Source organism: Cupressus sempervirens, chromosome 7 (assembly GCF_028749045.1).
Source record: "Cupressus sempervirens isolate cs-2001-9-10 chromosome 7, ASM2874904v1, whole genome shotgun sequence".
Classification (NCBI taxonomy): domain Eukaryota; kingdom Viridiplantae; phylum Streptophyta; class Pinopsida; order Cupressales; family Cupressaceae; genus Cupressus; species Cupressus sempervirens.
The window spans coordinates 516,724,008-516,796,096 of NC_143124.1; the positions used below are offsets into that span (position 1 = coordinate 516,724,008).

The 72,089-nt window shown below is 35.6% G+C and overlaps 1 long non-coding RNA gene across 1 annotated transcript; it reads right to left on the bottom strand.

Annotated features, from left to right (window-relative positions):
- Nucleotides 1–4,987: 4,987 nt before the first annotated feature.
- LOC149547797 (uncharacterized) lies at nucleotides 4,988–56,478 on the bottom strand. The gene is made up of 3 exons (XR_016354420.1): nucleotides 56,382–56,478; nucleotides 53,844–53,975; nucleotides 4,988–5,347 (listed from the first exon to the last, which is right to left on the bottom strand). It is a non-coding gene; the product is annotated as an uncharacterized LOC149547797 (long non-coding RNA).
- Nucleotides 56,479–72,089: the final 15,611 nt, after the last annotated feature.

Here is a 72,089-nt window from a genome sequence, read left to right on the forward strand (position 1 = left end):
TAGTTCAAATGAATTCTTAAAAACTTCCTTAACGTCTCACAACAACTCAAATTTCCTTACAGTAACTTCTGCAAATACAAGTGACATCATTTATAAGTCATCGCTTCCTCATGATGTACTCAGGGGGTGGGCCCATTAAAATCACATGGTCACGATGTATGAATTACGATCCTCTTGACAGTGGCAATTTATTGATTGCTAAAGAAATTCATCTCAACATTGTTTACTCCCTCTTAATTAGTAAGACCAAGATCACTAAAGATTAACTAAATAACATCTGCAGCCTTCTCCCTATCTTTCAAGATTGCTTGAAATATCAACCTCCCTTTGATTCTCAATCTCCCTCTTTTCCTGTAATAGCATTCTCAAAGAAAAAAAAGATCAAGGCAAATGCTCGTATAGAAATACAAGGGAGATATTACAACAATTAGATAAATAAAATACTCAAGGATAGTAAATTCTCATTTGTACATCAATAATCCTTTTATTCAATCTTTCATTCCATTAGACATTAATCTAAGAATGATCCCCATTATTTCAATATAATAGATATCTAATTTAAGTATATACATTAGACATATATACATATATTCCATTTTCTATAGATATACTTTAATTGATACTTTCAACATATTATTATTTTCCTATAAGATCAATATAATAGTTTTATGTGTTGTCTATATACTCTTATTACTTTCCCGATTGATTTCATTATTCATAATGACTAGCTTTATTGGCATACATTTTTCATAATACTATAATAAAATAACAAATCAAATGTTAAATAAGGAGTCATTCACTCTAAACATGAAAAAAAAATCAAAAAAATCCATATCTTATATAATCTACAAACCTTATTTGTATGTCTTAGGAATATGCTGATCAAGAATAGGAGTAGTGATCGATTTCCAAAACTTGAGTTCCTTTTACTTAGGCTTTGACTTCATTGACGAGGCAATTATATTGCCATGATGTACAACATGGAATAACGATACTTGGTGCCCGATATAGTTTTGGACAAATATTTCATTGGACAACACTTGAACTCTCTGCGTAAGCTACAACCGTGGGTGTATTTGGGGTTTCCACATTAAACAACATAGATTTTCGGTCTCCATTAATCTCCTATATTACTTCCGGTTTCTATGTCCTTATTATTTCTCAACATTTGTGATACTCTTGCTTTCATATCTCCCTTGTTCGACAGCCTTCTGTTTAATCCTCTCTTTCCTTCCATGATGCTAGGCTGGACTATGTTTAATCACCATATAGTTATTTCTGTGAGAACTTATGCTGGGACTGCGCACACACACACACACACATGGATGAGTAGTCGCCTTGGTATGAGCTTTGCATCCTTTTCAATTTCGATCAATGTAGACCCTCTTATATTATTTTCTTGTTCGGTGATAATCATGGCCCATGAATATTAGTGATGGATTATACATACGATCTGACTTTAGGAATGCTTACTTGATGAGATGTTCTGATATAAGTATTCAGAGCTTCCTAATCTTAGTGTCGATGATGCCTAGCGAAAAAGTTTGCACTGGTTATATGTCTATAGTAGATGTCTTGGTCTGCAAATCTTTTGTAACTCCCTTCACCATCAACTCTAAATGCTCACAAGTGAATTTATTTTCCCATAATCTTGTATAAAGAAGTTTCGAATGTGGTACTACAATGGTCATTAATGGCCTTCTTTTCAGATATTGTGTTGACGTGACTTTTGTCGATATTTTGTGTTCCACGGCAACTATGTTTCTCTTCCTGATTTTGATGAAGATCTTACTTGCTTCTTTGATATCCTTCGATCAAACCATCAATGATTTCCTCAAAAATCTTTATTTCGATATAACCTCCATCTTTGTGTTATCCTTTTGTTGTTTCATTGATCTACATATTTCATTGCTAAGAAGCATTAATGGAGCAGATGTGTCTTTCTTTAATACCTTCTTTTGATAGAGTTCATTTTCTCATTGGACCCATGGATATCTTATCGATGCCTTTGTTTACTCAACATGTTTGTATTTGATGGAACAAGTAATCACTTCCTCTAAATGGCCCGTGTTCAGTACTTTGGTGGTGTTGATTGTTATTACCATTGTTGTTTATAGGCTGCAATCTGGCTGAGCAGAATAAGTAACAAACATTCTGGCATCATAGCCATGTAAACTTAAACCACCCGTATCTGCAAAAGTTGAGCCGTACAAGCTAGCAAAGGAGATTGTACCATCTACTACCACCTAGTCTGATTTTCATCTTGTATGCTCCACAAACTACCACTTCACTAGTGGCTGAAATATATAACAATACACCCTACTGCTAAGAAACCTAACAGTGATAGCATACAGTCTAAAAAAATAAGGTTGACTGACAAGACTTGTCATTGTACAGTCAATTTACACCCTAAACTCAATATCATTGTTCAAACTGTTTTAATAGCAGCTGAAAATTGGATTGTGGATAAAAGGACTGTAATAAATTGTGAGAATCACAATGTAAATAATATGAATAAAACCTGCAACTAATGTCAGCAGTGGTGCTAATTTCCAGTCCATAGAAATTTTAAAATTTGTTACAGGGTTTTGTTTCCATGAGAGGCTTCCCTTGATTGCCCGCACTAATGGTTCCTCAATTTATTCAATTTCCCCAGTGACACCAATTGATTTGTTTTATGTGTGAATACTGAATTTGACATTGCTTCTGAAGTCCTTGATAGTTGATATGGCAAGTCATATTTGAAGATATGAGTTTATATATGTTTTCAAATTTCTGCATATAAATATTACTCATCCAAATACCATTCATCAACTCTCTTTTTCAAATCTATTGTTCATTTGCAGTTGGCTTTGATACCATGTTAATTTCTAGGATCCTTTTTGCAAATGTAGAATTATAGCGATTGTTATTGATGATGTCCCAAATGCAAATGAAGGCTTTATAAATATGAGAGGAGGAGACATGTCTTATGAAGAGACATGTCTCTATGGTTAAACATCACTTGTTAACATATTAATATAATAGCAATATAAATAACCATATATGGAACTCATCTTAAGCATATATGTAATTTTAATATGTTAACCATATATGTAATATATTATTAAATTATTATTATATAATAATATACATAATGTATAATATATATAATATATATTATATTACATATATAATATATATAAGATATTTATCTTAAAGATGATTTACCATCAACAATGTATCTCATGATAAAATCAATCTGACAGAAGCTACAACTTTAATAGATGGAACCCTTGATAAGTACAAGGCCGAGTTAGTTGCTAGAGGTTTTTCATGAAAATACAACATTGACTACGAGGATACTTTGGCTCCTACAACCAAAATGAGTACAATTCGGCTCCTCCTTGCCATGTTAGCCTAGTTTGGTTGTAAACTCCATCAAATAGACACCAAGAGTACATTCCTAAATGGTGAATTATATGAAGAAGTCTATATGACACAACCTCCCAGATTCCAGGTTGTTGGTAAAGAGTACCAGGTATGCAGATTGATTAAAGCACTCTAGGGTCTCAAATAGGCTCCTTGGGCTTGGTACATAAAGATTGATAATAACCTTAGATCAGAGTTTTCAAAGGAGTCCTTCCAATTCCAATTTTTATGTAAATTGTACTGGTGGTAATATTCTTGTACTTGTCATCTATGTTCATATTTGATAATTACTGGAAGTTCAATATTATTGATCAAGCAAATCAAAACAAAGTTTGTGCCCATCCTTTGATGTGACAGATTTGGGACTTATGCATTCCTGCTTTGGTGTTTGGGTTTGGAAAAGAGATAATGACATCTTTATCTCTTAGTCAAAGTATGCAAGGAGTCTGCAAGACAAATTTTGAATGCAAGATTGAAAACCTGCATCCGCACCTATGGAGAAAAGGTTGAATTTGTCAGCCAATTCAGATTCACCTCTAGTGGATGAATCTGGATTACTGCTTGGATGTTTAGGTATGGAAAACAGATGATAGTATCTTTAACTCTCAGTCAAAGTATGCTCAGAGTCTGCTCGACACATTTTGAATGCAAGATTGCAAATGTGCACACCTATGGGGAAAGTGCTTGAAGTTGTTAGCCAAACTAGATTCACTTCTAGTGGATGAACCTGTGTTCAGGCAAATTCTAGGCAGTCTTAACAATCTCACTGCTACCAGACCTGACCTCAGTTTTGTTGTGAGCTACATCTCTTACTTTATGACAGCTCCTAGAGTTGAACACAGGGTTGTAACAAAGCTTGCACTAAGATATGTGAAGGGCAACTTTGACTTTCACATTCTGTATGAGGATAGCAAAGATTGAGACTCATTGGTTTCACAAACTTAGATTGGGCAGCTTCTGTTGATGAAAGGGAGGCCTACATCTGGGTATGTCTTCAGTATGGGAACATTGTGCAGTCACATGGACTAGGAAGGAACAACAAGCCATAGCTTTTTCCTTGAGTGAAATAGAATATCGGGGAACTGTTAAAGCAACTCTTAAGGCATTTTGGTTTCGAAGGATGCTTTCTAGCATGCACATGCTTCAAGCAGGTCCTTCACTTCTATTTTGTGACAATCAGGGGTACTCAAACTTGCCAAAATTCCAGTCTTCTATGAGTGCACCAAACATCTTAAGCTTCATTGCCATTATATGTTCGAACAGAGAATTAGACTGCAGACATTCTCACCAATTCTTTGAGCCCGAACAAGTTTATAAAATGTTAGGGGCAACTAGGTGTAATTGACAAATTGACCATTAAGGGAGGGTTTTAGAATAATGGTTGCATACATAATTTAATCGTCAATAAGTATTTTTAGGTAGATTAGATTTATTTCTAATTTAGTCTTCAGTGTTCATTTGTTTCTATAGGAAACATCAGCAATGTGATTGCCCATTTACGTACATTTCATTCTTTCAATAAAATTAAGCAACTAACATTATAACAATCTGGAGCAACAAGCTTTTAATGCCAACATTCTTTTTTGGTCTAACATGGAGCGTTGGATGTGGTCATGTCATTATTCATATTAACTTCAATCTGAAGTTAGCATGAGGCCCATTGAAACTGATAGAAGACATGCCGTTTTTAACGTTTTGAACACTGTTTGATCTATGCCACAGGGAAATGCTAATGACGGATTAGAGGTATATGGGGAGTGGTGCTGGGGATGCAGACAAATAGGGGGAGGGGTTCCAGGTGTGAATATGTTCAATAAATGCTTTGAAAAGTGTCCATGACATTTCATTGTTTTTCAGTGCCATCAAAATGTTCCAGGATGTTTTGAGGTCTTAAACAAATGTTTTAGGCTAATTTTGGCCATCTCAGTCTCCAGACCTGCAACAAAACAAAAGCAAAAAGAGTTAATATGACCAACGTAATTGAGAATCCAAAACTCCTATGACTTCTGTAGAACAAGGTGATGTTGATATGAGGGCTATGAATGGTAGGAGGAAGTTGGACCCTGTTCAACAGTATGCATGATTATAGTAGAAACTAAAGAACTACAATCATTTGCAACTCATTATTTTACAAGCTAAATGTCATTTGTCCTAAGAGAGGAACTAAAATGTCCCTCAGTTTTGAATGTAGTATATGTTTTAGGGAGGGGATGGAAGAATGTCAGGAGATGAGTTGGGGGGATGGCAGTATATGAAATTTTTGGGGACAGTGGGTTCTGCAAGTTTAACTAGCTAATTTGATTAACATGAAACCAAAATTAAGAGATTGACAGCAGTATAGCATAAGTAAATATCACGGTTGCAGTATAACAGAAAAAAATTAATCATGAGAGCAGTAGCACTAGTGAGAGCAGTTTAACATCAATAAATATATCATGATTCAGATTCAAAGCATGTGGCAATAATTTCTGATTTCATTGTTCAAACTTCAAACTTTTCACAGCCAGCAGTGAAAAAAATAGTATTAGAAAGTATTGCTGCTAACTTAGATACCGGATTCCTCATCTGTTCCTGTTACAGTTCTCTCTGGATTCCTGCTGGGTTCCCCTCTGACGAAACCTGGGGAACCCATGAGCACCCATTTAAATTTTTTAATTAAAAAACCAAACTAAAAACCTTCTACAGTCCTACTTTTGACCATAAAGCATGCATTTGGTCATTTGATGATATTTCATTCATTTCTCAAGCATTTTTCACCATTTTTGTTTTGTTCTACAACTGTAGCATTTTCCTTTTAAGGTGAATGCCATGGAGGACTAAGATGCACATCAAAGGCTTATGAATCATTGGAGAAGACTAATTTAGTGGTCAAAGGCGAGTGAATCTTCATTTTATTCAAGTTTTCAATGATCTTTTCACGATTTTCACAATAAAAAATTCAAGTTCCTTAAAAATGTTTTAAATTTTTTTTTTGAATACTTCTTTATAGTTTGTATGCATATTAAGGGGTTATAATGCCTATTTATTTTTATTTTCATTTTTATTTTCAGTAATGTCTCTCTAGTTTTCTTTTCCATTTTAGATTCACTATTCAAAGTTAGACACCATGGTTGGAAGCGGAAGTGGAAGCTCTAGTTTAGTTTCTAGGTGAACCCTTTTAAAATTGATGTAGATTCACCACTTTGGCATTGCACAGCAATGATTAAGGCATTGCCATGTGGTGGGAGTTTTCTTTGGCGGTATAACCATTGTAATGTAGAGTATTCAAGCTCGTACTTTCAAGTGAAAGCTCACATCATTCCTAGCACTAGAAAATGAATGAAATCTTATAAGGGGAAAGAAAGGGATGAGCTTCAAATTCATTTGATCCTACCATATGCTAGAGAACAAGAGAAAGCTGCTAGGAGAAGCGACAAAGGAAAGACTACTCCATCCCTTGCCTAGATAGGCTCAAGGAGACCTCCTAGTGGCTTATTAAAATCCATTGGTCCACATCTTTTATTTCCAAGGCTCCTACCTTTTGAACCACAAATTGTTGCATGGAAAAGAGGCTCATTGGATGTGACCTACAAAAATGAAACTAGACAGCTTGTTGATCAAAATGTTGTTTGTTGCATTTATGCCAATGTGCTTCCATTAAACCTTGTTTGATCACCCTATTGGAGGGAGATGGTGACTAGCCTTTTCAATAGAACTCATGATTATATTCTAGGTATGAAAAGGTGTGAACCACCTTATTGGCAAAGGAGAGAACCTCGGTAAATACACAAACGAGTGATCAAGGATGCATGGACAAAAACAAGCGTGTCCATTTTTGATGGATCAAAAGATTGGAAGAATAGGCCCTTGACCAATGTTATATTAGTGTCACCTAAAGGGACGATGTTCTTGAAGGTCAGTGGATTGTGAGGGGCCAGTGAAAGATGCAAGTTTCATTGCCAATATTGTCATGGAATCAATTGAGTGTAATATCCCCGTTTTTGGCGAGTTTGCGCAGTTGATGGAGTTAGCTCATCATAGCGACCCTCGTGAGTTGATAGGGTGTTTTGGGGGTCCTAGTTGTGGACTTACTATTTTTAGTAAGTCTATTTTTGGCAGTTGCTATTTTTGGCAGTGCAGTGGGTGGCTTTGGCAGTTGGTCATCACCTGTAGTAATTGAGGTTAATAATTGGATGAGCTTTTATTTATTCATTAATTATTAAGTTCCATTGTTATAGTAATATTTATATTATTATAATAATGACGGAGATATTTCTAAAAGGTGCATTGGAAAGTTTCAAGTGTTGAGTTCTTTTGGGAATCTTCCACAATTTTTATAGTGGAGTTTTTTATGAAACTTTGGCCAACAAAGGATTATAAATAGGAGCTCATTTCATTGGGAAAAGCATACTTGAATATATACTTTCTTTTTGTGCCTTTTGTGGCTTTTTCTTGAGTTTTGAATTGGCCCTTGTTGAAGTATAAGGGTTTTTGAGTTTTTGAAGATTGTCTGGAGTCACTACTGATGTATAGTGATTTCATTAGTTAAATCTCCTATCTGTGATTATCTGTGTCTAGGAGATTGGTATTATCATCCTGAATTATTTTATTCTTCCCATCTTATGATCTAGCTGAGGGTTTCGAAGTCTGGGAAATTGTTTTGGCAATTTCATTGCAAGTTGTGTCGTGGTATACAATTTGGTTGGTCTCTTACTATATTTCTATGACTAAGGAGAGTCTAGTTTTGAGCATCTAAAATTGTGGTGATTTGAATTTCTTGGTAACTTGTGAACTTTTGAAAGAGGGACGTTATTAATTTTTGAGGTTTGTGTTTTTCACTGGCAGCATTTTGAGCTTGGGCATTGTGTATTGAAGGCAACGTTACATTTAGGAATGATAGATGTCTTCTCCTAAGACTTGCGTTTATCATTCTTGACTCACGCATTGGAGAATTGGCACCCACGGCTGCAATTTTGGGTCTATACATTTGCCGTTCAAAGTCCACGCATCGGAATTGTTCCATTGAACTTGTGGCTGGCTAGCATCTACAGCTACCGAATTGGAATTTGGAAGTGTGGTGTGATCTTTGGTTTGAAGATAATTGTTGTCTGCGGCTGGGAATTGGCACTAAGGAGCCAAGGTTGACAAGAAGAAGGCCAACTCAGTGGGACGGCTTGCCAATTGCAATCCAGGTGCTAATTAATAATATGTAAATCTGATTAATGTTTAAGCAAATAAAGTGCAATGTGGTTTTAATTTCCAGTTATAGTTTGATTTCTCATATTGTCATTATAAATTTCTTGAAGTTAATACATTTTTACAAAGGGAAAATACAAAAAATTATAAAATTTCATAAAATCTCAAAAAACATAAGTTGTGCATCAACGTTTAAACTAGAAGCCAGTTAGGGTCTTTACATTGAGATGGTGGGGGCTAAAATGTCGTCCAAGTCATAATGGACAATGCTAAATAAGTGTAGGGCAGTTGAGGTTGTAGTGGCAGTCACATATAATTACATTTTTTGAATACTATGCACAGTTTACTCACTCAATTCAATCATGCAAAAGATTGGCAATCAAATTGAATGGATCAAAATAACTTACAAAGAGGCCTAGAGGATGCAAATGTTTGGGACTATCATCACATGGTACAAGCCATATTCATTAAACTATTTAAAGTCTACTCAATTTTATCATGCAAAAGATTGGCAGTCAAATTGAATGGGTCAAAATAACTTATACAGAGGCCTAGAAGATACAAATGTTTGTGACTAATTATCACATGATACATGCCATATTTAGGACCACCTCTTCATTGGAGTTGTTGTTCGGGTAATTTAAGTTTGTTTTTATATTTTATTTTAAAATTAATTTTTTTTGTTTTTCTATAGTTGAATTTGATATATGACATGTTAAGTTGTTGAAACATCTCACACAATTGTTTGAAGATGACTTGTGAAGGTGTGAGAGGTCTTTGTTGTCTAGTGTGGAGTTTGATCAGTCTCCAAGTGGGAGATAGTTTGTGGTGACTGATCAGGGAAGTACTGTAAATTTTTTTTGGTACTATTCGCCGATTCGCCACTAAAGTTTGGGCTAATATTCACCACTTTATGGCCGACATGTTGTAAACCTAAAGCGGCAAAAATACTTGTATAAAAGGGCTTAGGGTTAGGGATTGTTATATAGGAGTGATGCGAGAATTGGTTCTTGCGGCGGTATTGAGCTATAAGGGATTACGGATTGTAATAAGGTTGTAATCATTGAATTGTAATAATATCGGACTTGCTGTTTGGTGGACGTAACCCAGAGATTGGGTGAACCACGTTAAATCTTGGTGTCTTGTGTTCTTTCCTGTGTGATCTATTATTTTCTGATATTGTTTATATTTGCATGTAATTGTTATTTCTATCCGTGGTTTAATCCTAACAGTCTCGAGTGCTATGATCATGACCACTTTGTAAAGTGTATGGAGGCAATCAAACATAGAAAGAGTCCAAAAGTAAAAGCATTGGTCCTTGATGATGAATGGTGGGATCATGTGGAATATGTTTTAGAATTCACCGAGTCCATCATGAGCATGGTTAGGTATGCTGATGCTGATCACCCATGTTTGGGTGAAATGTATGATGACATTGACACCATGGTGGAGAACATGAAAACAATAATACTGGCCAAGGAACATATAGATACATTTTCCAAGTTGTGGAAAATTATTGTTGACCATTGGAACAAGATGATAACACCTTTACATCTCTTGGCATATGCTTCATCACCAAGGTTTTATAGATAAGAGATGGTTAAACAACCAAGGAGAGTGTGGCCATATAGAGATGCAGAGGTTTCTTTTGGTTACGAGGTTGCGTTTACAAAGATATATGATGATGGTGAAACTCAAAATATTATCTTGATAAAGTTTTCTCATTTTGCATCCACCAAATATCATGATGCTACCACCCTTAATGCTCAATATAGGATGGATGTTGATGAATGGTGGTATGTACATGGTCAAGGCTTTCCATTTTCTTGCGGCCTTTTGCAATATAAAATCTCTCCCAATTATGTATCTTTTCTATTTTTTGTGTCGTTAGTTCTTCATCTAAGAGGAAATGGAACACATGCTCCTCCATCCACTCGGTCGAGCACAATCATTTGGGTGCAAAAAAAGTAGAGCATTTGGTTTTCGTACTCTCTAACCTCCACCTATTGTGACATAAGAGACTGGACTACTTGTGGGTGTGACAAGGAATTGGGATCTAGTTCCTAGGTGTACAACTTTCCCAATCTCTGTAGATAAACAAGACACACCTCTTCCACTTGACACAAACATAGCAAGTGCAATGGTTCAAATGAAGTTGATGTGGAACCAAATGTTGACCTTAATTCCTATGATGGCGATGAAGATAAATTTGAATATTAAACATGAAAAATGGATTGTAATTGTAATTTGTATTGTGTAATGACATTTTGAGACTTTTGCAAACTATGAAAATGATATATGAGGTGTTTTATTTGTAGTTTTGTTGACAATTATGGATTTATGAGAATCATGCTTCTAAATTCTTATTATTATATGTTTGAACTTTTGAACTGATGATGAATGATAATAATCAATACACACACATATATTTAAAAATATCTATTACTATATCCGTGGAATTGGATCCTGCCCAAATGTTTTTTGCCAAACTTGCAAATCCGAACTCAAATTCGTACTAGAATGAGGATTGGTAACTTAGCTACTAAGTACAACTATACCTCAAATGAGCTATCAATAACAGAAGCATTGTTTGTGTCACTTTATGGTTGAAGCTGTAGATCATCCAATAGAACCGCATTCATGGTTGCAGCTCCTCATTGTCAATCTGCCTAATGTCTTGAGGATCGGTATCTCATTGTGTTGTTTGAGTATATTGACAGTTGGTAGCATGCCCATCTTTAAGTTTTCGAGGTGCTATGAATTGCGACTAGTTTTTTTTCTCATCTACAAGTGAACTTTGTTTTCTTAATCAAGTGGACCAACTCCTCTTTTCCACAATGGAACTAGGAATTTGTAATGTCCACACTGAGATAGCAAACTAAATTGGCACACAATCAATTGAAACTGTAGAGACAACTCCTTGGATGTAATAACCCCCACCCAGCTATAACTATGTTAAATCGCAACTTTTATCGATAATCAAAGAATTGCCATTTTGTCAAACACTTCATAGGCCAGCTCTAATATCAATACTAACTCCACAGCGGATTAAGGAATAATTAACTCGGTTTCACCATTTCCTTTAACACAAAGTGATTGAACTTGCAAGGCAAACATAAGAGTGAATACAATTGAATAGCACTGCATTCAATTCATAAATCTTATATATAAACTTTTCCAGAAATTACTATTAAATTGATCACAAACTATAGTAAACCTATAAGTCTTCAGATTGAACAGTTTGCAGCAGATGTCCACCATACAATTCTCATATAACTCGGATTTTGTGCAAATTAAATTGATATATGTAAAACAGTATTTGGAAAAATACAAACAAATCCTATGGCATATAAGGAACCAGTTTTTCCTTGAACGACAAGTGTTTCCAAATCCCAGCCACAGTGGACAGCTCCAAATTTAGTAACGCTGGCTGATGGTTTCTCCAATCTCACTTGCAGCGCTCCTAAATTGCTTGCAGCCCCCACACAAACCTTTGGAACTAGTCGTAGGCTATCCAGACCAAACCACTGGCCAATTCCAACAATTACAGGGCTCCTATGTAGCTTGTAGAGCCTGGACGATAATTTGCAAGGCCTGAATATTGAGATGCAGGGCCAGAATGTGAAACGCATGGCCTGGTAATTAAATTGCAGGCCTAGAGAAAAGTGCACAGGTTCTAGAAGGAAGATCGCAGGCATGACAGCAGTAAACGCAGGTCCTTGTTGCTATGCCACAACACCTTATTACTGATTGCAGATCCTTTACAACCAGCTGCAAGCCCCAAAGGGGTGAATGCAGAACACTTACTAGGATCACAATCACCAAAAAAAAATATTTGTAAGCTCCTTGTAGTTGCTGCTATGAAGAATAGATTAAAGCGCTGCTACAGTTGTTGACGATAGCCTCACAAGTGCACTACAAACTCTCTAATACAGAATGCCGGATGATATATTGTAATTTGGAATCACCATACTCACAGAATCAGATAAGATCCTTTGCATAACTACTCAGTCATAGTTAATACAACAGAGAAGTAAAAATAAATCAATCCACCAAAGACTTCTTCCAAGCAACAGGATTCACAGAAATAGAAGAAACAATACTTAGAAATTGATCCGCAATACTTCAGTTATGGAATCAATGCACAACTCAGAACTCTAGAGTCCAAACCCTTATACCTCAGCAAGGGCATTAAAATTCAGAACCTCAAAAATGTCATCAAGGCAACAAAACAAATAAGATAATAAGATTATTAGATGCATTTCTCATCAAATGGGCTCATAATTATAACCTCCATAGACACAAAGTTTCCCAAACACAACTTCACTTAAGAAGCTTCACCAACACAACATCATTTTATAACATTATTATAATAAAGTGCTATTATAATAATGAAACTTTAATAAATAATTAAGAAATATGAATCCTTGCGATGAATAATCTATCCAATGCAGGTGACGATCAATTGCCAATGCCATCTACTGTACTATCAAATATGACAATTACTTGAATTTGACTTACTAAAAATAGTAAGTCCAGAACTGAGACCCCCAAAACACCCTGTTAGCTTACGAGGGTCACTATAATGAATTGAATCAATCATTTGCAAGAGCTTGCCAAAAATGTGAATATTATAGTCCTCCCTCCCTAAGATTGCTTGTCCCCAAGCAAACCCAAAGCAAAATTGAACATCATTCCACCTGGATCCCAAGGGTGAGACTATGTGCAATATCCCTGTCACATACAATTGGCTCCTGTAGCACCAACACCCAAATAATAGACGTCAATGACACAAATCATCTGAAAATTGACTGTAGGCATTGATGGAGGCAACAACCTATCAGAACTCATCCCAACTGTAATACCAAATTTGTTAACACTCGAGTCCCTATCGAATTGACACTAACACCCCATTGCATTGTGGAGATGATAACCATAGATTCATGAAACATTACCACCAACTCCAACCTCTGGTAAATTGTCACGGGTGTGTCAATATTGCAAGTGGCCTAACTTGCAGCCATTGATACCATCTACAAAAGATGATGCTAACCCATCCCATTATGGATTGTATGAAACTGGAGCCAACCTACATCGACATGAAATCAAATCTACTTGTGGGTCAAAAAAGAAGTGATGAGCACTCCTCATAGTGTAATGCCGATAAAAATTCCTAATCTTTGTCAAGGACTCATCAATCTCAAATTGGGAATATCAAGAGACGACTCCAATCTTTGACTCCAAATTACTAGTTGGGCAGGATTCTGGGCAACCCCCTCAGCAAACCTCATCTGAAAACCCTTTTTGGGAAGCATTACAGTCAAGGTCTCTATAGTCTTCCCCACCAATCGATGTATAGCATGAGATCCCCAGATGAGTTTACCCTTAGATATTATGTATGAATCCTTTCGCAAATCCAAACTCTCAAGTAAATGCTCCATGAAAAACTCAATATAGTAGAAATTATATGTGGAAGCATCAACTTGCTACCCTGCAACCCATAATTGATCCCTCTGAAAATGTGCCATTGCCAACTGTACAATGCTACCAGTTGTATGAGATGAAGAAAAAGATTTGCTTCTAGCAGTAGGAAGCAAATCATCATGAGAGATCGTCTCCACTAATGCTCTCACCTCTTCTGTACCTACTGTACCTATATCCTAGACGAATGTGGCTACCACATCATCATGTCCCACATCCCAAACTGTGGAAGCAAACTCACCACCAACCACCACAATATGTAGCTGAATTGGATCTGGGGTTGGTATCGACTATATTTGCTCCCACTCTACAGTAACATCATCCAAACATGATTGTGACTCTTGGAGAGCCAACTGAGTACACCGAAGAGATTCCATAGTCACCTCAAGCTCATGGGTGAGCTCAACCACCTACTCATTTCCTAACAGTGTCTCATAACAAATGCTACTCCACTCAAGAAGGTAATCCCTGTCAGCTACCAATTGAGAATAACTATGCTTTAAGATCCTAACAGCCTCTCCAAGCACATGAACCTCTGCTAGGGAAAGACTACTGTCACCATGCTCATCTGACATAAGAGAACCCCAACTAGATGTGGCCAACATCTAACGAATAATCTTAATGCACAAGAGTTGAAGAGATGTCATTCACTCACTTGTAGTTGATTGGTCACATGATGCCTCTGAAACGCCTACCTCCTATGCAAGCCCTCTATCCCACTAACTGCACTATGATAGGAAATTGAATCAAAACTACTCACCACTAGTGTGCTACCGTCTTCGCACACATTTGCAACCAAGATATAACTATTCGGTACCTCAAAAACACTTTCTTTGAAGAAGCAAGAGCTCTCACAGTGTCATCCTCACACGACTCTGCTTCCCCCTCAACATAAAGTCCATGTAAACCCTGATCTTGGGACCAATCCAAAACTTCCTTGGGGACATCACCCAATAGCTAGTAAGGAAAACGAGACCCAATGCAACTCATAGCATCATCAAACAACTCATCATAGGTGTCCATACTATTTGTAGATAATAGAGCCTCAATTATGGACACTCGACTCTGCACACATAGCTCTATGTCAAGTTGTGAATCAATAACATTGGAGCATAAACTAACATCCACTGACTCTGTTGTAACAATTAGGTCACTGATATCACAACTGCGTAACTTCGTATCTACATCGGTCCCACCTAAGGAAGTCACAACTTCCTGCATGAATAAACGTTGTAACCACTATCACAGATGACAGTGCTCACATTCTCTGCATAGTCTCCAAGAACACTCCCCTCAAGAAAATCTAAACGATTAGTAGTAACAACTACCCTAATAGCCTCTGCACTATCCGTAACAAGAAATCTAGAACCCTTAATCTGTTGAGGTTCAGTGCTACTATCTTCCGCTGCCACTGACACATCCACATGTCCCTGTGAAATACGTCCATCATCAACTCTACGGATAGGACTAGTGGGTGCTGAATTAAACACAGGTACATCTGCATTGTGAACACCTGTTGGGGAGAACTCAAATCTCCTACCTCGTTATGGAGCCCCAAATTATATCTCCGTGTGTGAAATTATGTTGGAAAGTCTCTTGTGAAAAGGAAATGATAATTGGGGACTATAAGATCCAATCATGGAATGAGAAAAGTACTCCGACTCTTTGCAAATAAGTGCTGATAGGAAATTATGTTGGAAAGTCTCTTGTGAAAAGGAAATGATAATTGGGGACTATAAGATCCAATCATGGAATGAGAAAAGTACTCCGACTCTTTGCAAATAAGTGCTGATAGAAGTAACCAATTGTATGATAGGAAATTAAATAAACATCTGGTCACTTCAATGGTTGGCCAGAGATGTCTATTGTCGCACATGTTAAGTTGTGTTTGATGCCATATGGAATGGAGGATACTAGTATCCAAATGTGCAAATACTTTTGAAGAATTCATTGCACATTTGCAGAAGACATTATGCTGGTTGCATAGCGGGTTTGAGTCAGAATTTGGAAGCAATCATAAAAAGCATGCATCTTGTCAATTTGTTTATAGGTTGTGAGAAGACTTACACAATAGATTTAAGCAAAACAATGAGATACTGATGAGCACATTCATCAGAGATTTAAAGGCAGAGCTGTGAAGAGTTTTATGTAGCACGTATAGAAGCAGTGAAGACATAAAAAAAAATAATGATTTCACCAGTGACTCATATGCATAGTCATAAACAGTTCTGAGTTAATATCCTTCCGACATTTTGAACCAATGTGAGATGGTTGCCAGCAATATGTACGTTTCCTTAGAGGTGCATGCCTGTGCTTTGAAGGTGCCGTCAATACACATAATAAGACAACAACAGTCTGGAGGAACTCTTATATAGATTGTCGGTATATAGCTTAATGGTAGGAGGAAAATATTTCCTAGAGGTCTAATGTCAATCAGGAATATGTTGAACATATAAACCTCTTGCATATGTCGAAAGTATTCCTAAGAGTGAGCGATAATATATAGAAGCCATCAAATATTGATGATTAGGTTAGGTACACTGTAAAATAAGTATTGGAACTTCCAAACAAAATGTCTAGGCATCACCATATGGAGTAAAATACTCTTTTATAAAGGACGAACATTCAAATATTTTGTCATGGAGAAAGCATTAAAGGCAATATCACAAAGTATTGAAGCTCGATAAATCAAATAAATCAAGGCGGATGAATATGACAATTGAAGAAAAATATTAAACAATTATTCAGCTCCCGAAGGTCATAGGGCATTTGCCGTTAAAGGTTGAACAATGCAGTATGGAAGACAATCAATTCATATGCAACTCCAGTAAACAGGAGTTTTGTGTCATATATAACTAATCTGTATCTAACGATTCTCATGTCTCTTGCAGGTATGAATAAAAACACAGAGGAGTTCTGGCTCAAATGCAAATTGCAAATAGTATGGAGCGGAAGGCAAAATTATCAATTAAAAGAATTATAAGATGGCACTTCATGGGGAGTGTAGATGCATGAGGGAAATAGGAGAGCATAATTGATGGAATGAATTGTCAGTTATATTATAACAAAGTTAAATTTAATTGTACTAAGGTTATACTACCATTTAACAATGATCGGTTATATGTTATGAAGGGGTGCAATTTTTAGAAAAGAAAACGATACTATTACATCCGAATTTTTGACCTAATTTGAAATATAGCCGTTGAGGTTCACTTGAAGTTAGTTGGCAGTTTAATTTGTTATAATTTGGCAAAATGGTAAGATAGTTAGTTGTTATGATTTCAAGTGAAGATAACATGCTAGTTGATCGTTAATCACGAATTCATGGAATTGAGATGAAGGTTAACCATTATGATTATTTATAATTAAATAATTTATAATTTATTTAGAGAGAATTTCCTTGCAGGAAACACGTCGAAGGGGTGGAAGCATTGTCAGAAAAGAATTAGGCAAGAGTATCACCATCACTAAGCAAATGGGTTGAGGACCTGGCGACTTGGAACATGATAGATCTGCAGGACCCGCATGAGTTATTTAAATAAATAATTTAATTAAAATAATTGGTTTAAAATATAAAATGTATCTCAAAGGATTTTAATTTATCTTTCATCATATTATTTTAATAAATATTTATAAACGTGCATGTAATATAAAAATGATTTGGCACCACTATAACTTAATAATTAATAAAGTGATGTTACATGTACATATAAGATTATAATAATGATTAAATTATAATAACATTTGAATTATTATAATTTTCGAATTATAATCTTCCAACTCTTCTTTCTTTTTAATATTTTTGCTTTTAATCGATTAACACTTGGCATAATAAATTTGATTTTTGGCAATTCAAATTGTTTTATAATCTTTCCAACTTCTCTTCCAACCTTTTTATTTCTCTTATTATTAGGTTTATGATGTATTCAAATGGTCATCTTGGGAATTCAAATGGATTTCTTTTTTTACCGATGGGAGCTGGAAAATCACGATTAGCTCCTTAAGAGAAGCCATGATGGGAGCCAGGTCAAATTAGACCTCAGCTTGCATCTCTTTCTGCAGCGATTTTTCATATGTTTAGTTTGTGTAAGCCAAGTTATATACTGTTCTATCTTATTTCCACCATTTCTTGCAACTTCCATAATCAAGTTGGGTATCACACGACTCCCAGCCTTGCCTTTATCTGTTGTCATTTCCATATGTGTGCTTAAAACAAGCCGAGTTCCAAGATTTCCTATTACCACCATTCTTTGCATTGACCATATTCAGCCTGATTTGAGATTGTGTGTCTCAAACTGAGCCGAGCAAGAGTTCTGACAGGAATATGTGTGGGTATCAAATACAAGCCAAGGCCATCAATAACCAGGTTATGAGATGCTTCCAATGTTTTATTTATTTAATATTCTTGAATGTAAGACACAGAGCAGCTGGCTTGGTAGAATATAAGCTTTAGCATTTCATAATTCCTTCGTTCTCTAAGTTTAAGACTGATTGCAGTCGGCTACACCTGTTAGAGCTGAAAAGAAAATAACATATACTTTCGAATTTCATAGTTGCTTCCTTCTTTGTTTGCTATCGTCTGCATATTGTTAGAGCTGAGAAAAATGTGAAATGTGTTTTTCATAACTTCTTCCTTTCATAGATTTTTTATGACCAACAGTAGCTGGCTATGCATTTTAGATTGAGATTAATTTACATTCATGCTGTTGGCCTCTTACCTTTACTTAGAGTTCTTTTGAAGATCTATATGATTAAACACCATTTATGGATTCTAATGATAATTGTTGATACCTAAATGATTGTGTGAACCGACAATAATAAGCCGTAAGCCATTCTCATATTTGTGTGCTGCGTATATTGACTTGCTTCCTCCCTTAAGCTTCTGCAATGTCACTAATCTTCTGATACTTCGAGTACCAGTTAAGTTTCTTCAGTCTTTGGCATGGTATAACTCCTTGTTCGATGGTTGTCTTTTGATGTCTCTGTTTGTGCGTAGACAGTTTGAAGTTGCTACTCCAGTTCTAATGGCTGCATATACTTTCAATGGATGAAGGCATGGATATAGTTTGCAGTCATATTCCAAACAGTCAATGATGTTGTCTTGATTATCATACATATATTTCTTGTTTTGTTTTATTTCCTTTACATTGTGCCATCAATTCTATATTGTCGTAACTGATGGATTCTAATAAGAATATTGTTTTTCCTATTAGAACTTTGTTTTGAAAGAATTCTCCTCAGTGCAAATTTGTACAGATGCATTTTCCATACGTCTCTGAGCTAAGAGACAACACATTCAACAAGAACTAGTAAATAATTCACAAGTAACAAGAATCCTTTGTGAAGCCATCTGCCCAACTTGAGCAGAACACATTGGCTGAGAATATGAAATGTTTCTGTACTCTTATGAAAGACAAGTATTATGAATCTTTTGTTGAAGCCAAGATAGACATAGTATGGATCCATAATCATTTATCAATGGATATTAAAATTAAATAATAAAAAATTCTAGAATCTTTAAAGAACATGGTCATGTAATCACAGATTGTGAAATGTTGGATGCATGTAACTGGTAGAACCGTTTGTTCTGAGAATTTCGAACACTTGGGACTCACCCGACTGTGTAGCCAAGAAAATGGGTGATGAGGTAAGAGAAAGGAATTTGCAATAACATGAAACTAGTAATCAGTTATGACATATCCATGTTTATTATGAAAAAACCTTAATAGCTCATGCATAATTTTGGTATTGCATTTTCCTGCTGTTGAGTCGAGAGATGTGTCTAGATACCAGGATGCTCAGCTGATGACAAGATAACCCTTGTCTGTTCCAGGTAGGGAGGGTCTTTCTCGTTAGGGATCGTGTGGGGATAAGATGTGGTCCGAGGTTGGGTGGTTAAGCCTTTGACAATGTTTCACCTCCCCATAAGTTATCGGAGGTGCATCGGACAAAGATAAGTCATACATTCAATTGGTTGTCGAAAATAGGTATTGTCACTTTTATGATTAATATGCAAGAAGGTAAGATTGATTGAGTTATTTCATCGTGACATCTAGATGCAAGAGATAGATTTATGGATTGTTTTTCATTTATATGAATATTGAATATAGCATATTTTCTAATCTTGAGTTATTGCCAACTAAGTAATTGTAAGGGAAGGAATCAGAAGCCCTAATTGAATTCAATGGTAACTGGAACCCTAAATGGTACAGCGATATCGGAAGCCCTAATTGAATTCAGTGGTAACTGGAATCCTAAATGATACAGCGGTATCGAAAGCCCTAATTGAATCAGTGGTACCAGAAGCTCGAAGCGATACTAGGGTAACTAAAAGCCCCAAATGAACCAATGGTAATCGATACCCTAATTGATACAAAGGTATATGATGCCCTAATTTTAAATATAGTGGTATTTAATCGTAATCATCATTTGATTTTGAGATAGCGGTTTTTTCTTTTTTTAGATGGTAGTCGTTATGTGATATTGTTATAGTGATATTTGTGACTAACTCGGGTGGTTGCAGAAGTATCCCTAGTTTTGATTTCGATCTCGATTTTCATGGTATGTGGTTTTTAACTTCTACAGTAATTTTCATTGATGGTGTTTTCAGCTCTTGTTAAGAAATTTTGTTTAATTGATTTCAACCGTCAATCCCTTTCATATGAAAAAAATTGATGAAACTGTCTTCCCATGAAAATGAAGTGATAACTGTATTTCTTTGAGTATGCTATTTGTTAATTAAGACTTGGGAAAATAGGATGTTATAGATACCCCTTGTTGCCTTATAAATACAAGATGTAAAAAAAAACAATTGAGACAATTCATATTCATATCAAATCTCTATATACCCAAGTTATATATATGCTCTATGATAGATTTTATTCTTTCATTGGTAAAGAAATGACTTTTTGAACTAAGCTCATGAATTTGGATTATTGAGTAAATATATTTATGCGATTTTGGAGTCAAACTGCATTAGATGGATCATCTATAAGGAGTGTCTCCAATGCAATTTTATTTTTGACATGATCAATAAGAAATATTTATTTTATTTGCTTGAAGCTTTAGAGTTAAAGTATTATATAGTTTCGTCCTTTATAATTATTATTTTTAATTTTATAAATAATTTATATGATAAATAAGTGGACAAGATCAATTATAACATTTTAAAATTGAACATCATAGATACTGAGAAATACTTAATTGTTTCCAAATCTATCTATGGTTTGTCTCCAAACCACAGAAGTTAAAATACATTCAAGACTTTTAAAATTGCGTTCATATATTTGATCTGTCGCATCTTGATTACTAAATTGTTTATAATTGATGTGCGTAGAATTTTATAAAGTTGTACATTTTAAACTTATAATACTGACTCTATTGCCCTTTGGCACTGGTCTTTATATTTTTCATAATTCGCAATCCATATGCTGGCAATTATTTTATATCTCTCCTTTGAAGAATTAATATTTACATTTGTTGCAATCATCTACAATAATTACTTTTATTTAAAACACTCATATTCGTTATTCTTAATTCATAATTTTGCAAGTTAAAAGCTTTCTATAATTCTTGCCATTTGGAAAACTTTCATTGCGTTTGTATTCTAACCAATCTGCTATGAACGTCTTGGATCTAAGTTGTTGTCCAGGATCAGGTGCACCCACCTTGGTTTTGCAGAGTCAGAAGCGTAGGGGATTTGGATCGCATCGATCAATCCTGTCAAGTTGGCCATAATCAGTTGGATATCCCAGCATCGAGTTGGCAAGGCTCGTAGGATTCTAATCTTTGGTTTTGGGAACAAACAGATTGGCGACTTTATTGGAGAGAGTTGCAAAACAAACCTAAGAGTTTTTGATTTCAAGAGCAATAAGAGTTAGGTTCTATTTAATTTGTTGAAACATTTTGATATATTTGAAATTCTAAATTGATAAGTTTTTTTACAGCGCGTTTAATTTCCTTGAAAATTTCAATCTCCCATAATTATTTTATAAATCTTAAATTGCTTTATGAAGATCTGATCTTGTAGAAGCATTGTATGTTTTTCTTTAAGCTTTTTTTGCAAATTCAATCTTGGTGATGTATACTTTGCTGGCGGGAAGAACTTAGATTCCTGAAGATTATTCATTTCCTCCATTTGGAGGTGGCGACTCTATTCTATTTTGATTGGTACTTCAACAAAAGAAGTGACTGAATCATTAGTGACATTGCTGAGAGAGAAGACTCAAAAGAAAGTGCTATACAATTTTTTCAAATGCATCAATCATTTCAAAGAAAGCCTTTTATTCTAGATGGCATCAGGCCTTTGGATTTCAGCAATTTTGATTATGAACCTAGTAGGTTATCTCCAAAGCTTTCACAACTAGTACCAAAGTTTCATGGAGAATGGCATGAATCGATAGTTCGACATTTAGATACATTCTATACATTTATAGAAGATTATGAGATTTGTGCGGAAGATCAAGTGATGAAGTTGTTTGCCAGAACATTAAAAAACGATGCAAGACAAGCATACAAATCATTACCCACATAGTGTATCTCGTCTTGGAAAGAATTTGAAGGATGGTTCCTATTTGAATTTGATGATGCAAGCCATGAAGAAGACATGTGTTACGAACAATATGAAGATCGGAATTGTAGTATAGAAGATCTCAACATGTCTCCACTTGATGCCTTGTTCAATATAGAAAGATATGAGGGTGAGACTTCAACACATTTGTTTTTGAGGATGATGAGCACTTATCATGAGATTCTGTCGAACCTTAAACCACCTTACATGGAATTTCTAAACAAAATTGTTAAGTTGAGAATCTCGCCAAAGGACCCTGATGTAAAGCTTCTTCTTCAGATATGGGATGGAGCTATTAAAGATGAAGAAAAGGATGCCAAAGTAAAACAAGAACATAATAATGTTTCAGATTCAAATGTATAAGAAATCGAAGAAGAATCTCTGATCATGATGAGACTGGTAAGGAATTAAGCTGTGAAGATCATAGAAATGATAAAAAGGATTCTCTCAGTGTGGATGAGATTTTGACCTTGTTAGACATGGAATATCAAAAGTATGTTGAAAAAGGTGGTCAGATTTTTCTTCCCATACACAAAGAAAAGCAAACTAATGAGACAATAAATATGTCCTATAAAACATTCAATGAACAAAATCCATTTATCTTGTCAAATCCATATTACTTTCATGAGGAGGAAACAAATGAACCACAAAGAGCATATGGTTCTCAGGGGGATGACATATTTGTTGAAGATATGCATTGTGGTCTAAGTACAAAAAGAGATCTATTTGGATACAATTTCAAAGAATTTTTAGATCCCATATATGATGAATTAGCACAAGGGAATGAAGAATTTAGCTCTTATACTATTCTAGATCTTGAGGAAAATGTGAGCATTTGGGAAAAGGAGGAAAGTGCATTTGAGATAACATATGAACATGAAGAAGTTTCAGATGAAGGTTCTCATGAAGATATTTCTGAGGTTGCTTTCTTGAGTCCATTGTTTGAAGAAGAGTTTTTATATCAAATATATCAGCACTATGATAAATGCCCAAGGATGATTCTGAAAAATAATGAAAATCATAGCATATGTGGAGAAATATATTTAGAGGAAGAGCCATTTTATGATCAATATTTGCATTTAAAATGTGAAGATGAGATGGAATTGAATGAACATAAAAAGGAGGACGTGTTGGAAGTTAGTCCTGAAATTTTTTCAAATATCTCAATTGATCAGATTCTTGACAAAACAAAAGTAATAATGCTTGAATGCAGGTTATATTCAAAATTTTCTTGTGAGAAGAATCATTCGGAATGTGGGGTAAATTGTGTGCAAAAAGAAAATCAGACAAAGGTGACTTGCTCTAATGAAAGTATGACTGATTACATACATACGAACTTTCCATTCAGCAAAGATCACAACACACTTAATGACTTCTCAACAGAAAAACAAAAGTCAAAAACCAAGGATTACATTCATGAAGTAGAGACAATAGGTATTGCTCATAAGAAAAGATAAGATAAAAATATTAATGTCCAGGAAAAACCAAAACGGTTTATGGGACTGAGCATACAAACAGAAGAGCCGGCCAAAGCAAAAGCACCAAATGGTGAATGAGAAGAAACAAAAGCAAGAGACAAACAATAAAGAAGACAAGGTAAGGACTAAGGGTTCTTCCTTGCCACAAAGAAATCAGTAATAGAGAGGTACACCCATGAACTATCCATAGCCTTAGAATGCTGTGAAGAACCACCATAGGACTATTGCTGCCTGGAGAGACTAGTACAATCTCTGATTGATCTGGAATGAGAAGTAGTGGAAGGCCTTTTCAAACCCCGTGGAGGAGACAAGGGAGAGAAAAAGGCGGTAATGAGCTGATCTAAAGTACGCCCCTGAGGAATAAAAGACTGCAGGGTAATCTCTCGAAGATGGGTGGCCTCTTGAAGAAAAAGTGCAAGACATCGCTGATCAATATAGTTGAAGAACATCGAAAGAGAAGAATAGTCTCTGAAAAGGCAATAAAATCTCCCTTTGATCTCACAGTAAAGAGGACAACGAATATGAAGTAGATCTTAGTCTCAACCTCCGCCAAAATACATAACTGACATAACCTATCAGCCCGATCCATATGAGGTGATGAGAACCAACTCTAAATAAGGCGATAAGAATAACGCATTTGATACAAGTATGAAGTATGAGCAGCATACCGAGGATGATGATAGATTATGTAGTGGTTTGGATTTCGCTAGAACAACTAATCAGGCAAAGCAAGGATATAATACCATAATCAAAAGCAATGAGTTATTACAGGATCAAAATCGGGTGTTTGACAGAGGGAATAGTAAATGTTCATTTTTGGGGGGGGGGGGGGGGGGGGGGACGCCTGGGGCCACCCAATTTTATGTGCATCATGCTAAGTATGGATGCTTGGTCTGCTCTTCCAAAGATAGCTGGAGTCTCATTATGCCCACAAGGGGCATATGTCCCCAACTAGAGCCACTGATGGAGCCCCAAATTATATCTCCGTGTGTGAAATTATGTTGGAAAGTCCCTTGTGAAAAGGAAATGATAATTGGGGGACTATAAGATCCAATCATGGAATGAGAAAAGTACTCCGACTCTTTGCAAATAAGTGCTGATAGAAGTAATTAATTTTATGATAGGAAATGAAATAAACATCTGGTCACTTCAATGGTTGGATAGAGATACTGATGAGCAATTTCATTAGAGATTTAAAGGCAGAGTTTTAAAGAGTTTTTTGAAGCACATATAGAAGCAGTGAACACAAAAAAAAACACAATGATTTCACCAGTGACTCATGCATAGTCATAAACAGTTCTGAGTCAATATCCTTTCGACAATCTGAACCAATGTGAGATGGTTATCAACAATATGCACGTTTCCTTAGAGGTGCATGCTTGTGCTTTGAAGGTGCTGTCAATACACATAATAAGACAACAACAGTCTGGAGGAACTCTTTTACAGATTGTCGGCATATAAGCTTAATGGTAGGAGGAAAATATTTCCCAGAGGTCTGATGTCAATTAGGAATATCTTGAACATATAAACCTCTTGCACCTGTCGAAAGTATTCCTAAGAGTCAGTGGTAATATATAGAAGCCATCAAATATTGATGATTAGGTCGTGTACACTGTGAAATAAGTATTGGAACTTCCAAACAAAATGTCCAGGCATCACCGTATGGAGTAGAATAGACTCTTTTATAAAGGACGAACATTCAAATATTTTATCATGGAGAAAGCATCAAAGACAATATCACAAAGTATTGAAGCTCGATAAATCAAATAAATCAAGGCGGATGAATATGACAATTGAAGAAATATATTAAACAATTATTCAGCGCCTGAAGGTCATAGGGCATTTGTTGTTAAAGGTTGAAAAATGCAGTATGGAAGACAATCAATTCATATGCGGCACCAATATAGAAGAGTTTTGTGTCATATATTACTAATCTATATATAACAATTCTTCATGTCTCTTGCAGGTATGAATAAAAACACGAAGGAGTTCCGGCTCAAATGCAAAGTGCAAATAGTATGGAGCGGAAGGCAAAATTATCAATTAAAAGAAGTATAAGATGGCATTTCGTGGGGAGTGTAGACGCATGAGGGAAATAGGAGAGCATAAATTGATGGAACCATAAGCATGAACTGTTGGTTATATTATAAGAAAGTTAAATTTAATAGTACTAAGGTTATACTACCATTTAACAATGATCGGTTATATGCTATGAAGGGGTGAAATTTTTAGAAAAGAAACTGATACCCCTTGTTGCCTTATAAATACAAGATGTAAAAAAAACAATTGAGACAATTCATATTCATATCAAATCTTTATATACTCAAGTTATATATATGCTCTATGATATATTTTATTCTTTCATTGGTAGAGAATTGATTTTTTGAACTAAGCTTGTGAATTTGGATTATTGAGTATATATATTTATGCGATTCTGGAGTCAAATTGCATTGGATGGATCATCTGTAAGGAGTGTCTCCAGTGCAATTTTATTTTTGGCATGATCAATAAGAAATATTTATTTTATTTGCTTGAAGCTTTAGAGTTAAAATATTATATAGTTTCGTTCTTTATAATTATTATTTTTAATTTTATAAATAATTTATATGATAGATAAGTGGACAAGATCAATTATAACATTTTAAAATTGAACATCATAGATATTGAGAAATACTTAATTGTTTCCGAATTTATGTTTGGTTTGTCTCCGAACAACAGGAGTTAAGATACATTCGAGACTGTTTTAAAGTTGCATCCATATATTTGATCTGTCGCATCTTGATTACTAAATTGTTTAGAATTGATGTGCGTAGAATTTTATAAAGTTGTACATTTTAAACTTATAATACTGACTCTATCGTCCTTTGGCATTGGTCTTTATATTTTTCATAATTCGCAATCCATATGCTGGCAATTATTTTTCCTTTTTCCTTTGAAGAATTAATATTTTCATTTGTTGCAATCATCTACAATAATTACATTTATTTAAAACACTCATATTTGTTTTCTTAATTCTTGCCATTTGGAAAACTTTCATTGCATTTGTATTCTAATCAATTTGCTATAAAGATATTGGATCTAAGTTGTTGTCCAGGATTAGGTGCACCCGCCTTGGTTTTGCAGAGCTAGAAGCGCAGGGGATTTGGATCACATCGATCAATCTTGTCAAGTTGGCTATAACCAGTTAGATATCCTAGCATTGAGTTGGAAGGCTCATAGAATTCCAATCTCCGATTTTGGGAACCAATACCCTGCATCCTCAGTGTTGGGCTAAAAGCGAAAACCATGTATCTTACTACCCTATTCACCATTATCGGATCTGACAGCCTCGCCGCCAACCTCTTCTGATGTAGCTTAAGTTTTTCCATACTCTCTGATATAGCATTCATTTTCCTGCTATTTTCCACGCTACTTTGCCGGCTCTTGGCTCTACTTGTTCTCTAGCATCTATCTATAGCTAGAAAATGCTAGAGCACTAGCCACTACAAATACAACAACAGATCTGAAACAAGAAATATCTTTTCTACCCGATAGGATGGCAGGAAAACGCTCTAATACCACTGTAATAACCCCCACCCAGCCATAACTATGATTAATGCCATTTTGTCAAACACTTCATAGGCCAGCTCTAATATCAATACTAACTCGGAAACTCCACATCGGATTAAGGAATAATTAGCTCAATTTCACCATTTCCTTTAACACAAAGTGATTGAACTTGCAAGGCAAACATAAGAGTGAATACAATTAAATATCACTACATTCAATTTATAAATATTATATATAAACTTTTCCAGAAATTACTGTTAAATTGATCATAAACTATAGTGAACCTGTAAGTCTTCTGATTGAACAATTTGCAGCAGATGTCCACCATACAATTCTCATATAACTCGGATTTTATGCAAATTAATTTGATATATGTAAAACCGTACTTGGAAAAATACAAACAAATTCAATGGCATATAACGAACCGTTTTTCCTCGAATGACAAGTGTTTCCAAATAGCCCAGCCACAATGCACAACTCCAGATTTAATAACGCTGGCTGATGGCTTCTCCAATCTCACTTGCAGTGCTCTGAAATTTCTTGCAGCCCCCACACAAACCTTTTGAACTAGTCGTAGGCTATCTTGACCAAACCCCTTGCCAATTCCAACAATCACAGGGCTCCTATGTAGCTTGTAGAGCGTGGACGATAATTTGCAAGGCTTGAATATTGAGACCCAGGGCCAAAATGTGAAACACAGGGCCTAGTAATTAAATCGTAGGTCTAGTATGTAATTTCCCTCAGGACTTCACATATGAAGGTCAATGCAACCAATAATAAACATAAATGTTAATTATTTTATATTAGTTTCAGAGTTCAAATTTTTGAAGTAATATAAATATAAGTTAAAATTATAACTTCAACAAATACCAAATTTTACTCTAATTCAGTTGTTTAACATTTCGTCATTGCAAGCAAGCTCTGACACCACTATAATATCCCTTGTCAATTCGGACCTCAACTTGTTGATTTATAGCTCAAGGAATATTGTCAAACACTTCGAATACGATCTCTATGCTTGTTGTTTCTGAGTTTGAGACTGATTATGCTTGCTTGAAATGATATCAAAGAGAATCTAAAAGCCTGTAATTGATTACTACTATATCTAAGGAAAGAACTAAATGCATATGCAATTCTCTTTTGGCTTTTCAAATGCATATATATGAATTCTAAATAAAAAATGTGCACTTACAACCAATTGGTATTTTGTCAAACACTTGGCATGCATACTATTATGTTAATCATGAAAGATATAAATATCCATATTACTTCAAATATATAGACTTGCAACTTATCACTCCTTTAGTGAGATATTTTCTAATTCAATGCTTAACATAATATCCCAAGGCTCTTGGCTTTGCAACCCCCAAAAAAACTGAGTACAAATGACATTATAAATTTGTTATAAAATGTGCATCTACAACTACTTATGACAGTGACCGTTACAATACCAAATGACCAATATAAATGATGCAAATTGATTGTAGAACCTAATACACAAATCGCCCAATGAAGGAGATGAAATTGCAATCATAATCAAATGGTTGCAACACTGAAGAATTGACGCTCTCCAATGGCTAATTGAAATTAGAAACCCTTAGTTTCTTCTCTCAAGTTCATATCAAATGCAATGGACAATAATTGGATGCCTAACAATGAAGCTCTCACCTCTATTTATTCTTTTCCTTCACCCTTCTAGAAGGAAATAAAATATTATTTAATTGCACTCTCTAGAAGGTTCCCCCTTTCCAATACAATAATTAGTTGTGCTTCTAGAAAATTAAATTAATTAAATATAAAGTCACCTTTAGATTTATTTATTGGTTGACTTTAATTTAATTTATTTCTCCTTATTTCTCCACTTAGCCTTTGGAAAATGAAAAGTTAATAACTCCACTGAGGGCCCAAAGATGGGGGACATTACAGTCTGCCCTCCCTGAAATTGCTTGTCCTCAAGCAATTTAGCAACACAATGAACTCCAACTTCCACCTGAATCCCAAATGAAGTAGTATGTGACACCACTGTTAACATTGAACCAACTGCATACCACTAAGATCATCAAAACCAACAACATAACTTGCAATATAACATTCAAAACCTGTGCTAATGATATAGCAGTTAAAATATCACCAGAAGAAAATCCCACAAGAAATATCTTCATCTTGGTCCCCACCCATATAATATATACTGGACTGGAATCCTAATCAACAATCCTTTGAAGAGACGTAGGTACACGAGAACCATATGCACTCATGCCAACTGTATCAACAATAGGTGTAGCTACATCAAAATCCGCGGACACAGGAACATTACCAATTGCCGCAACACAAATATGAATCTTTACAGATGGTGAAAACTGAGCCCAACTCCTCTCAGGTGAGTGATCAACATCAACCTCAAACGATGGATTTTCATAAGACAATGTTGCATCCATGTTGAACATAGGACTGTCCATGAAGTGAACATCAACACTTTGTTAATCGATAGTATAACATGACTCTGTCACTACATCAACAATAACAAGTGTACTATCATCAAAACACACATCTACAACTGCATGCATACTGCTAAACTCCTCGTTCGATGGCTCAACTGACATAGAAGTGGCTGCTGATATGGCGGTATTCTCGCATGCTTCTACTCCCATTTTCGCTACGTCGCCATCAAATATATGATCCAGGGAACTCATGCCAACAACTGCATCATTTGACTTGACTTGAAATGAATTCTTATCACATTCCACCTTAATTGTGCCCAACTCATGTAGTGTCTCATAAGAAATGTCCCGCAAATTTGAAGCCGCAACTGTATCATCACATTTCGTTTTTTGAAAAAGCATATCAGGCTCTACTCAAATTTTGGATTCGAAATCAGTTGGGTCATCCATTTGTGATTTTGACTCATCTCATTCACTAGCACATCCAACTGTTTCATAATACCTTGTATCTTAGAATCTCCATCCCTTGGCAGAGAAGTACGCCCTCTGCGGGTATAATGAATACCAAACCTTATGTCACCATCCATAATGCTGAAAACCAAGTCCTCTACTTGTGGGTCAAAAGAAAAGTGATGAGCATTTCTCATAGTGTAATGCCGATAAAAAACTTCCAATCTCTGTCAAGGGCTCATCATCATCAAACTGGGAATCAAAAGATGGCTCCAATTTTTGACTTCAAATTATTGGTTGGGCAGGATCCTGGGCAACCCTCTCAGCAATCCCAACCACAAAATCCCTATTGGGAAGCATTGTAGCCAAGGTCTCTACAATCTTCCTCACCAATCGTTGTATAGCACGAGAGCCCCAAATGATAGTACCCTTAGTATACTGTATGAAACCTCCTACAAATCTGAGCTCTCAAGAAAATACTTCATGAATGACTCAGTGCGGTAGAAATTTTATGTGGAAGCATCAATCTACTCCTTGGCAATGCATAGTTGATCCCTTTGAAAATGTGACAATGCCAACTATCCAATGCTACCAACCATATGAAAAGAAGAAATAGATTCACTTCCAGTAGAAGGAAGTAAATCACTATGAGAGCGTGTCTCCACTGATGCTCTCACCTCCTCTGTACATTCTACACTCATATCCTGGACGAATGTGTTCGCCACATCCTCTCATCTCTCATCCTCAACTATAGAAGCAAACTCACCACCAACAACAATATGTAATTGAACAAGGTCTTGGGCTGGTGTCGACTGTACCCATTCTAACTATACAACAACCTCATCCAACTGTGGTTGTGACTCCTGAAGAGCCAAATGAGTATAATGAAGAGAGTCCACGGTCACCTTAAGCTCTCGGGTGAGCTCAGTCACCTCCTCTTTCCCTAACAACATCTCATAATAGGTGCTATCCCACTCCGGAAGGTGATCCTTGTCAACAACTAACTGAGAGTAGCTATGCTTCAAGATCCTAACAGCCTCTCGAAGTGCATGAACCTTTGCTAGAGAAAGAGTACTATCCCCGTGCTCATCAAACGTAGGAGCACCCCAACCAGATGTAGTTAGCATTTGACGAATAGCATCACAATGATCAAGAGTTGAAGAAATGTCACTATCACTCACCTTTCACTCACCTTTAGCTAACAAGTCACATGATGCCTCTGTAATCCATGACTCCTATGCAAGTTCTTTGTCTCACTAACTCCACTGAGATAGGAAACTCAATCAAAGATCTCCACTACAAGATCGCTCATACGTGTGCTATCTTCCTCACACAATTTTGCATCTGACACACAACTATCATGTACCTCAACTAACTTCTCTTCCGAAGAAATGGAATCCCTTGTCGTATCAATCTCCTCACATGTCTCAGCTTCCACCTCAATAGTAAGATCCTATAAGCATGGATCTTGGGACCCATCCAAAACCTCCTTAGATTCATCACCCAATATCTGACAAGGGGTGTCATACCCAATACATCTCATACCATCATCAAATGGATCATTAGATGTATCCATACTATCTGCATCGACATCTCTTGACAAAGCCTCAATTGTAGATTCCTGACTCCGCACACGACTCAACGTCAGGTTGTGAATTAGTAATACTAGAGCATAAACCCACATCTACTGACTCCGTTGAAACACCCATATCACCAACATCACAATTGGGTGACTCTATACATACCTCAGTCCCACCTGAGGAAGCAACTGCCTCCTGCACTGTAGCAACACCATGCGATCTCACATACAAATCTCCAATAATAATCTTGTCCTCTAGAGAGCCAAAAGTATCAGTGGTAGTAACTACATCAACTGTCTTTGCACTAACTGCAGCAACAACTTTGGGAACCTCAACCTAATGGAGCTCGGTTTTGCTATCCTCTACTACCATTGACACAACCACATGTCCCTGTGAAATAAGTCCATCATCAACACTCTAGATAGGACTAGCTAGTGTTGTACTAAATATAGGTACATCTGCATCATGGACACATGGTGGGGAAAACTCAAGCTTCCTTCATTGCAACTTCAATCTTGGCCTTCTAAAGGCATAAACCATATGCCTCACTGCCTTTTCAATTGTCTTTGGATCCGACAAGTGCTTTGCCAACCTCTGTTGATGAAGCTTAAGTTTCTCCATACTTTCTTGCAAATCATTCATATTTGTGCTAGCTTCATCATTACTCCATCGACTGCTAGAACTGTGAGTCCCCATATGTTTGTTCATCGCTAGAAAATGCTAGAGTGCTGCTCACTCCACATGTAATAACAATTCTGAAAATAAAATAACTTTCCCACCCCACAAAATGGCAAGAAACCGCTCTGATACCAATGTAATAACCCCAACTGGTTATAACTTCAACAAATACCAAAATTTTCTCTAATTTAGTTGTTTGACATTTTGTCAAAGACTTTGCAAGCAAGCTTTAATACCACTGTAATATCCCTTGTCAATTCGGACCTCAACTTTTTGATTTATAGCTCAAGGAATATTGTCAAACACTTCCAATACGATCTCTATGCTTGCTGTATCTGAGTTTCAATGATATCAAAGGGAATCTAAAAGCCTGTAATTGATTACTACTATATCTAAGGAAAGAAGTAAATTCATATGCAATTCTCTTTTGGCTTTTCAAATGAATATATATGAATTCTAAATGAAAAATGTGCACTTACAGGCATGCATACTATTATGTCAATTATGAAATATATTAATATGCACATTACATCAAATATATAGACCTGCAACTTATCACTCCTTTAGTGAGATATTTTCTAATTCAATTCTTAACATAATATGCCAAGGCTCTTGGCTTTGTAACCCCCAAAAAAATCTGAGTACAAATGACATTATAAATCTGATATAAAATATGCATCTTTAGTGACTTATGATAGCCACCTTTACAATACCAAATGACCAATTTAAATGATACAAATTGATTGTAGAACTTGATATACAAATCGCCCAATGAAGGAGATGAAATTGCAATCATAATCAAGCCATGTACTATAGCGCGGGTACTTTTCATGTCACTATTCACGGCACTGAAACAACCAACAATAAATGAACTTTCTAATTTAAGCACAAATAGAACTTCAAAATGAAGCTCTCCTGAATGCCAAATTCAGTGGATATTTCACCACCTCAAATGGTTGCAACACTAAAGAATTGACGCTTTCCAATGGCTAACTGAAATTAAAAACCCTTAGGTTTTCTCCCAAGTTCATATCAAATGCAATTGACAATAATCGGATGCCTAACAATGAAGCTCTCTCCTATATTTATTCTTTTCCTTCACCCTTTTAGAAGGAAATAAAATATTATTTAATTGCACTCTCTGGAAGCTTCCCCCTTTCCAATACAATAATTAATTGTACCTCTAAAAAATGAACTCTCTAGAAGCTTCCTTCTTTCTAATACAATAATTAGTTGTGCTTCTAGAAAATTAAATTAATTAAATATAAAGTCACCTTTAGATTTATTTATTTTCCAATACAATAATTAGTTGTGCTTCTAGAAAATTAAATTAATTAAATATAAAGTCACCTTTATATTTATTTATTTTTTGACTTTAATTTAATTTATTTCTCCTTATTTCTCCACTTAGCCTTTGGAGAATGAAAACCTAAGAACTCCATTGAGGGCCCAAAAGATGGGGGAAAATTATATCTGATTATATTAATATACAATGTTGGAACTGATTTATAGGCTTGAAAACATCATCATAATGTCTAGACCTGATTTTTACATGCCTTCAATAGGTACAATGCTGATCATACATGAGCTATTTAAATTTTCAATGCCGAAACAACTTACAATTCATTTGAAAAGGTCTGTGTTACATCTCAATTTTGGATCCATTAGAAATGTTCATATAATTGTTGAGGTTTCATGTGAAGTTAGTCGACAGGTAAAATTGGTTACAATCATGTGAAAAGGTAAGATGGTTAATCGCTATAATTTCATTTGAAATGTTGTTTTGGAAAGTTGGTTACTCATCTTGAATTCATGGGAAGTGAAATGGTGGTAGCTGTAATTATAGTTTATGATTAATAGCTTGTTATGGTAATTGTTATTATATTGAGAAATATGGTATAATTGGGGAGAATTTCCTTGCAGGAGCACGTCGAAGGGGAGAAGCATTACAAGAAAAGAACTGGGCACGGGGGGCACCACCATCACTGAGCACATAGGTATGAGCCATGAACCACCATGGCTAAGGGTAAACGACTAGGCAAGCAAGAGTGTATGTTGGACAACTATGAGCTAACCTGTTAAATTAGATATCATTTAATAGTAAAAGAGATTACTAAGCATGAATTGAAAACTGAGCAAGTTTGTACCTTTGTAATTGTGTTGTTGGTTGGAGCCTCCTGGTGCATAAGCATGTCTTATCATATCGACATTATGATACCTAAATATCTATACATGTACATGCATGTATATGTGAACATACGTAAACTAATTTTATATAAATAAGGACATACACATTCTTGATATTTGGCGTATACATAAGAAATATATGGTTGGTGTTTACAAATGTACACGTATAAACATACATACATATATAGGTATCTATAGATACCATGATACTATATACTAAGACAATATTATTATTTCTTTCACCTTGACTATGGCCTAATATTATTTCATGTGAGGCCACCTTTCTTATTCCTATATTATTTTCCATTGGGCCTTATAAGTTCAGATGGCCATTTTAAATATTTCTGCCAATGACCTTTTTTACTTTCTTTATAGAATGTTGCAAGTAAATAGCTGATGGCTGTTTGTTTTCTTTTATAACTCCTTTATTGCTCCTTTCTTGTTTCTCTTTATTGGAGCCTGAGGCAATTTATGGGTTCGATGTGGCTGTAACCATTGTTATTGCATACCTTAGCCAACTCCATAATCAAGAGTACTTATTTACCAATGAGAGGGTTCAATAGCAATGTTTTTCAGATCGCTTATGGCTCTGCAAATGAATCCATGACCTAGTTGCATATTATTCTTTTCCCTTTTTGAACAGGAGTTCAAGATTTTTACCTTTGCTCATTGCCGTAGTTCGTCCTTGTTGCCCATAGTCCTGTTCTTTCCCAAGCAAGTACATATGCAAGCTATGCGGTTGAGAAACACGGTTGTGACAAAGACATCCAACATCCCTATTCAGGACAAATGCTTATTGATTTTTTGCGCACAAGAGTGCTGATATTTTCATCATTGATTGTTTGCATATATGCTCAAGTCAAGCTATACATTCTGAAGGTCATGATTTATTTCTGATTTTCTCTTTATGTTTCCCTTCTAGAAAATCAAACTTTAGAATCATCTGATTGCCTATCAAAGAAGGCATGAATATCTTTCTTTAATTCTAGAGAGTGGAATGATTCATAGTCTATGTATTTAATTCTTTTGTTCTCCTATATTGATGTGAGTCATCATGCAATTTGAAAGTATATGTTCATGAAAGCACATCGAGTATTATTGTGCATTCTTTTTGAATCTCTGTCAAAGAGTGCTAGTTCATCCATGAGTACTATCATTATACCCTTCGAGATTAGTACAACACCACTATGATATTGATAAAATTTGCAAGGAATTATATTTATCATTTTGTAATGCCATAGGCTAGTCTAGTCACAATGAGATGGCCGTGCCTATAATTATCAATGAGTAATTCACTCTAGGATTCTCCCAGAAATTCACCCATGAGGACCTATAGGGTCGAGACGTAGGGTGATGATGAGGACATCCCTGCAAGAGAAGATAAATCTAAATCAATGAAAATATAATCATATCTAACTAACTATATCAGCTCATGGTAGCCTAATGGTTTGATCTCGTTGCCTAGTCGAGTGGTGGGTTGACACTCTAGTACTAGGATGCTTAGTGGCTAGACAAGGTATTCCATGTCTATTTCCAGGTAGGAAGGGCCTTTCTCGGATGAGATTGTGTGGGGATAATTAAGGGTCCGTGGTTGGGAGGTTAAGCTACTGACAATCTTCTCCACTAGATGTCAAGGGATGTATAAGGTAGAGATAAGTTATGCATTCAATTATCTACTAGTGACAAGTATATTGCTTTCTTGAATTTGAAATTATAAGTTGAAGATATGTTAGATTGGTTAATATCGAAAATCAATTCCTCTTAATGTATTGTTAAACAGTTAGATCAGTTGATTCTCCATTTGAATATGAAATATATGTGTATACATGAGATAGGCTTATCGGTTGGCTTTTGTTACTATAGTACAATGGTATTAGATGCCCTAGATGGTTTTCGTCATTTTGATAGTGGTTTAATTATTGTGCCCTAAGATGTATATGTAGACTAACTCATGTTATGTAGATGCTTCCATAGGAAGATTTTGGTTTGGGATTTAGGCTATGAAAAACTTATTCTATATTTATATTTATTGATGATGCTATCAATTGTAAGTTATGAAATTTCCGTTTAATTTATTGTAACCATTAATCTCATTCACATGAACATAACTGTTATAATTGTCTTCCTATGAATATGAAGTAGGAACTATATTTATTTAATATGCTAGTTGTTAGTTAAGACCCAAAAAATGTGGACGTTACATATGGTATCAGAACTCTGGGTTCGAAAGTGAACCTTGGGCCCAACATTGTTTTAGAGGAACTGATAATGAAATGTTGAATGAGATTTATATCACATAATTGAATCTTTTATAATGTAAGTTGAAAAAAATCGCATCGGGGATCATCCAAAAGAGCTAGGAAAGGCTGAGATGATGGTATGGTACATATGAAATGGACAGATGGATAAATTGCAAAATCATAAATATGAATCAGAACTAAGGAAAATAACATGATGGGCAAGTTGAGCAGTGGTGATCGGGTATTAAAACCCATGTAAATCCTTGGCCAAGATCATTTAGAGGTGTGCTTGCCTATTTTGATCACAAGATGTCGGTGGCGCCAATTAATCAGGCATGCCTGCCTATTAGTGAGCGAACATTCTAAATATTGGTCTGCTCGGATGATAGGACCAAAATGGTACGTGTGCCTTATCCCAAGAGGGAGGGCCATTCTCAGTAGAGAATGAGAAGATTACACTAGGTCCAAATGTCGAGGCTTGCACAATACAAACCAGTTTCTATTGTACTAATATAAATGTTCCTTGGTAAAGGATGGACTCTGTTAGGAGCCAATGAAATACATTTAGTACATATCAGTCCCTCTTAGGAGACTTTGAATCCCTGTTAGGAGATTCCAACCTTGTTAGGAGTTGTGCCTATTAGGAGTTGTCGAAGGAAGATGGAACCACTGTACAAAAAGAATCAATGGTAAGATCACTGAACTCACCATTCAACTAATCTTTGTATTATTCCTTATAGAATAATAGAAATTTATAGCTCCTTTGTCCTTTGACCAAACTTATCCTATAATGCTTGATGTGGTGTTATCTAAACCTTGATGGTGACTAGATATATCTTTTCAGTTGCATGTTTTCAGCATTATACTTTATGCATTTACATTCCTGTTCATATGAAATGGTTGTGATATTTTGTTATCCATTTTTGAACTTGAACTAAAGGAAAAATGAAATTGTGATCCATGATTTTGAGAATTATTTTAACTTGAAAATGATAATCCTTTCTAATGTTGATTAAATGACAAGAAGACCGTTTTGTGCTCCAGTAGGAGTAAGCACTTGTATAACTGAAACTATCAATGCTTATTTATAGATGTAACTTTTGTTTGAATTGAGCTTTTCCTTGAAACATTATAGTGACAAGATGGGCATGAAAGCCTAGGTCACACGAATGGGAAAGGTAAATTCTCTAATATTTACAGACAATTAGCGAGCACGCCCAGATGATCTACTTGATAAGAAGCCTATGTAGATTATATCAGATGCTTATGATCAATTCATGACCCAATGATGGGTTGAGCTAGGAAATTTTAGCATTAAAGGTGGAGTTCCTTGGAAATGCAAGAGTCTTGTGGACTCAAGGTCTAAGCCACAATTAGAATATGGTGGACAAAACATACAAGCATTAGGGCCACACCCCCATCTCAGGAATTGTGTGTGGAGCATGTAGTCCAAGTACTAGGAGATTGGGATACAGATAGTGTGGTATCATGTCTATCCTAACCTCTATGATTTTGATTGGATGTATGGTGATCTTTCATAGTATAACATGTTTTAACCTTTTGACACATTGTTATGCATACACATGCGATATTGATTTTATATGGTGATATCATGACACACTGGGCTATTTTATATTGTTTTAGAGATGAAGTATATTTCTATCATGAAATGATTATTCTAATGAAATGTTATTGTGATAAGATGGGCATGAAGGCCGAGGTTACATAAATGGAAAACATGGATCCACTAACCTTTTTCAGGTGATCTCTAAGCTAACAAGTATGATCTACTCATTAAATAAGTACCATATGCTAGATGATATGGATGAATTATTTAAATTATGTGATCAAGTCATGATCTAGAACATGATTAATTAAGGAATTACAATTTTGAATGCTTATCTTACTCTTGATTATTGAACATTGAAAATTCTCTTATATGAGATATCAATATGAGAATTGAACTAAAGATATTGTGTCCACATGAGTATGACATGAATATGAAATAGAATATCCTAAAACGTGATCAACTCAAGTGATACTGATGGGACCCCAAGTACGGTAAAGTAAACTCAGGTGAGTATGTTTCATTTTTTATTTTATGATATCATGTAAGCATTTTTCTGGAAGCATTGAGGTAAAGGAATAATAGACATTGGTTTTTGATCATGACTTAGATTTTGATTCAATTTTGAAATGAAATGATTTCATGATGCTATATGTACATCTTGTATTTGGAATATTCTTCTAGTGTTTGAAATCGCAAAGATCATCAGGGACGATGAAACACAAGTGGGAGGGTATGTTACATCCCAATTTTAAATTCTCCTTTATAGTGTTAAAATTTCAAAATTTATCAAGGACAATTAATCGCAAGGGATAGGGTATGCTACATCTTAATTTTGGATCCATTAGAAATGTTCATATAATCGTTGAGGTTTCATGTGAAGTCAGTTGACAGGTAAAATTGGTCACAATCATGTGAAATGGTAAGATGGTTAATCATTATAATTTCATTTGAATGTTATTTTGGAAAGTTGGTTATTCATCTTGAACTCATAGGAAGTAAAATGGCGGTAGCCGTTATGATAGTTTATGATTAATAACTTGTTATGGTAATTGTTATTATATTGAGAAATATGATATAATTGCGGAGAATTTCCTTGCACGAGTACGTCGAAGGGGGGAAAGCATTGCTAGAAAAGAATTGGGCACGGGGGGCATCACCATCATTGAGAAAATAGTTACGAGCCTTGAACCACCATGGCTAAGGGTAAACGACTAGGCAAGCAGAGTGTATGTTGGACGACCATGAGCTAACCTGTTATACTAAGACAATATTATTATTTCTTTCACCTTGACTATAACCTAATATTATTTCATTTGAGGCCACCTTTCTTATTCCTATCTTATTTTCCATCGGGCCTTATAAGTTGAGATGACCACTTTAAATATTTGTGCCGATGACCTTTTTTTTTCTTTATAGAATGTTGCAAGTAAATAGCCGATGGCTGTTTGTTTTCTTTTATAACTCCTTCACCGCTCCTTTCTTGTTTCTCTTTATCGGAGCTTGAGGCAATTTATGGGTTCGATGAGGCTTTTACCATTGTTATTGCATACCTTAGCCGACTCCATATTCAGGGGTACTTGTTTACCAATGAGAAGGTTCAATAGCAATGTTTTTCAAATCGCTCATGGCTCTGCAAATGAATTAATGACCCAGTTGAATATTATTCTTTTCCATTTTTGGATGGGAGTTTAAGATCTTTACCTCTGCTCATTGCCATAGTTCGTCCTTGTTTCCCATAGTTCTGTTCTTTCCCAAGCAAGTGCCTATGCAAGCTATGTGGTTGAGAGGGTCAGTTTTGACTGAGACATCTAGTGTCCCTATTCAGGACAAATGCTTATTGATCTTTCGTGCACATGAGTGCTGATATTTTCATCATCGATTGCTTGCATATATGCTCAAGTCAAGCTATACCTTCTGAAGGTCATGATTTATCTTCGATTTTCTCTTTATGTTTTCCTTCCAGAAAATTGAACTATAGAATCATCTAATTGCCTATCAAAGAAGGCATGAATATCTTTCTTTAATTCCAGAGAGTGGAATGATTCATAGTCTATGTATTTAATTCTTTTGTTCTCCTATATTGATGTAAGGAGGCATCATGCAATTTGAAAGAATATGTTCATGAAATCACATTGAGTATGTGCGTTCTTTCTGAATCTCTGCCAAAGAGTGCTAGTTTGTATAGGAGTACTATCATTATACCCTCTGAGATGAGTACAACACCACTATGATATTGATAAAATTTACTAGGAATTATATTTCTCATTTTGTAATGCCATAGGTTAGTCTGGGCACAATGAGATGGCAGTGCCTATAATTATTAACTAGTAATTCACTCTAGGACTCTCCCAAAAATTCACCCATGAGGACTGGTACAGTTGAGATGAAGGGTGATGATGGGAACATCCCTGCAAAAGAAGAGAAATCTAAATTAATGAAAATATAATCATATCTAATTAACTAAATCAGTTCATGGTAGCCCAATGGTTTGATCTCGCTACCTAGTCAAGTGGTGGGTTGACACTCTAGTACCAGGATGCTCAGTGGCTGGACAAGGTGTTCCATGTCTATTTCTAGGTAGGGAGGGCCTTTCTCGGATGAGATTGCGTGGGGATAATTAAGGTTCCGTGGTTGGGAGGTTAAGCCCTTGACAATGCTTCTCCTCTCCACCAGATGTCAAGGCATGTAGAAGGTAGAGATAAGTTTTGCATTCAATTATCTACTAGTAATAGGTATTTTACTTTCTTGAATTTGATATTACAAGTTGAAGATATGTTAGATTGGTTAATATCGAGAATCAATTCCTCTTAATGTATTGATTGTTAAACAGTTTGATCAGTTGATTCTCCAATTGAATATGAAATATATCTGTATGCATGAGATAGGCTTACCCGTTGGTTTTTGTTACTCTGGAACAATGGAATTTGATGCCCTAGATGGTTTTTGTCATTTTGATAGTGGTTTAATTATTGTGCCCTAAGTGGTATATGTAGACTAACTCGGGTTTTGCAGATTCTGCCCTAGGCGGATTTTGGTTTGGGATTTAGGGTATGAAAAACTCATTCTATAATTACATTTATTGATGATGCTATCAATTGTTAGTTATGAAATTTCCATTTAACTGATTGTAACCATTAATCTCATTCACATGAACATAATTTTTATAACTGTCTTCCTATGAATATGAAGTAGTAATTGTATTTCTTTGATATGCTAGTTGTTAGTTAAGACCTGGAAAATGTGAATGTTACAGTCTGAATCATCTGAAAATGTTGATCAGAGCTTCATAAATAGTGATAATAATCCTAGTTATAAGCCTGAAATGACTAATGAGCAGCAATCAAGGAGGAGCATGACTTAGTGCAACAATGGTAAGGTTACAATAATGACCAGTATGACTGTTTATTTGATATCATGCAACTGCTACAGGGCTAACATAGATCTGAAAATACATTTAAAAGCCTTCAAAGGTACAAAACCAGCAACCTGCCTTATTAGAAAATCTCCAAATATCACCAATAATTATGTGCTTCCAATCCAATTGATAGATCATTGAAATCTTGACAATATGCCAAATTAGCCCAGCATGCAAACCCTGGCTGTAATTTGCCAATGCCAAAGATGAGGGCAGCTGCCTAAAAAAGTGCTTTATGCACTATCACATGATAGAAATGTTGAAGATTATTATTATTAGTTATTATTAACTGATTATTAGCCTATCAGACACTTGCTTTGGGTGTTTAGTTTGGTATTCATTTGAAAATAATAATAATACTTAGTTGATCTAGATATTTACCAGCCGCTGTTTCTGGATATGATTTGATGAAAAAATCACTTACAATCTTATCCATAAACATCATCTACATTATGTACTATAGAAAATTATTTGACCTAGATATTTATTTTGCGTGCCACCCTTTAAAATAAACAGGTATAGATTGCATTTTCACTGGCTGAGTAAAATTGGATTGGAATTTGACATGAATTTGGGACATGAGAATTATTATCTTGAATCAGATTTCTGGGATTAGAACCCTAGTGTCTACCAAAAGTTAGGATAACCTTGACCTTTTCATATCTATTCCCTCATCAATCTTCACTTGGCATTAAACAAGAAAAGAGAGAATTATATAGGTTCTAATACCCCAACCAAGTGGTTAAGTCTGTACACACCATGGGCAGCCAGGCCTAATCATGAAGCCAAACTACTCACACTATGGTTGGCTAGGGTTATCAGAATATTGTAATGCTTCTTTAGTGGTCATCTTAGTTAGTCTTTAGTTTATTAGGCAGTTTCTATTTTTGCTTTAGTTCATGATTGTTTCTTTTTGAAACATCATTTTTGTAAATCTATTTGAGGAGCTTTGTCTCCGTGTTTAATTCAACATTGATTTACCAATACATGGTCGTAAAGTAAATCTATGGGATTTCAAAAAATTGATGATTTTTTATGAAAATTTTGAACCTCCTTTGAACTAGAATTTTTCCATAAATTTGGCTTCCAATTTTTTGAAATATAAATCACTAGAGGTATTTAATGAAAATTTGTGGTTTTTTTCGAAAATGTTTGCTGAAAATTGCAAGTCTGGTCAAGAGTTTTGGTCGCGGGATTTCTTGGTTTGAGCACAAGTCTCTAATTTTCAAAGGTTGTACGTACATGTTGCTTATATTTGCTTTTTGTGAGTTACATTTTCTTGCTTGTGCTGTTTTACCACGCAAAATCTCATATTTTTGTCACATGAGGGTTTTTTCCTAATGGGTTTTCATTATTTTTTCCCTTCAATTTTTTTGGATGGGTTTTCATAAAATTTTCCTTAAAACATTATTTGTTTGGATTTAATATTTTTTTTCTCAAAAGTTATTTGTTGGGTTTTAATAAATTTTCCTCAAAAATTATCTGTAGGGTTTTACTTTTTTTTCTTAAAAATGATGTTTTGTATTCTCTAACCCATGTCTCAGATTCTATTTTCTAGTTTTTTCGATTTTTTCCCAAAAATCGTGATTTTTTGCTGTTTTGGAGCATCGTGCACTTCCACAAAATTTAAAAGGGTTTGTCGATTTTTCCTCAAAATTGTGCAAACTGTTCTCAATATGTCTTTGGCTACAGGGAATGATAACTCTGTTATCCAACTTTAGATTGGAGTTTTGTGATCACTTCTAGTCAGGAGTTTTGTTGATTTTGGAAGGGTTAGTGACAGACTTGTCTTAGTGGAAGGCTCTTGTCTCTTGTTGCAAAACATTTTCAAGAAGGGGGACACCCTTCTTTGTTCTTTTTTGAATAGATTTTGGCTACTCTTAGTCATTGACATTCTTTAGATCTAGGGAGGGTCTCAACAACAGAAAAGCGTTTTGAAGAATTTATGAATAAAAGACATGTATGATCTTCTGCAGGGTATTTAGATGATGACCATTAGGGGAGGGTTTATAATATTGTAATGTTTCTTTAATGGTAATCTTAGTCATTAGTTTATTAGACAATTTCTATTTTTGTCTTTAGTTCACTATTGTTTCATTTAGAAACATCATCTTTGTGAATCTATTTAAGGAGCTTTCATCTACTTGATTTGATAAAATGTCGATTTACCATAACAAGGGTATGGTGCCATTTTTTGGTAGAAAGAATCAATTCTTGAGCACATTCTAAAGACATGGGTGATTAGGACAGCGATGTTGAGGGTTACGTAGACTTAACTTTGTAAGCTAGTGTCAACTTTATTTCATTGCCAACTGTTAATACTGATTGAAAATTCTGTAATCAGAACTTCATGTGAAATCTAATATATCAAGCTTTGAGCATTTCGTTGTTAGTATGTCTTGCATATCATTGCTTTTGTGAAAGTTTATTTAAAACAAAAATCTGAATCAGTTAAATTGGTGTAGATAAACCCAAGGTGGGATTATTTCGAAGGTATCAAAACCGTTGTTTCTTCTTGCCTGTGAAAATGATGCAGTTTTTGCAGAAGAGCGACCATGAAATCAGGTACTAGTGAGGGGAAAAGAGGAAGGAAGATTCCATGAGTGAAAGGAATGAGGAAATCAACCTCCAAGAAATCATCAGAAATGGTGAGGACTCTGAGGGAAATGAATCAGCAGTAGAGTGGTGGGAGATCTAATTCTTATGGTGCAGAAGGAAGCCTTTGCCAATAATGGAGTTTCAATCAATCCTCCACCAAGACATTCGAAGCAAAATTATTGCAAACTAAGGAGAAGGCCCCCTTGAAAAAGAGTAGCAAGTACCACCAAATTCTGATGATGAGATGGCAAGATATCATGTTGATTATAGTGCTCCAAGTCTACCTATTGTTTGTGACATTACATTCATGGAGTATCATGACATGAAGACATGAAATGGACATAGGAGGAGAAGGTATGAAGACCAGCCCCATAGAGACATCCAATTTGTTTGGGAAAGATTACAATCCCTACTTTTGGTAGATCACTTCTCTATGAACCCCATGTTTGAAGAAGATATCATTAAGTTTGTCACTTCACACCTAGAGGGTGTAGCTCATGACTGGTAGTACTATGGAATGGTGATACAAGGTCATTGTTTCATAATCACTGTGGAGGATTTCAACTAGAGATGATAGAGAGTTCGACTAGAAAGATCTAGAGATTTACTTCAAGGAGTTAATTTAATTGAAATAGGAGGGATCAATTGAGCATTATGTAGTAGAGTTTTAGAGGCTTTCATTGATGGTTCCAAATGTGGTAGAGAGGTGACTTTTAGTGCTCTTCGTTGAAAGACTGGTGATTCACTTTAGGGGTCGGTGATATTATCAGAGTCAAGTTCTTACCAAGCAGCCATCACTGAAACCAAGAAAGGTTGATGAAACAAAGAATAAGCTTTGAAGAAAAAGTTGTGCTTTTTATGTAGAAAATTGTGATTGTGGAATACATATGCTTGGGAAGGGGCAAACACACTATATAGTAGTTCTCCCCGAGGATGATTCAAAGATTGAAGAAGCTGAGTGTAAGTTGATGATAGAGTCTGAGAGCAAAGAAGAGACCATGATGCAGTTTTTGCAGAAGAGCGACCATGAAATCAGGTACTAGCAAGATCTCAAAGTAACAATGTTGATTGAAAGTGGTGTCATTGCCAAGTGCAGATTTGGTTTCTAGGAAAGGTTTGAACATAGAGAAGATTGATGGACTTAAGGTTATGCTTTAAAATGGCCATATTATTTCTTGCAGGTAAAGGATATGACAATCCAACTTATCTTTGGGAAGTCATCAAGTTATTCTTGAGTTACTTCTTGTTGTTGGAGGATAAAATAAACCATCTTATTTTTGGGAAGTCATCAAGTTATTCTAGAGTTATTTCTTATAGGCTTAGGTGTAATGAGAATCTTTGTGATAAAGTGGGCAGTGGTTATGTTATCATTATGTAAGGGCAAGAAAATTTGGGAAGGGAGGGTCATCATGCCTTTGCATTGGATGGGTCAACCAAGCACTATAAAACAATGTTGTTGAAAACCTTCACCCATACTTATGTGCTTGCATATCTAGTCGAAACACCAAATTATCTTAGCATGCAGCCCCTAGATGGAGTTTGCTAATGACAAGATGTCAAACTGTTAGTATGGAATAGAAATGAACAAAGGAAAATGAGACGATTAACAAGATGACAAAGGATTATATGTAATATAAAGGATGCCATAGACTAAACCTGGTTTCGATGGTCAATAATGCAATCCTGATTTAAGCTCAGGAACCCATGAAGAAACCTATATACAAGCAAGAAGGAGAAAGAGTTGGGGTGGCTTTTTGGAAACTTAACTTAGTCAATTCCCTATTTTGGTGTATCCACCTCCACAACAATCATTTAGACATGATGAAATTGGTGATGGATAACCCAATATAGACAAAGTAAATAAAATGCAATATAAACGAGAACAAGATAAGATGATTAATATGCTTCCAAGACACAAGGGTGAGAAGAATCCCATATTACAGAGAGAAGCCCAAAGATGGAGAGTAGAGCCAAAAGCGTGAGAGAGTTTGACAGCTTCAATGGAGAAAATTTGCAATAATGGTGTATGAAGTATGCCAAAGATGATAGATGGAGAGCGAAAGCATAGAGAGTGTGAACGACTAGACCAAATGAAAGCAAGTAAAGTCTATTTGATGCATTTGCATGGAATCCCACGTAGATGAGCCCATCATTGGTGCGTTGCAAATATAGGTTGGTAGTTTCTAATGCACCAGCAGCCTGCATGTTTGCAGATCTGCAGCACACATTTGTCAAAAACCATCAGGGTTGCACAACAAGAATCTCAAAGTGGGTGATAAGTTGGTTGATGATAGGGATTGCAAAAATCTTGAGACTTAGGCGAAAGTAGGGAAATGCAAAAATGTCATTTTACACAAGGGTGTAAAATTTAGGCTGTTACATTTTGTCCCCACTTTAGTAAGCATATTATCTTTAGAAGATGTGAGGCTAAAGTTAGAGAAAATTTACTTGACTAATGTGTAGGAATTTCATCACAACCCCCAGCTAGGAATTTTTGATTTGTTGATGAGTTGGATTTAGCATACAATTTGCAAACTAGCATGCTAGATGATGAAGACAACCTGTTTGACATGAGATCATTTATGGTACGCCAAAATGGCTAGGAAATTGTGTTATGCCAAGTAGCCATATGATAGGCTGATTTTTTATAAAGCTTCGACATATGTAGTGAATGCTAGATAGGCATGTGGTAGGAAGACTTTGATAGGTGCATCAACATGCATAGTGTTGAGCTAGATACGCATGTGATAGGGCAGCTTAGACACAATGCACTAACATGCATAGCGTGGTGCTAGATAGGCGTGTGATAGGGCAGCTTGAGGTCATTTTGATACGCATAGCATTAAGCTAGATAGGTGAATGATTAGGCACGATCAAGACACAAAGATAGTGGTTTGCCCCCCACAAAGGCGAGTAATGCCAAATTTTGAAAATTTATGTGAGAAAAACCAATGGTGTAGAGAAATCGTTAGGTAAAACTAAAATAGACACACAACAACCTCCCATAGGGATGGACCATGTTTCTTAAAGGGGGGCATAGATGATTCCAAGGAAGGAAAGGATGATGTGGCATGCCAACATTTGAAATGTTTTCATGGATTGCCAGTTCTTGATGGGTGACACAATTTCGAAAAATTTGCACAAGGATAGGGGGATCTGATAGATTGACATCAAAATCCAAAAAGCATAAACATATATCTACTCTTAAGGGTTTTTTTTATCTCTATTAACTAGGACTCGGATCTAAATAATGACACATGAAAGATAAAGAAGATAAAAATTTGGGTCAACATGGAAGGGATACCTAAATGCCCCAAACACTCTACATTGTTCCCAAATGTTGAAAATCAAGAGTGCAATAGATGGAGGAAGTATAGAACATATAGAAGAAGATGAATGTGAGAAAACCCCCCATTTCCAAGTACCAATAGGGTACAAGGATCTTTTAGGAGGGATCAACACTGAAAAACAAGCACTAGGGATCACATACAAACACACTTAATCTACAAATGTAAAAGTGGGTATTACCCTCACCAGTTGTCCATCAACAAATCATCATCCTCCCAATATTGATCATATGGGGAGGGAGGTCGAGATTGTAAAGGTGCAACTCCTCCCTATCTTGATCATATGAGGAGGTAGGTCCAGGTTGCAATGGTACGACTGCTAATGTAGCCCCAAGCACCCTACCAACAACTAGAGCCAAGGATGAAGAAACCTTTAGGTCCTCATCTAGGAGTTCTACTATGGTGAGTGAGAGGGATCATGTGAAGATCGCTCTTGACGTCAAAATTTCCTCCAACGAATCAAAGACGCAAGCATCAACACTTGTAGGAGATCCATGTGGAGGTGTGGATGAAGAAGAGTCTCCATGAACCTTTGCCAAAGGGTTAGAGACGAACTCAGATAAGTTGGAGCTTGCTCCACTGTGAGAATTTAAATGGACAAAGGGTCTACTAGAGCATATTTGCAATGCCTAAACTCCAAGGCAGGGCCTTGGTTAGTTTTTTTCTTGAAGGATGGAGGTTAAGCCCTCTGATCTACTATAGCCGCTTTCAAGGCATCCAAGAAGCTAGCATAGCAATTAGTGGATTCATACCGAGTGGACATCACTATGTTGGATACCACTTACGTGTGCAACAAGGTCATTGGTTTAAAGAATGGCAGGATGCCTAGTAGAATGATGATCAATGGTGGCTGCACCTGCTTAGCATGAGGCCTAATTGTTATTCCAAATTTAGGAGCAAGCATGAAAAAGGTACTCAGAGGATGAGGGGAAGCAGAAGTAGGACCAAAATTGGAAGCAAATGCAGAAGCAGTGATAGATGTGAGATTAGAAGATGCAATCTCTTCGCTTGCAGTAGCCTCACAAGGCAAATACCTCTCCCATCGGCGATGCTTACATTCGCATGCAATATGGTTCTGAGGTAGATGCAGGCATGAATGAGAAGGTTGTCAACACCAAAGAATGCTTGATTAATGGAGTAGGAGGTGGAGATGATGACAAAGACATTGATAGCTTAGTCACAATCAACCTTCCCCTTTTTGCACTACGGGAACATATGGTGCCCTTTAGTCAGTACCAAGGGAGATAGTGCAATCTTATAAGGCTTTGTGCATAGTGCAATCTTATAAGGCTTTGTGCAATGCCATTCCACTTCATGGGGGAGGTTGTCAATGCCAACATTGAAGAGGGCCCAATCGATGGAGTAGGAGGCGGGGATGATGATGGAGGTACTAGAGGATTATTCATAGGTGACCTTCCTCTTTTTGCCCTGCGGGTAGGTGGTGGACAAATGATGCCCTTGAAGGCTAAGTAGTTGGTACCAAGAGAGATGGTGCAATCTTATGAGGCTTTGTGCAATGCCATCTTGCTCCATGAGGGAGGTCGTCGATGTCGTTGCTAACACTGAAAAGGGCCCAATCGATGAAGAAGGGGATAGGGATGATAATGGAGGCACTGGAGGCTTAGACACTGACAATTTTGCCCTTTTTGCCTTGTGGGTAGTTGGGGGAACAAATGGTGCCCTCAAAGGTTGAGTAATCCATGCCAAGGGAGATGGTGCAATCTTACGAGGCTTCTTGCCTTGACCATAAATGGGAGGGCGAGGGATGCCTAGGATGATGGGTATGGTGGGAGGTGGGTGCATCGTAGGCTTTGGTAACACAGGTGTTTTTCCCTTATCCACATGAGATGTGGATGCAGGACCATAAGATACCAATAAAGGCTATGAGCCCCAGACCAAGAAGGGACAGAGGAGGAAGCACATTGAGCCTTATGAGAGGGAAAGTAGTGGAAGGCACTATAGATCTCTAGCTCATTCCCCTGACCATGTATGCCTAATATGCGAGAAAGGCAACATCTTGTATGGGACACAAAGCCTCTTGAAGCCCCTACAAAACCTAGGGAATGATATATAGTGACCTTAATAGTATTGGATAGTCCTTTTGCGTGGGAACTTTAGGTATTTGTGGAAGATTGAGGGTATTGCTCCCATGGAAGTCAACTAGGGGATACCCAATTTAACTTTGGACAAGTTTGACTCTGGGATCACCACAAATGTCAAAAAGACCACCTTAGGTCCTCCTAAATCGTTAGAGTGGTTTATCCCAAAGGGGGTAAGGATAGTCCATTGTGCATTTGTATGGTGGCTTGACACTCATTGTATTTTCCTCTATTAAAGCCATTTACAATGAGGACCTCCTTCGTAACGACATCGATTTGACATGTGGGATCTACTAGGACATCCTGACAGTTATGTCATTGATAGAGGTCGATACATATAGGGGAGAAGGCTCTCTGTTGTATGGTTCATTCAAAGGGGTGGATGCCATGGTTGTCTTAGGCACCCTTTGGACTTGCGAAGAAATAGGAGATGGTTACAATGTCTACGACAATGCTGTTGTAAAATTTTGAAAGGCTTTAGTTCACATTAGGTTCACCAAAATGTGGGGAAGAAAAATAATACACAAATCTAGGGACTGATCAAAGTCTTGAGGGATGGATTACTTTGTTGCACCACCTCATGTTGCTAGCTAGAGTGCTAGGGAGATCAAACACGATGAAGAGTTTGCTTGATTACCTTAAGTTGATTGAATGTGAGTGCTTAAGTGTAGATGTCTTAATATGATTTAATTAAGTGTAATTCAAATGCTTTTGAGTAAAATTAAATGGACTAATAAAAATACTTAGTTAAGGGAAATGGTAGAGAGAGCTACAACGAACAAAGACCAAGCTATGCAAGCTCACTACCTTGGACAATAGTCCGATCCTCAGACTATAATATGGACATCGAATCCCAGAGCTGTGCATTGATGTCTCGTATGGATAGGGTATGTACAGGCAGAAACGAAATATAAAATACACTAACAAAATGCTAACTTAAAAGCGCAAGATAAAGATGAAATAACAAAATGATAAACCAATGGACTAGAACTATTCTAGAAGCATAAAAACGAGAAGAGAATGACAAACTAAAAGTATGAAATAGAAATGAACGAAGGAAAATGAAATGATTAACAAGATGATAAAGGACTATACGTAATATAAAAGATGAAATAGAATAAACCTAGCTTTGATGGTTGATAATGCAATCATGATCGAAGCTCATGAACCCATGAAGAAACTTGTACTCAAGCAAGGAGAAAGAGTTGGGGTGGTTGTCTGGAGACTTGCCTCAGTCAAATCACTGTTTTGGTGTCTCCACCTCCCTAAAAATCTTTCAGACAAAATGAAATTGGTGATAGATAACCAAATAGATGGAGCAAGTAAAATGCAATATAAATGAGAACAAGATAAGAAGATTAACATGCTTCCAAGACACAAGAAAAGGGTGAGAAGCCTCCCCTATAATAGAGAGAAGCCCAAACACAGATAGTAGAGGCAAAAGCATGCGAGAATTCAAAGACTTAAATGGCGGAAACCTACAAAAATGGAGCATCAAGTATGCCAAAGATGATAGATGGAGATACAAGAAATGTAGAGAGTGTGAATAAGCAAGAAGGAAGACCAAATGAAGGCAATTGAAGGGTATTTGATGCATTCGAAGGGAATCTCACATATGTGTAACCCCCCCTTTTTCCGAGTCTTTGCTAACAACTATTATATCATTGACATGGCTACTTTTCATATTCATGATCATGAGAAGGCAGTTATAACAGTTATATTACATGATCATATAAAATAGATTAATGGTTAAATCAATTTAACTGAAATATCTTAACTAAGAATTGAAGAAGTATTCAATCAAAAAATGTGATGAATAAAACTATCATCGTAACCAACTGCTACTTAATGGAAGAGATACCTTTTCTGCTAAAAGAATGTACCTTTCATAATCACTTGAAGATAGTTTTACAACTACTTTACATATTTAGATGGAAGAGAACCAACGGCTATAACTGAATAATTGAAAAGAAGATAATTGATTAAATGATATTAACCATATAACATATCTTCAACTTGAAATTACAAATTCATAAGGTAAACTACCTGTTACTAGAAGATATTTGAATGTAGATCATATCTCTGTCTTGTGCAAGTCTTGGCATCTGGTGGAGGAGAAGTATTGTCAAGGGTTTAACCTCCCAACCGTGGGCCCTTAAATATCCCCACACAATTTGAACTGAGAAAGGCTTGGGACACCACTGTCCATCCACTGACCATCTTGGCGTTAGAGTAGCAACCCACCGCTCAAATAGACAACAAGACCTATACTGTGGACTACTATAAGCTGACACGGCTTTTTAGTCAAATCACATTGCTTGTTTGTAGTTATTGATGTTTCTTTCTTTTTATCATGCAAGAGTATCCATTGTTCAATAATTTTCTTCCTCGCACCCTTAATCTCGACCATGCTGGTCTTCCTGGATGATTTACCGGGTGGATGTATAAATGATTGTAATCGCAACCAATAAATCTGCCTAACTGGCTTTGGCAATTAAGGAGATTCTGATTTAAAAACATAAAATGCATGGCCAATTCCTCTACCATTCTGGCATTGGCATTTCAAAAGATATTTGAGAAATGTTTAAGCATTCATATAACAGCCAATATATCTGCCATTCTGGTGCTGGCAACATAAAGATAGTTTCCATTAATCAATTCAGTAATCAGCCATTCTGGCTTGCTAATACACATTAGTATAGAAGTTTGAGTTTTTACAAATCTAAATCTTCTAGATACAAAATTCTTATCGCAGGAAGTCTATTGCAAATACTCTTGTACAAAAACTTTCAAAAAAAATATATGCTATGCAGTTCGGCGCAATCATGTGGTTCATAAGGAAGATCATTGTTTCATTCACAATCAATAAAATAGCATAGGAAATCTTTAAATGGCTTCAGTCGTGCCCTACAATCAATTTGCAAGATATATTTATACATGTGCAAAGGTAACAACATAACTTGGTTAATGGTTGGATTGCGCGGTATGAGAAGCTCTGGCTGATGCACAAAATGCTCACTCCAAGAGGCTTCAATATGCAGTGATTGATTATGCACTAATGTAAGAAATGTTGAATGCAAACGCTCCTAAGAGGTGTATCAAGTTTCAGGAAAAATATTGAGAGTAGAACAAAGATTAAAAATGAGGTAGTAGTGACTCTTTTTTGTCAAGAGAAAAAAGAGATAATATTCGTTCAAGAGCTATCACACAAAACGTAGCCTTCTTAGCTCAGTTACGAGCAAGATGCAAGTGTGGCAAGAGTAACAAGATTCTTGGCCATTGGTTCAACGTGGCAATAATAATATTAATAATATGGCCACCCAAAATAAATTATAAAAAGGCCAATGAGAACATGATAAAAATATAGCCGCTCAAGGTGAATGATAAACTAGTGCCAAGGAATAATATTAACCTGTAGCCAAGGTGGACAATAATAAAAGAAACAATAGTATTGAACATGGGATTATATTAAAACATAAAATAATATTACTTAAGGTAACTACTGATCTCAATTTTGATTTAAGCTTGAATGATTTTTTAATTATATATAAGTTAGACCAGTTAGCTCATGGTTGTACCTTAGTATACCTTTGCTTGCCTAGTCGTTTTCCTTTGGTTGTGGTGGTTTAGGACTCCACCTATTTGCTCAATGGTAGGTGGTGCTCCCGTGCTCAATTCTTTTGGCAATGCTTCCCCCCTTTGACGTGCTTCTACAAGAAAATAAATTCTCCACGATAATATCATACTCCTCAATATAATCACAATTATTATGACATGTTATTATTCATAAACCAGCATAATGGCTAACCACCATTTCACTTCCCATGAATTTATGATGAATAACCAATTTTCCAAGATTTTCAAGATAACAATATTGTAACATCATAACGATTAACTAACATGTCATCTTCATATGAAATTATAACGATTAACTAATCTTACTGTTTCACATGATCATAACTAATTTTACCTATCAACAAATTTCATATGAAACCTCAACGGCTCAATGAACATTTTTAAATTGAGCCAAAAATTGGGATGTAACAGCAGGTGAGCCCATCTTGGGGTGTTATGGACATAAGTTGGCAGTTTGTAACGATCCAATGACAACCTGCACATCTACAGATTCATGGACGCAAGCACACCACTTGAATGTCTCTCCGACACACATTTCATTACTGTTGGGGCTGCTTGGCAAGAATAACAAAGCAGGTGATGATCTGGCTGATAATGGGGGTCACGGGGATCTTAAGTCCTAGGCTAAAGTAGGGCAATGCAAAAATGGAATTTTACACACGGCTGTAAAATTTAGGCCATTATAGGAATCAAGCAAACACACCAGAAATCAATTCTTCCATCAAATCAATCAGTTTATATTAATTATTCAAACATCAATTAAGGAATCATATGAATCAGCATTGGCACTTATCCGACAAAAGACAGAAGTGGGCATTCAACAAGAAAATCACATCAAATCAGGTCTAATTAATTGACAACAGTCGATTGGAGGTAAAAACCTTGCAAGTAAGCTTTTACTCTACAAGTGTTGCAGTGTGCAACGGAATAGTTGAGTTGATTCTTAACTCATATTTGTGTTTGATAATATTAAATGCTATTCTAAATTACTGGTAACCCGACAATCATGTTGAGACGAGAAGGAAATATAATGAGGAAGAGCAGGTAGGAGATTGACATCTAGTTGTATACCTACAGGCTGTAATCTCAGACTGTCTGTGCAAGTACAGCCCTTTGATGAGTTGAGGCCTCAATCTTTGGGCTTTACTAGGATCTAGTGTTAAGCTTTGTTCTTGGTCCTCGGTAACAGTTTCAAGACAGACATATCTCAGTCCTTTTCCCTTGCCCTTGACTTGTCCGCAAGCTAATATTTGAGTTGTATCTCTTGGTATTCAGGGATGACCTCGAGCTAGGTTTGTATAAGTTTTTACTTTGTCTGTGTACAATAGCACAGGTTAGAAGAAGCCTAAATCAGCATACTTATCTTTAATGGTGCGTATCGAGCCTGCCGATGCAAGAATTTACCCTTTTTTAACCGCCTTGAACATTTTAAGTTATGCCCTTCTAAACATCTATTCTGGCAGTATGGTTGTAAATCCCAAGTGTCCTAAATGCACGATGATTGTACAATTTTCTTGTACTGTAGCGTAGGTTGCTTGTACAGCTATGCAGAGGGCTTTGGAACAGATTTAGATATCTTGATATATTTTTCCTCCAAAATCATCTTGTTTACATGTCAATTTATGGCAAGTTTCTCATCTGAAATGCTGTTTATAAACATCAAGTCGTCGTGTTTATATAGTATTAAATGTTTAAAATTATGATGCAAGGAGTCCAATTAGTAAAACAGGATTCTGTTTTATCAAAAACAAACATATGCTGTCAGAAAGTTCTGAAAGCACATTTTGTCATTTTCTAATTGTACAACTGTTATCCTGTGACCCTGCCATGAATTTCACATTCACCAGACTTTTGCTAATAAGCAAGGAAAAGAAAATATTTTATTGTGCCGGTGAGATTAAAGCAACAAGAAACCAAGTTCCGCTATTGATTTTTGATAAATTCAATCTTTATGATATGATAAGCTTCCACGAGGTAAGGCCAGTTTGGCTATCAATTATGCAGGAGGGGAATTTCGGGTTAAAAGGACTACTGAGAAAAGGTTATGGGTAGGCTATAAATCAAATGTTGCTTGCAATGTAATCTGGTCATAGAGTCTGGTTATAGCTTGCTAGAGCTATGAGTATCCGTGCTGCTGCTTAGACTAGTATAAATATTCTAGTCTAAAATATACTAGGTCATAACGATTTATTCGTATTGTCTTCCGCAAATATTGAAAATGCCATCTTTGAATATGTGCAAGATTGTTTGTTCCATTGTGTGTCAAGTGCTTTCAACGAGAGAAAATCCAAACTAAATTAACAAAACAAATTGGCAAAAGCTAAAGCGGTTGCAGGCTATAAATTGAAATGAAACTGCTATAATGCTTCTGCAAGAAAGTACGTGTTTGGAAATAAAATAAAATAAATCTTCATTGCAAGGAATAGTAATGGAGAATCAGAATTTCAATTAAATGTATGCGCGGAAGGCTCAATACAAACCTAACTCGTGTCAGAGAAAATAAAAAATGAGCCCAATGTGGACTTCGTAAAACTCAGATATCTGTCATGCTTGCACTCACCATAGTTTAGTTTGAGATTTTACATTTTATTGGCGTACAACGATGCCACTTTGCCTATGCTTATTTTCTGTTTTGACTGCTTTGCAAAAAGAAAACTTGGAAAATCGCTGAATTGATAAGCAGATCAGAACTTTGTTTTAAATTTTTTAAATTAGAACTATACATGAATATTTTTGACTATTTCTTTCTATTCTGGAATTGGGGGAGTTAACAAGAGGTTCAAATATTGCAAACTTGTTGCACATATATGAATATCATAGTTTTGATCTACAAACCTTTTTTCTTAATCATTTAGATGTCTTGCTTTCTTCCATGCTTTGTGATGTATATAAGGGTGGGAAATATTCTAGTCTAAAATTGACCTAAGCACATTGCAAGTTACACTTTAGATTGGACATGTGCTCCAGCCTTGTTAAAGTGTTTGCTAGACCACTCGTACTCTTGAAAAAGCCAAACCCAATAAATGATGTTAAAATATAGAGAATTTTTAAAATAAAATTACAAAATGAGCGAGCATCAAGCCTCAATAGATTCTCACACTATGAGCCCCATACGTCCATAGAATTTCCTCTCATTAACCTACACTAAACCTTATTACATGTTACATGCACCTCAAAATATTCAACTTAGATACATAAATAAGATTTATTGAAAGAATTTACAAAACACTATCAACAATTTTCTCTCTCCCATCATTTAAACACAACTATACCTTTTCCTTATTAAAAGTTAATTTCAAATTGTTACCACCAATAAAAAAATCATAAAATTCTTGATAAGATGAGAATTACTTGTGAGAAATCACATTGTAGTAACTTAAATCAATCAACAAGAACCATAACAAGGTAAACTTCAAGCCCTCATCTATGTATTCTCTCGTCTATTTAGAAAGTAAAGTAGTCATGAGGAAACTAATCTTTAGCTATGCAATGCCATGGTTTATAGAAACAATTAAGTTTTCTTAGAATTTGAGCGAATAACAAAGGAGCAAGATGAACTTATCTTATTTGGCGAGTTTAATATCTATTAAACTTAGCTTACTCAAATTCAATTAAAAGCATTTAAATGCTTGATAATAAAATGATTTTGCTTTATTTAGAAAGAAACAAATTGATTGCATAATAGTTCATTTGACTTGTGGAACATCCTAATTTTTGTTATCTAAATTTAAACCTAGAGTGGTTTGACTAAGGGGCTTATTTAAACACCCTTGGATAACACCTTTTTAGGCTTAAATCAAACCCTCTATGAAATCTCCTCCATGCCAATTAAAATATTAACAATAATACAATTGCCTAATATTTGGCCATATCAAATAAAGTTGATTAGAAATGTCTTTTTGAAATTGTGAAACCTTTAGTCTCAACTTTTAATTTTGTTATCAAATGTATCATATTTTATTTAGCATTGTATCTTTAATTTTTTAGTGAGGAATATCTACTTGGAAAAGAAAAGAAAAAGAAAAAAGGCTTATAATAAAAAAGAGTTAAGGATTAAAATAAAAAACATTATAAAAATATAAAAAGCATTGCCTTGGACACCCTTGTTTTAATGAAATGAGAAAATGTTAACTTTGACACTATTAAGGAAAATGTGTTATAGAATAATATATTTGAATGTTTTGTTAAACTGATTTAATATTAGTAAATATTATTTTATTTTATTTTTGGGTCAATTAAAGGCAATTGACCTACCATCTTATTAATTATATTTTAAAACACACTCTGTTTTCCCTCATTCAAAGTGTGCACACCAGGGGAAAAAGAACAAGGAAGAAAACTTTGAGTGTTGTCTGAGACGAAACATCTTGTTCAAGAGGGTACAATTGCCCCAATTCAGATGTGGGGTCTTAAGAAGACATGCCTTCTTTTAACATATTTGACAAAATCATTATTTCTATATTACAAAATTCATTGTCCCCTAACATGGGACCAAGAAGGAATTTCTTCTTTTACATGGACATATAATGTTTTTGAATCTATGAATAATCCTAATTTCTTTTTGCTACCTCTAATTTGGGATGCATATTTATCTTGAAGGTATGCTCCATCTTCAAAAGAATCCATCAAACTTCATCCCAAAGACTAAGATCTTTAAAAAGATCCATAATTAAGAAAGGCTAAATAAAACTTTAAGTACACCCATTGCCATTAGGTGGGCCTTTTAAGCCACCTTGATGACTACTTGACCTTCGTCTTTCCCACACACTCTCTTCAAGCAATATTAGAAGTAAATGAAAACTTCATTTTATTATATTAAATTCCCCCAAGTAAGGATTGACTTGAATTGGGACACCACATAGTCTATTAAGTTGAAATGGTGAAAGCTTATCTTATATAAATGGGATTGACTTTACATTAATTAATAAATACTTTCAAAGATGCATGTAATCACCATAGTGTAAAAAATTGATAGCTATATATACCTTTAACTAATTTAATAATTCAACTTCAACATTAAAAGTTAATGCATACTTGAGAGTTTAGTAATATCCATTATGCATTCGCATGGAAATTATTAGAGTAATAAGGTGTTTTTCTAATTAACTCTATTTGACTTAAGCTAAACATTATACACATAATAATTAATTCTTTTATTAATTACATGTATCCTAGGTTAGATTCTTTTTAGGATTTTGATCTCCTTTATAACAATTGATTTCTCTTTGTAATTTACCGATTCATTCACTTTTGATTAATAACAATTTTATCTTTTTAATCATCAAGAATGTCTCTTTTATGAATCTTTGAATTCTGGCCTCCATAGCTTTTTCTTCTCTCCTTCTGTGATAGGTGTTTGCATGTAGGTGATTATTGGGAGTTGTGGGGTTGATCTTTCATCAACTTCAACCTTGTATTAGAGCTCCATTTAGACGTGTTTTCTTTAAGAGGGTTTTCGATTTCAGAGGTCTTTTTATTGGATTTGGGGGGCCCATTTTTTGGAGCACTTTGAGCCTGAATAGACATCACCATTGACCTGAGAGCGTCCAATATCCCTTATTTCCATATAAAATTTGTCCATTTGGGACAAAGTTGCAGTTTGGGGTTTTTTTTTTACACTTAGATCATATGACCTAGGCACACACTCAAAGACGATGATTATATTTTTATTTTCCACAAAAATAGTTTTTAAGGGAGTTTGATTTTTGAAAATCAAAATAGGAGCGCATGCTTATTTTTTCGAAAAAGAAGAAAGCAACCAACCTTTTTTTTATGAAGTTATTGCATGCCTTTCATAAGGGGTGTAATTTTCAAAGGTACCATACCCTGCCTATCTATACCCTACGTAGGCCCTCTCCTCAACAAATTTCATGTGGAGCCTCTTTTCCTGCCCGCACCCCTATTTTCTAGAAAAGTGCCTTTTGTTTTCAAGGCAAGGTCCCCATTGTGGGGATTCAATGCTCAACCCTGCACCTAGGTCTCTTACATCTATACCATGCCCAGGAAGGTACTAGGTCAGTGTGCATATGGTTGCTCTCGACTATTTTTGGAAACATGGGGCCACATCACACCAATCATGGTCCCTTTTGCTGCACTTTCTCATCGCAAGTCTGTGCTTGTCATTGTTATTGGGTGAAATGCCACTCCATACTTTGCTCCCCGTGTCAATTCTTGATAGTGATGATGTACCCAACCCATGTCAGCACCTCATGCACTTCCCTTGACCTTCTGATCATTGACTTTCTTTTTTGGGCGCATAATGTTTTCCCTTTGTGCTCCATGTCAGCTTGCGTCCACGCGTGCCTACACATCTACCCCCACTCCACATTAGTGCCACCTCTACCCCTTTTACTGATAGTTTTGGGGTGCATGGACATTGCTTTCAATTTTTTTTAGGTGGTTGTGGGCTTGAGTGGTTTTTTTGGGAATTATCTAGTAGTTTTCCCATTACACATGTGGTTTAACTTTATGAAAAGTGATTTATTGTTTTCCAGTGGTGTTTTATGCACTTTGGTCATTTTTCGCTTTATACCTAGTACTTGTTTCACTTTTTGCATAGTGGTTTCTAAAATATTGATGGGTGGATTTGCCTTTCAAAAATGGGTTTCCTTGCATAGTGGGTTTCTAGTGGTATGGTATTTATTTTAAAATATTCTAACACATGCTTTTTATCCACCGATTTTTTACTGGCTCCAACATATTTTCTAGTGACATCTAGTTCCTTTTTTGGAAGGGCATTTTTCTAATATACAATTTTTTTTTCTAGCTATTAGGTTTTTTTTTGGCATTTTTCTTTCCCTAATGCCTATTTGACCGTCAAATTTGGGCTTTATCACTTGCTAATGTCAGCACTGAATCAACATACAGTACAAGCCCTTTTGGCTCCATTTTGGACCTATCTCTTTTTTGTTGTCATATCTTGCTCATCTAGACTCCATTTTTGGCAAACAAGATATTGCTAGAAAGCTAGTTCTGAGTCCGTCATATTGGTGCATATTATTTTTAATTTTGATGTTTTTAATGGTTTTTTTTCTATCAAAGTTAGAAATTCTATTTTGCATTTTGAGAGACATCTTGAGTATTTGATCTTCCATTTGGGAATTCTTTATATCGTTGGAAATATTTTATTGTGCTATTTCCAGTTATGGTTTTTTTCCAGATTCATCTTCGAGAACACTATTTTATTTTTGTATTTTTGCATTTTGATGGATATCTTAGTTGTTTTAGGTCCTAAAATTGATTTTGTTGTTTTAGATGATTCGTCATGGGTTATACTATATATTGTATTGGGATTATGTCTCTTTTGGTCATTGTAGACATCTATTGTATGCATTTTTGCAAACACACTAAGATAAAGTGTCATGTTCCATCTGTATCTTTGTTTCAATTGTTTTGCTTATGATTCAAACAATGTCATCTGAGGACACTCATACATATTACTGTATTCTTGGGATTCATCATATCTTGTGTCTTATTATACATGCACTATTCTAATTAAAGTGCCATGGGAGGTTGATGTTTTGTTGTTCTCTACCATCTTCCTTTTTCCAATAAGTGTCCCTTTTGTGACATTAGTCTCATGTAGTGTCTAAGATTGATCACCTCGATAGGCACCTATGTATTCTTTTGTGCATCTTAATCATGGTTCCTTGATATGTAGTTCTTTTGGGCCACTTTTCCAATTGCTTGTTACCTGACCCTTATTTGAATTAGGGTGGGGTTCTTCTGTTGGTTCTTATGCTTTCTTGATTTCATAGAGTGAGCTATGTATTTAGTATTTGTTCCTATGTACTAGAAAGATGCAGTGGCTAAGTACTTATGCATTTCAGTGAGATGAATCATTTACCATATAGACACTTTTCTTTTCATTCCTACTTTGGATGTAGCCTTCCATGTTCAATTGATTAGCTCTTCAGGCTTTGGTGTGTCATGTCATCTGTAATTTTGAGTTCAGTTGTTTGCCTTTGCGTGCCTTTTGATTTGAGTAGTGTCTTCTGAGAGCACTCATGCAGGTTATAGTCTTATCTAACTATTTAGGTTCTATTTTTGTAGAGGTTCTTTGGATGAGAAATTACTTTTTGACAGATCTTTGTAGCCTCTACATATTTCAATGTTGTTCTTCATGATAATCCTTATGTTTCTATCTTCTAGGATATTCTCTATTTTTTAGGGTCATGCAGTCCTTTACTAGTTCTTTCAACATTCTTTTCATCTCTTTTTTGAATAGTGTTTTTCCCATGTGATTTTCTCTATTTCTCCTCTTTATAGAGATTTGGTTGTGATTGAGTACCTCATTAGGCCTTGTTGTTGGTACCCAAGTATTCTTTTAGTAGTAGTTTCTAAGTTTTTAGCATCTCACTGAGTTTATCTTAAGGGGGAGGGGGAGGTGGAGGGTATTAGAATAATTAAATATTTTCTAATTAACTATATTTGATTTAAGCTAAACTTTAGACATGTAATATTTAATTAATTCTTTTATTAATTATTATCATGCAACCTAGGTTAGATTCTTTTTCAGGTTCTAATATCCTTTATAAGGGTTGCTCTCTCTTTTTAATATACTAATTCATTCACTTTTGATTAATAAATTTTTATCTATTTGCTCATCAAAAATGTCTTCTCTACGGATTTGTGAATTCCATCCTCCATGCCTTTTGCTTCTTTCCTTCTATGACAGGTGTTTGCATACAGGTGATTATTAGGAGTTGTGGGGTTGATCTTTCATCAACTTCAATAGAAATAATAAGAGTTTGAAAAAGGATTATCTGATCTATACATGTTGTTTCTATCAAAGATTCCTTGTGATATTGGGGACGGGGCAAGGTGGGGGAGGCAGAGGCGGGGGGTATTAGAGTAATTAAATATTTTCTAATTAACTCTATTTGATTTAAGCTAAACTTTAGACATAAAATAATTAATTCTTTTAATAATTATTATCATGCAACCTAGGTTAGATTCTTTTTCGGGTTTTGATATCCTTTATAAGGATTGCTCTCTCTTTCTAATATACTAATTCATTCACTTTTGATTAATAAAATTTATCTATTTGCTCATCAAGAATGTCTCCTCTATGGATTTGTGAATTCCATCCTCCATGCCTTTTGCTTCTCTCCTTTTGTGATGGGTGCTTGCATATAGGTGATTATTAGGAGTTGTGGGGTTGATCTTTCATCAACTTCAACATAAATAATAAGAGTTTGAAAAAGGATTATCTCATCTATACATGTTTCTATCAAAGATTCCTTATGATGTTAAAGTTAAATATTGGAGTTGTTGAGTATCTAACATCATTAAGAATTATAATCAAATGGCTCTTATGAAGGCTCCCTTGAAGGTTCCTGCTCATGGTGGATTTCAAACTCTTACTCTTGCTCCTCCCACCAATTGTCCGTCGATTGATTCAGAGGAGGTTCTTTGTTCCCACGGTGTGGCTCTTGTTGCCCCTCCTACTACAATAAGGATTGTTCCTACTGTTCCTGCTCCACTATTACTATTGTTTCTGTTGCTCACTATGTTTTTGGGTCTTGGACTACTATGGGGAGACCTGGAATCTCCTATGCAGATGTTGCTACTTACAAGGTAGGTATTGGTGGTCTTGTTGTGAAGGGGCGGTTGGTACTAGTGGTCCTGCTGTGAAGGGGGATGCCCATCTAGTTGTGCCTGTTTCTGTATGTAACCCGTTGTTGCTTCACTTAGATTTTGATATTGTTGATGAGATCAACACATATGAGGTGGATTACTCTGCTACTGCTACTATTTTTCATTTTAGGAGTTTTTGGCCCTCTCTTTCGGGCCTACATGCTTGGATCTCCAATATTGGGAACCTATCATTTCAGATTTAGTTTAGATTTACCCTATGCCAAGGGGTTTTTTTATTGTGAAATTTGCAAATGCTGAAGATAGAAAGTCTATCATGTGTCATAGTTTCTCTTGGGAGGAGAGGTTCCCCTTGATGGCCAAAACTTGGTATAAGGATTTTGACCCGACTTCTAAATCCTTGAATAAGATTCCTTTGTGAGTTTGGTTGTCGAATTTTTCCCTTCACTTGTGGCTGGATTCAATCTTGGAGGCTGGGGGGGAGGCCCTTGGAGAATTTTTTTTGGTTGATTCAAAGTCTTCTAATGTGTATAGGACAATGTATGCTCACATTCTTGTGGAGATTGATGTCTCCAAGGGGCTGCCTGAGATGATTAAGTTGGCCTCTTCTTTTGGTTCTTGGATTTAGCTTCTTGATTAGGAGGGAATTCCTGTCAGATGTAGAAAATGTCATAAGACTGGCCATCTTGTTGTGTGATGCTCCTATGAAAATATTAGATTGAAGAAATCACCTTCTTAGTGGTTGGGGGTTTCAAATGATCATCACTTGGTTCAGAAAGTATCCTCAGTTGTGGATGGGAAGGATACCTCTTCTTAGATTGATCTTTCTTTATTGGAATATTATGTTGCTATCTTTGATGATTCAAATGTTGTCCCTAAGGTGGTGACTCAAAATGTTGCTGCTGCCCACTCTTCTACTGTTGGTACTGTTGGCTTGAATGTTGTCCCTTTGGCAGATTTGTTTTAGCATGGTGTTGCTATCCCTTCTTATGCTACTCTCTAGAACACTGTTGTTGGTGCTGTTTTAGATGTTTTATCTCCTCGTGTGAGGGTGTTGGGGTTTGGATGTGGGGTTGATTGCCCAGATTGGAAGAAGGTTGTTGGGAAGGTGGATGATGGATGGACATTAGTAAAAGGGAAAAAAAGTAAATTCCTCCTATCCTTCGTTTAATATGTCTTTACAATCTCAAAAGATGGGACCAAAATGAAAATCTTGATGGTTTGTAATGAATAAGGTTTTGGGTCCTTTCAAAACCTTTTTCTCACCTGCTCTTTTAGAGGTTGTTCCTTTTTGTCAGGCTTTCCTAGCCTTCTATGGCCTCTTGTTTCTTTGTTGTTTTTTTTGGTTTAGGGCTTAATGTTTCTTTCTTTTGTAAACCATTGGGTTTTAGGCACTCATTAAGACTGGTTTTACTTAATAAAAAACATCACTAAGAATTGTTCGAGCTAAAAAAATTTAGAAATAGAATTTCTTATCCATACTCTTTTTGATTAAGTATAATGGTAACCACAAACTTAGAGCCAAATATATGTTCAATTTGAGTGAGTGTATGTACTATATTGACCTACAATTGTAAGTTTTTGAGCATCTATATTAAAACCAAAATGAGAAAACTATTAACTAGTTTCTACGTGAGTTTTCAAACTTATTTATAACCAACATTTTAGGGGGGCCTTCTCCTAATTATCATAAGCTCTTCCTAAAAGGCCTCTCCTATTTCCTCAAGTGAGGTAGATGGTTGGAGCCCCTAGCCCTCTTGCATTTTCTACCCCAATTGGTTTTAATGATAGAGGGTAAAACAATATGAAGGTTGTGCATGTTTGCCTTAGAGAAGGAAGGGGAACATCATGACACTTAATGCTCCAATAATCTAGAAAATCAAGATTTATCCACTAGAATTATGTTGTCACCACAGAGAATGTATTGGATATTTATTACCATCATGGGCCAATGGTCTTTGAACAACTTACAATCCTTGAAAACCAGAATAGGCCTCCGTACACAATTTGTGATTTTCCCTAAGCTGTTTAAATCCACCCTTATGTAGGATTCATGAACAAAACCCACAAACTATTATCAATGCACATAACAACTTGTTCTAACCCTTTCAATAGTTCTTACTTAGAAACCAATCAAGCAACCATGATAATTTCTTCGTAGGGATTTTTTCCATACAATATAAGAAAATAAATACCTATAATTTCTTCATTATCCCTAACGTAAACTCATTGCCAAAATAAAAATCACCTATCACACTCAATAGCTCTCTTGACATCTTCCTATAGAGGGTCAAGAATCCTATTCCAACATTTTGGGTAGATGGCTCCAGTGAAAGATGTCTATCAATTATCTCTAATGTAAAAGACCATAACAATAATCTCTACTCAAAAGAAAGATAGAAATGAAAATACAAGTATAGTAACTGAAAATGGCCGCAACACCCAAAAAAAGACAAAGAAGGGCTTCTTGAATGATCATAGCCATCTAAAATAATGATGATATGAATATGCAACCACAAGTGATCCTTATAAGCCAAATGATCACAAAATAAATCATCATTAGAGAATGAGGGGAAGGGAAAATAGAGAAACACACAAGATAATAGGAGAAAACAAGGAGAATAGAGATGCTCAAAACAAAAAATGGGACCGTGTCAGCTGGAAAAAACAAAATCACAACACAAAATAGGGCGCACGACATCTAGAGAAAGGCAAGTAAGATGAATCTATTAAAAGAGAACAAAAATGAAATGAAGAAGGGGTGAGAATATAAGCCATTCTAGGAGGTATAAGCCAAAAACCTTTTAAACAATATTTAGCTCTATAAGAATGAAGAGATCTTTTGGAATGTTACGATGTGAAGGATTAGGGTTTGGGGCTTCATTTATGGGTGTGATATGCTCTGGTTCTACTCATAATTATTTTTCCACTTCTAACTTATGCCATTGGGTGAGTTTTTCTCTAACCCCATCATGAACCAATGTCATATCATTCATCATGTGACCATGTATGGCCATGTTTTCTTCCAATTTTTTAGTCGTGTTTGCCTATATATTGTGTATTTTTGGATTAGGAAGGGTTGCTCTTATAATTTTATCATACCAATCAATGACTATATTCCTCAATAACATTGTATATAATTTTTTAATCCCTTGGACTAAAATTAAACCTCTCACATTATTTCCTCCTTCTCAAAATTTCTTAGATCAACTTTCAAAGTTTTTGGTTAACTAGGAATGGTTAGAGGAATATCCATTAAAGACTCTTCCCTTGCATTATTGTTGGTAATTTCTTGATCAGGTTTCAAATCTTGTTCTAGATAAATAAGTTGGGGGAAATGACCTTGTGGAACAACCTTAGAAAAGGTATTGGACTTTATAGCTAGAGAGTGGATAGGTGCCTCTTGCAAGGGGGGATTAAGTACCAATGATTCATTATGAAATATAACCAAAAGAATCTGGAGGATTTTGGGTTCTAAAATGAGTTTTGACTTCTCTAGGTGAACCTACACACCTTCAACTATCTCACCTTCCTCTATCCTATCATTATGATTCGAGATGATGGACGACTCATGGGGCGAGGGTGATACTGATAACACTAACTTACTCGAAGGTGCGCGCGCGCGCGCGTAGGTTAAGATTGATCCCATAAGACTAAACCACCTTCCTTATTAAATCCTAATTGGAATCTTAGGGGAACCTTGATAGAAAATTTGAGGTTCTGGTAGCCAAGCTCATGAATCTACACTTGCGATTAATACCCTCTTCTAAAAGTTCATACAAAATTTAATATAATTAATAGGGCCATTGTAGATTTTTGGATAAAAGTTATACAAAGATTGATTAGTTATAAATTTAATGAGTTTTAAGTTGGAACTAGCAATGCTTAGATTAAATAAAAAATTAACAGGCAAAGAATATAAAAAAATTGCTTCAATACATATCACATCACCTAATAAATTCTCTATATGTCAAAGAATGTTTCTATGAGTTAATTCAACATGAAAATCCTTAAGGGTTACCCACTTAAGGATGATGTAAGAAGAAAAATTAACGAGATTAAAATTATGAGTCTGATTAAAGAAATAAATGCTATAACCTTTAAAAAAAAGGGTCTTTTCTAAGATATTTTTCCTAAACTCCTTTGATTACAACCCTATGTAGAGGATATTAAATGAGAGTTTAGTAATAATTACCTAAAGGCCCCAAGGATTATTTAAACAACCTAGCAATCTTTGAGAAGGCAAAATATGGACTACACCAAAAAGGAAAAAAAACTCAATTGTCTCGTACAATGATTCCTCAAGACCTTTCTCTATAAGTCTTGTTCAATATAGAGATAGATAAATTATTGGTTTCCTTCCCTACCTCTTGTTTATCTTGAAAACCAAAATAAAGTAAGTTGAGGTCCAATAACCAAGGGTTTTTCAATAACAACCTCGTTGGTCTAGGGATTCAAATTTAAAGAGATCTTATTTACAATAAAAAAGTAGTCCATTTGAATCAGAGAGTTAGGGATAGGAGTTTTATTATCAGAAATCCTGTCCCAATGGAATCAAAATTGCACTAGAAGCTTTTAGATGTGAGCATCCATGAGTGGGGTGGTCCAAATACTATTATTTTCTCCTTCATCCTTAGAGGAATTCTATATACAAAGTGATCTAGGTTATCAGATTTTAACCAAGATCCAACCATTATTATCCACATAGGGATGAAAGCTTATATTCTGGGAGGGAAGAAAATCTTGATTTTTTTGATGTACTTTTTTCCTTTGCACTAGAAAAGCCCCATAATTACTAGGATTATAGGTTGGAGATAACTGCAACACTCATAACCAAATGAGGATCCCACCTTCTATGAATAAGATGGTGTCTCTATGAGATGTGAGAGAGCCTTACACCAATTAGAACAAGAAATACCCAAATTATAAGCCCTATGTTCCACATTTCGATACAAAGCCTCAAGTTTTATTTACCAATTTAGGGTTTTCTATTTCTTTATGTGCTTCATATATTTTCCTACCAAATGCACATAATTTCCTGCTAAGTTTTTGATATAAAAGAAGCCAAAATGAGGGAGATGGCCCTTTAGGACAGTGGTGGAACAACCAAAAAATAACTAGTAGACAACCACACAAACCCCCTAATGATTTACATCAAAAGCATAAGTAACAACATAATAGTAATTAAAATTACTAGAGTTCCTACTCTTAATACTAGCAAAGTTTAACAAGTTAATAAAAGGTATGTAGGTGGTCATCGCATCGTACCACCTACAATCTAGAACCAAGTTCAAGATAAAAAACAAAACCATCACCAACAGAGCGCTAAAAAACACCAGGCACCAAGAGGCCATTAATTGACATCTTTTTTCTTCCCTTTCCCAGCTAGGAGAACTTTGGCCAAGTCTTTGACAAGGAATCTATAAAGTAGCTTTGAGTCCTCCTTACCAAGGCCCTCCTCCTCCGACACATTAGCCAATAGCTAGAGAGTGGTAGCAACCACATGGGTCACCTTCAGAGTGAACTTTGAGAAGAGGGTGAACCCTCCTCCACTGTATTGCACCTGTCCTTCAGCTCCTGGAGGTCCTTGCGTGTAACAACCTCATCCGTCTTAGTTCCAAGCTTTAGAGCCCTACTACAATTCACCAGAGAATTCCTATCATCCTACACACCAAGATTGTTAGTGGGGACCTTTAGGTTTTCTAGACTATCTTTCCTTATAGGGGAGGATATAGTGTTAGGGAAGTCTTTATCAGGTTTGGGGTTATCCTGGTTGTCAGCAGAAGGCAGGGTGGTGGTGGTAGAAATATGGGTGGGGTCAAGGGAGGGGTCCTTGCGTGAGGCTTCACCTGATTTGCTAGAGTATAGATGACATATTTGCATTATGATACTTCTAATTTGATGTTTTGATATACTTTTGAGACTATAGGGTTATGCTATTTTAATATTTGTATTTTGATTATTCACATTTATGTCTACCCATTAAGACCTAAATGATGTTTTTAATGATTTCATTCATGTTCTAATCTTTTGCAATTGCTTTGATAGAAACTGAATTGGAGAAATGCTTGTAATATGAAGTTGTAGTGTTTGAGTGGAAATTAGAGTTAAAGAATAGATTGTGATATGCACTATGACCTAATTCACATACCTAGGGACTCAATAGTTGTGGATTCAATAGTTTGTTACTATGACAGAAAATAGATTTTGAAGTTATTTAGAATATTAATTTGATCATGTAAGTAAGAATTAAGGTTGATAAGCATAATTTGATATTTTAGTATTTTGAATGTTTTATTTGAAATGATTAAGAAAAGGAAATTTAATTGAATTATGTTAATATGGATTACATAACATTAGAATTTTAATGCATTTATGATATGTATTTTATGTGACTCTTCTTTGGACTACTGATGTTCGAGTTTAGTGTGTAGGAAGTGGAACCATGGAAATTATTGGGGGAAACAAGGTCCAAACTCATGTGGACAGGGTTTAGCCAAGGCAAATCTATGGAAGATTCAAAAAGCCTCATTGTGATGTATTTTAGTTTGTAATTGTAAGTTTGCTTGTGTCAAAATTTTAATCTCAAAGATGCATTACGAACATGTCATGATGATGTGTAATGTGTTTTTATCTATCACTTGACACTTGTCAATTTTTGTGTGTTAATGACATGTCATCTAAGGTTTTGGTCATGGTGGCATTTTACCCTAAAACTAATTACCTTTTTAATGATTAAGTAAACCCACTTGACAAAGGGAAGGATGGGTCATTATCAAAAGGAAATTCGAATTTAGACTTGACTAGGGTTTTGAAGGGTCATTAGGTGGTCCCAAGGTGCCTTTTGTGTAAAAATAAGCTACCCATATGATAGTATAACATGTTAGGGACCTAATTTTGAACATGTTAATGCCTAGGTAGCCTAGGGGGGGCCTTTACTAGTGCCTTCTTCCACCAATTCGAAAATGCATTTGTCACAAGAGTTTTCCCCCATGTTTCCACTAAGTCAAATATAGCAAACTTAGAGGGAGACAAGTTTGTAAGAGGAAGTGGCTTGGTGTTTTTGCCAAAATAGATGGTAGGAAAGCCCTTTTAGGGATACTTGGACAAACTAGTGGGGTGTTCACCTACTCTCTAAGTTTAGAGATTCTTGGGGTTTGGAAGCTGGGAAGGGAGCTCTTCTACAACCTTTCATTTTCATTTACAAAGGAATTCAAGGTTGGTGTTCTTACCATGTAGTTAACTCCTTCCATTTTGAAGTTGAATCTTGGTTTTGCATTCATGAGTATGTAGGTAGGGAGAATGTGATTGTAAGAAAAATATGTGGTATCATCTTGTATCTTGTTGTGTTGTGATGGACATGAAGTTTGGATTTTCATTGTTCTTTTTTATTTTGAGTTTCCATGATTTTGTGCATGAGCGTTGTTATGGATGTGAGGGCTTCACTCACCCTTTGGGAAGGGAGGAGAAGTCTAGGGTGAAGGGGTTAGTTGGGCTTGAAATATAGTTGAGAACCTTGGAGTATGGGCTCCATTGTATTCTACATTCATTCATATCTTGCTTTAGGGGTGATAAGAGAAATGATGGTGTAGAAAGAAAGTTTATGGAGTATGGGTTTCAAGGATGCTAAAACTGATGGTAGCATGTTGGAGGATGTTTGTGAAAGCCCCGAAAGGGCATGGAAATTGTTGATTGTGAAAGCCTCGAAAGGGCATGATTTTTTTTTTATTGCAGATATGGTCTGATATGGGAAGTCTCCTATTTGAAAGCACACCTTTGCTCTATGTTCAAGGTTCTATTGGTGAACCATTATGTAATACCCTTGGGATGGAATTGTTCAAGTGTTGTAATGTGATGTATATGCATTTGTAAGATTGGAATAAAACCCGATTCGAATCTTGTTTCCCCTACTTGGTGGGTGGCCTCTTTGGAGGCCTAGGATGGGAGGTGAGCCTCCATGGTTCCAAGTTTTGTGTTGTTTTGCAAGTTTTGGGGAAATAGATCCTATGAAGAGATTAGGGTTTCACCCTTGACAATGTTAAGGAATTCAAGTGTAGTGGAGAGGCTGAGCTTTCCCATGTCATCTCATAATGCGTTGTGATATTAAGTTCCCATTATTGCTCCATTGTAATGTGTAAAGGGTTTACTTCCTATTGCATATTGTTGTAAATGTATAAAGTGAAGTTTGAGGATTTGTATGTAGTTGTCTTTGCAAGAAAACAATTGTGACACTATCATAGTTGTGTAGGAAGGAAAAAAGATCATTCCATGTAAAAGAATATCTAATATTATGGAGAACCATATTGAAGTTATGTAAATTAGCTCATTGTTCTTGTTTAGATTTTGTATTCCATCAATAAGCCCTATGGAATTCTCATGTGAGAGAAATATTGTGATGAATATTTAATGTAAATTTGAGTGGTTTCATTATAGGATTCTCTATTATGTAATTGCTATAATGGAAATAAGAGTTCTTGTTTTTCAAATAGATCATATGAAATGATTCATTTTGTTTTCAATAACAAGCAATTCCATATGTAATCCAAGTCATAATAGAAAACATTTATAATTAATCTTGTACATTAGTGTGT